The 72,089-nt window shown below is 35.2% G+C and overlaps 1 protein-coding gene and 1 pseudogene across 1 annotated transcript; one reads left to right on the forward strand and one right to left on the reverse strand.

Moving 5' to 3' along the window:
• Positions 1–13,878: 13,878 nt before the first annotated feature.
• Positions 13,879–50,324, forward strand: LOC117345096. The gene is made up of 51 exons (XM_033908046.1): positions 13,879–13,996; positions 14,336–14,402; positions 15,146–15,336; positions 15,825–15,985; positions 16,370–16,545; positions 17,009–17,044; positions 17,425–17,541; positions 18,224–18,412; positions 18,714–18,974; positions 19,401–19,430; positions 19,560–19,753; positions 21,414–21,565; positions 22,169–22,353; positions 22,940–22,981; positions 23,169–23,359; positions 23,746–23,903; positions 25,298–25,485; positions 25,935–25,994; positions 26,559–26,749; positions 27,769–27,929; positions 28,284–28,459; positions 29,039–29,074; positions 29,345–29,461; positions 29,717–29,896; positions 30,205–30,465; positions 31,233–31,262; positions 31,553–31,749; positions 32,218–32,372; positions 33,100–33,287; positions 33,870–33,911; positions 34,192–34,382; positions 34,977–35,134; positions 35,505–35,686; positions 35,834–35,893; positions 36,162–36,346; positions 37,613–37,773; positions 38,946–39,112; positions 39,356–39,391; positions 39,803–39,919; positions 40,378–40,557; positions 40,763–41,038; positions 41,694–41,864; positions 42,285–42,353; positions 42,728–42,895; positions 44,023–44,104; positions 44,921–45,099; positions 45,929–46,105; positions 46,712–46,839; positions 47,916–48,090; positions 48,411–48,572; positions 48,945–50,324. The coding sequence occupies exons 2-51, from the start codon at positions 14,384–14,386 to the stop codon at positions 49,064–49,066; spliced, it is 7,230 nt and encodes a 2,409-aa protein (XP_033763937.1). The 5' UTR covers positions 13,879–13,996; positions 14,336–14,383; the 3' UTR covers positions 49,067–50,324.
• A 13,572-nt stretch (positions 50,325–63,896) lies between these two features.
• Positions 63,897–72,089, reverse strand: part of LOC117344974 — a 16,404-nt pseudogene continuing 8,211 nt past the window's right edge.

The raw sequence follows: 72,089 nt of genomic DNA on the forward strand, positions 1-72,089 counted from the left end.
CATAATCCCGTTACTACCCTGAATAGTCGTTGAATGTACGAACCAGTTTTGTGATGCAATAGGGTTAATTCAATATCTTAAATGTGTTTCACTATTAATGTGTTTCTGTTGTACGCGCCTAGCAGACATACGATACTTAGATTGTACAAAGGACCTCAGTCTGCAAACCGAAAGGATTATACAATAGACGATAGCAATGTCAATAATGTAACGGTAACATAATGTGTAGCAGAACACATTTTACATGTATTTATTCTAATGCAAAGTGTTGTTTTTTGTTATATATAGGTGAAATATTCGTTCTTCACTAGCGGGATAGAGAAGGCGTGGATTGCATTTAGTGGAGTTGGAACAACAAAGACAACTTGGTTTCAGGACAGTAAAATCCTATTTTCCAGTTATAGCGATATTGACACCGCCGGTAAAGCCACGGTTAGTGTGACAGGGTAAGTATTCTTCAATCGTGTGCAAAACTTTGAGCAGTTCACATTCACTTTTGATATTGGATTAACCCTAATTGTCATTTGTGATTGTTACTTAACCCATATTTGTCATAGATTTGTATGACGATAGTCATCGATGAAACAAAAGACTCGTATTCTCCAGGAGCACATTTTTGTTGATATTTTGTCTTTGCTTAATCGGTTTTGAGTTGAATTATGGCTTCGTTATTTGCTGTTTTTGAGTAATTGTGACTACTGTAGAAAATAGTTCGTGTGACAGAATTAACGCACACTTTATTAAAGAACAACAACAAAAGTAGTGTCGAAAATTAATGTTATTGTGAAACAACTTACGTTGTAAAACTGTATACATCGTCGTCAATTGTCTAAAGCATACAATATAAGTCAGGGTATTTAAAGGGGTAACTTTGCTTCTAAAGGCTAAAATTATGCTCGATTTGCCACTGATCAGATACCAAAAAAATGCAGAAAGTTTTTTTTTCCGTTGACTTTTACAAATATGAGACGAATATATTTGTTTCTAAAGTCTCCGCCAATGCCATGAGTTATAGATTACCAACTGTAGAATCTGATACTGATTGTCCTTTTCAAAATATGTATCGATACCTATAGTATAAAATCCATGTTTACAAATACATAGCACGTTTCGATTATACATTGTACATGTATATCGCTATAATACTTCAATACAGCATTTCTTTATGTAACTGTTGTGAATGAAAGACTATTGACATGGACTATAAATCTAAATAAACGTGAATATAAGTAAGAACGTATCGGCCAATATATTGATCTTGTTTTTCTTATTTTTCTGCAGGTTTCTGAAGCCCTACAGAATACCAAATATCTATCAATTTATTAATTTAACTGCTTATATTCGTATTTATTAGTTGATGTCCTAACGTTGGTAAAACCTGAGTTTATCCTCCCTCATATACGATTCTTATCATTAACTAACATTATGCGACAATGTCAGCCATTGATAGACTCTGGAACTAATATCTCTTATCCAATATGTTTATTGGTAACATTATGTTAAACACATATATACAAGTATAGTGCAAGTTTTACCTATATGTATTACTATATTATTACTAACCAAGCCTATGCAAGTTTCAAACATGATTTAAGTTGATTTTGTATCCGCCTGGCATGATGGACACTGGGTATCGGTAATTATTTTTTTTTTTTGCGGCAAAAGTGACTGTTTGTTTTATTGTGCTTTCCCCTCTGGAACCCTTCTGATCAATGAATATTGATGCTTTTATTAACGGAATGTTTGAACTTCTGTTTACTTATTTATGTTTTTCACTTCTTTATTACGCCAACACCTTAAAACAAGAATGATTGGGTAAATGTAGCGCTAAATGGGGTATTTCCGGAAATTATGAACACTTTTGGTATTTTCTATAACAATTTAATCGCAATTCATAACATTATCTTCGCCTGCATACAGGCTCCTGTGCTTACTGGTATTGGTTTGCATTGCTTAGCTAATTTTCGTTTATGACTTTTACATATTCCACCTTTTAAGATTATTAAGTTTTTTGTCAAGTACCCAGGTCTATATTTCGATATTCTTACGATCAGATTTAACTATGCTTAACTGTAAATTATTATTGATTTAAATAAAAAAAAACTGCATTCTTGTAAATTCATGTAAGATTGACGATTACAATTTTTTATTTGATGTTGTCTGTACCCGATTGAAGGTACACATGTCTTGACAGCGGTATACATGTATCTTATATATTTTACGAAATATTTGCTTTTTCAATCAAAGTGAATATGTGTATGTTGTCCTGATGCAAAATAGCCTCAAAAATTGACGATGTTTTTTTCTTTGTTCTTGTGTTAACATAAGAACACAAATGACGGAGAAAGGCAGGTTAAGATGGCGTTACATTTTATGCAATCCTTATACAACAACTGTACCTAATTTTGTATGTTTATTGTTTATCTAATTATCATCCAATTATTCTTCTTAAAATTAAACATTTTATCCAATCCTCATCCAATAAGTCTACCTTATGTTGTCTGTTTATCAAGTTCCAATTCGATAACTGTATCTAATGTTGTGCATTTTATGCAATCAACATCCTACAATATGACCTTATGTATGTTGCATCAAATCCTCATTCAATCCTATGTTGTTTTTACAGGGACGGCATTCGTTCGTTTGCAGCCATCTACCAGTATCCAAGTTGTGCCGGTCTCAATGCCTGGATGATGACGTCGGACTATGGAAGTTCAACCACATGTTCCTTTGACAATGCAGCAACCAAGCCGTACTTCCTTTATAGCAGCACTGATTCATATGGACAGCCAGAGTCAGGTACATATAAGTTATGCATATTTTGTGAGTTTCAATACCTACATATAATACTATAAGAATAATATTAAAACATCTGCAGTCGCATTATATAATTGAATAATTGAATTGAATGTGTCTAATATCAAAATAATTTCATTTATAGGTTCCTCGTACGATAGTACTGCCTTTCCTCAAGCTGATGTGATGGGTGTTTTTATCCATGGTGAGTGCATAATTATCTGTTCATCATCATCTTTTGGCGTTGCATTATCCGTTGTTGTTATGCATATTTGACATCTGTAGGTATTTTTGTCGTGTTACGTGAATATTCATTTTTGTCTTGATATGTTGATGAGAAAGGTTTCTATATAATTGTGCTGGTTTTTGTATCTCAAGGCTGGTTTCCTGTAATGAAGGTCTCAAAAGCATACGGTGTGTCTCCAGCATCCGGTATATACGACCTGTGGACCAACACATATACCGTGAATGAATACAACGATACCCTCAATGCCTTCTCATTTGCCTCCAATACTATTCCGTATAAGTCGAGTGTCGTGGATTCCTGGTCAAGTTACTACATCAAAGCAGTAAGTTACCACTACCGATATGATAACGAATTCAAACTCAAAATCGATATCACTAGGGAAAATATTAATATCATTATGTATATTTTTGCATGGAGACCCTCGAAATGTACAAGGAGAATAGATGCTCCAATGTGCAAAGGTCTTCTTCATCAAGGATATATAGCATTAAACTATAAAAATTACGTTTTGGACAGTTTGTTGCAAACGGGCATTGCTTTTTCTGTTTTTTTAATAAGATCTTCGCATTATTACGATCTTAGTATATGTAATCATGACGTTGATATCAGTTCAAATGTATGTGTATATTAATGAATATCGATATGTCAGCCAAATTATATCATGCTATTGTGGATATATTATATCATGTTTTCAATCGGAATTGATATTAAGAAAGTTTAACCTCAATTTAAGTTTAAAGTAAATTTAACGATGTAACATCTTTTTAGGTAAGGATTTCTATCATAGTCGGTGGAGTGGAAGTAGGATATGTAGTATTTGACGCCCATGGTAGCACAAAAATCACATGGTTATCATGCGACAGAATTTTATATTCTTCTTGGGAGGATCTGAACCGTGAAGGGACCAAGGCCAGATGTACAATGATTGGGTATGAACAAAAAATGTATCATTTTACTTTATATACGTGTATATATAACCAAACCACAACTGACAAACGGAGAAATAGTAGGACAACTATTGTGCTAGGGTGGAGAAATTAGGGTCGGCATTAGCGAAATCCTAATAGAATTCATAAGCCTCTTCTGGTGATTTCGTTTTAATTTTCTGTTTTGCAAACGAAACTCATAATGTAACTTGTTTGTTACTCTCTCTAGTCAGCATTAGTTAAAAATGAAATGCATTTCAGCACAGCTATTAGAAGTGCATCAAAATCATTCACGCAACGTAGCCTAATCCCAATCTAATGAAATTACATGTATCTTTGATTTAATATGAGCTTGAATATGAGGTATTAATGCTGCACTCCATTCTGTAGCTAAGTAGTGTATTTACCTAAAGTAGAATCGGGCTTTGTTGCAGCTTCAATATTCCAATGAATAGTGATATAACAGAGCAAACATTCTTCATAACGTGCACATTTTTGTTTGTCTGGTGATTAATGTGTCTAAGGTAGAAACATGACCGGTTGTTCTAATATTGATTGCTAACCTACTGCAAGTTGAAACTTCTCCCGCCTTTTGACGCGCATTGTTTTAAATAATCAACAACAACAAAAAGTTGCACTCTGATAATTCTCCGAGCGAGTGTAAATCCTGCCTATACATTTTGGTGACACGATCCCTCTGAATAAACGATAACTGCGTTATATATTGCAGACTTTTGATATTTGCGTTTTCATAGACATGATGACATTTTCTCATCTTTAATTTAGATTTAAGATCAACATCCATGCCCCATTGTGTTATGCAACACGGAAGACCGCTTGCACTATTGTCTTAAAAATTATGTATGCTTTCTACATTACACATATAAATCATTTACAAGTTTTTAACATGAAACAAAGCGAAGCGTTTCTGTGTATTACAATATGTTTCTAGAGTCTCTTGAGTCACTGCGGTATACTACTGAGACATTTTATGCTTTGTCATCGTGCAAAAACCAAAACGTTTCGATTTCTGTCAGATTTGAATTGAACCTTTTCGTAGTCCTGTGGGAGGGAAACACAAAAAGGGGCTAAATGCGTAGTGCGGGGGCTATAACGATGTCAGTTTCCGGTTCTTAAGCATGATTCACAAAGGATTTCCGTATTTTAGAGACGCATCGGACACGACATACTTTTCGGTTCTATCACAATACGGGAAGGGGGCGTGTACAACCGATAATGGCTGGTTTACGGTCATTGACTCCAGCGCTGGCAGCTGCTCCTGGGAATCTAAGGACTCGACTTATCCCCATGTGGTTTACAGTGACACATCAACCCTAGAGCTCAATTCAGGTATTGCATTACATTTTCAAATGTTTGGTTATTTCAAAGGTTTATCGCGTATTTTTCAAGATCGTAAAGATGTGAAAAACCCAGTAGTTTTCCCGAATATATGCTATATATCATAAATATGAAATGACTAAAACTTCATCGATTTTTTTGCGTTTAACTTGCTTTCTGTTTTTAGGAATGGCTGTAGCTGACGTATTCGCGGTATCTGTATGTAAGTATTAGCAGTAATATAAAGCTTCGATGTCCAGAATCATTTTTCTCGTAAAATATATCATCATCTACTACAAGCAGTAATAAAAATATCAACGATATAGAAATAAATCAAAGCCCTCAAAGAATAATTTGGCATACCCCATAATTATGTTTATAAAATTAGTTTGATGTCATATGTATCAAAAATGGCAAATGCATATCAGAGAATAAAGGGGGGATGCATTTTGATGTGGTATATTGTTGTCATACTATTCCGAAGTCCCCTTCACCTGAACATTTGATCCGGAATTGATTAAAACTAGCGTTGTTAATTACACACCTAAGATACACAAATATGATAATCTGATATCTAATTGATACCTTGAAATTAAGAACAATATCAGTGATTTATTCTAATGTTTTGTTTTCAGCCATGGACGACATTTGTGACATCGTGACTTGTGAGAATGGCGCCACATGTTTAGACTGGGGTGGACGTTACTCATGCGTCTGTGAGGGAGATTTCTACGGCCATCTTTGTCAGAACAGTAGGTTACGTTCCGAGCTGTCTATTTATATGATGAGATCGGAGGAGGGATTTTTTTACGAAACATAGATGTAATGATATAACATTTTCTTAATCACATGACATAATATATTTTGATCATGGCACCTTCTAAATCAGGATTTGTTCTATCAAAGCTTCCGTTTGGCAAAGTTTACGTATTTCGTTCGCGAACGCTGATCTAGAAACGGCTTTTAATTCACGAATGATGAGCTATAAGGGTGATGGATTCCTATGTTGATAATCGATTTTTTTTGTCTATGAGAAAGTAATTATCGCAGATCCTACAATATCCGTATGTAGAGGAACGGAGTGAAATACATAACAGAAAACTAAGACGATCTAGTTCGGTAATATGCTAATGTGTTCCTATTTCACTTGACTCAGTTAATGGCAACTATACTGCGTGGTCGGATTGGACAGATTGCAGTACAACGTGCTATGCTAGGGGTGTACACACAAGGAATCGGACATGCACCAACCCGACACCCGCTGGTATTGGTCTGGACTGTAGTGTTTATGGAGTAGCTGACGAGATACAGTATTGCATTCCCAGTAACCTCGACATCTGTGATGGTTTGTGTCGCCTTAACCAGTCAATACATTGTAACTTAAATTAGATAATGCGCTGATAAACTTATAAATTGCTGTTAAATTTTACCAAATTAGATGTCTAACAACGAAATTGTAACGGTGATCCAGGAATCCCCTGTGTATGCCTGATTGCATTGTTAGGTAATTGCGTCGTATATTGGCTCTCAGGAAAACACGATAGAGGCAGACATTAATAAAACACTCCCATTTTGGTAAAAACATGTACAGTTGTAACACATTTCCTACAGATATGAATTTACATTGTAAAATGTTCCTGTAAACATCAGAAAGGCTTGTATTCTGTTGCGATACATTGTAAATACTCTATATTCAGTTTTATATAATGACTATATGTCAATATTTGTGATATCGATAATCTCATTGGGTTGATATTCTCATTCAAGACATCTTGAAATATGATATGGCAACTCATAAAATCGGCAGCAGGGGTCGATTGAAGAATCAAATAATTTGCGTTAACAGCAGAAATGTCAATCATTGGGATTTTCGCCGTAAAATCCGTACTTAATACTTGATTTGAAATTAACCTTTGGGTTATCATGATTCTCCCAACATTCCTAAAAGTTGTACAGACAGTTTAGTTTAACTATTGTTCCAATAACATTGACATTGTCACAGTTTGCTTGATTATTAGTTCAATGACGAACGACACAATGTCAATCATTAATGCAGTCAGTTGATATAATGATGGATTGTAGAGTTTTGTAAATATTTCAATGTGTTTTGTGTTATGTTATTTAAATTCAAACATAAACCTTACAGAGTACAACACTGGCAACATCGCGGAGGATTCTTCTTACAACATGATTTGCCCACCTGACTTCTATATCCATGTGCATGAAGCGTTCTATGGTAATGGGGCTACGTGTTCCGATTCGAATGCATTGGCGGATGTTCAAAGTGTCTGTCATCAGCAAACAGATTCCTGTGTGTTGACATTCAGCAATTCCACATTTGGTACCGACCCATGTGCATCCCATGGACTTTCTAACTACGGATCTGCTACAATGTTTTGCGCAAGTACGATTTAAAAGACCCAATGCAATAACCATTCAGTCATATAAGTACATACCCAATAATCATCGTTCAATGATCGAAAATATAACTTAAAGAAGTCTTTTCCTGTATAATGAAAGTATTTATAAAAAATACAATCTCGTATAATTAATTGAGTGTGATAACGAATGACTAATAGATAAACCCTTGATACTGTCGGGGAAATAGCATGACGAAATGTGCCCGGGATGTAATAGTATTTGTGTATACCTTGTATCGTTCTTTTCGAAAGACAAATGACATATATTACACATTAAACATTGATCATACGTACCACTACTGTATGTACTAGTATATATCAAGGAAAAAAGTTCAATGTGAATTTCCTGCATTTTATATTTGTTACAGAACATCAACAATTAGACGATTGGCGGGGACGTAAGTAGATAGCATATGCATCATCCACAAAACAACGCCCAACATCAGTAGTTTACATTGTTGAACATTTCATTTGGGTTTGACTCCCAAAGTTAGAATTTGATAGTGATGAAGTTGAGATGCTACACTAATATTTGTTCATACAGGTTTTCACGAATGTTTGTTCTACGAAACTATTTTAACATATGTGCAACTTGAAATAATGAAAGAAAATTCCTCATGGTGGAATTTTCATAATCCACAGTAACCAGGTCCAAGTAACAGATTTTAAAATGATCTTTTTTTCCTTGGGGCGGGGGTATTATCATATTTCACATGATTAACGACAGAGAAGATGTCGATTTCTACAGGTATTGTTTTCCAATATATCTTGTACTTGTCACTTATAGCATGGAGACTGGTGTTTAAAATTCCTAAAAATGCGGCTCCTCCGTCGGGATATGCCGACTACAACGCCCTGTATACAGCCAGTGGGTCTTACAACGATGATGACACAGCGGCTAAGACTGACTTCAGCGCCTCTGGCGGCGTGTATAAATCTTCTCTGCTGGATCAATGGGGAGACAATGTGACCGTCAACTCTGTAAGAAACTGTTATCAGACTAACATTACTTTTGACAATATTACTCTGGTATTATAGACGATAGTCCAATATATATTGACTAATAAACACTGACCAAATTTTAGCAATTTAATATCAATTATCACAACCAGCAAGACTATGAAAAATATCATCAGTGAAATCTCCACTTAAAATCACTCGTTGAAAAAAATGACCACATGTTTAAAGATATCTTGCACAAAACAAAAACATGCATATACACTGGTATGCTTACCTAATTTGTATCTTGAAATACCAGGGGCCGCGGCGGCCGAGTGGTATAAGTTGTCCCGACACTTCATCACTAGCCCTCCACCTCTGGGTTGCGAGTTCGAAACCTACGTGGGGCAATTGTCAGGTTCTGACCGAAGGCCGGTGGTTTTTCTCCGAGTACTCCGGCTTTCCTCCACCTCCAAAACCTGGCACGTCCTTAAATGACCCTAGCTGTTAATAGGACGTTAAACAAAAACAAAACAAATTAAAATACCAAGGAAAGTATTTAAACGTTTCAAATGGATATTAAAAACGAAACAAAGCTCGCCGAAACTCTTTTGTTTACTGTTTGTTTATACTTTTCGATTGGAATATGGAATACTTTCACTAGATCAACATCCCTCTCCTAAAATATCTCGACTTATCAAAAGAAGAGATGAAAACAGAAAACGCTGTAATAAATCTGTCGAGGTCATTTGGATATGCACTAACATGTCGATCATTTGAACAAGTTTTTCTTTTTTTTAAGTTGCGGCTATCGACATTTGAAAATGGACAGGAGAAAGCCTATATTGTATTTGATACAACCCAAAGTACCAAATCTGATTGGTTTGACTGCAGTAAAATCATTGACTCGAGCTACCACGATATCGTTGATGGCAACACTACGTGCACTTTAACGTAAAGCTACTTTTAATTACTTTGATATTTTTTAATATTTTTTGTTTCATTTACAATACCTTAAATCTTCTCCATACGAGTAACGTATCAGAAGTGATTCCTTCAATATATCTCTTTAGAAAAGGCGGTGCATGAGTTAAGATTTAATCATGAAGTCGCTTCTGCATTTTAAAATATGTCGAAAGATCTTATCTAGAAATGACAACAAAACCTCATTGGGATTTGTGATTTCTAATTAGAAATGCTGTTTTGATGTCCACATAAATATAAAATTATTGGTCTATTTTTAGCCATCTAGCTGTTAGGTAATGAAAACTATTATAATTCAGTAATTAACATGATTACATTGTCATGCATTGATTAATAAACTTCCATTGTAGTACTGGCGGAACAGAAAAGAGATCTTTCTTCATCAGCAGTGACTATACGGGCTGCGAAAACGAGACAGGTTGGATCATGGTGAAGGATTACGGAGCAACGTCTGGCTGTTCCGAATGGGACGCCACTGGAGTCACAATGCCCTATATCCACTACTCGGGGCTTGGCACCCGGGTTCAATGGTCGTCAACAGGTGTGTCTGACATTATATGCTACACTTTTAGCACTATCTTAATTCAGCAGGCTGAAGTTAGCAGTGGATTCGTTATTCGAATACCCAATAACGAATCCGCTGCTAACTTCAGCCCGCTTCTTAATTACCAGTTTAGTGCAAAGGAGAACGCACATCTTCATTACTATTAGAAATACCAGGTGACGATTACCTATGTGTTATAAACTTTTAGTAGCAATATGATTTGGTACATGATGTTTTGCTCAGAAAACTCTTAGATAAATATTATTTCAAATAATAGAAACTCTCATCCAATACTAGCTTCTTCGATTTCTTTATTGTAATCAGCTTCCCTATATATGGTTAATGTTCCTCTATATGATTCATACTTTGAATATAAGCATAATGTAAATTTTCAATTTCGTTTCCCTGCGAGGATACAGTATTCTGTCATAGCTCGTCATGTTGGACAGAGTTTACCCATGCAGGCATTTCAGAGTAATCTTTCAGGGGGAGGGGGGCAACTGTTAGGAGGTCGTCTGTTTGTGTTTCCTCGTCGTCGGTGTCGTGTTTAAAAAGTTGGACTTAATTTTAAAATACATGCATTCTGTAGATATATATTTTCACACCAACAATTAACCGATAGGGCTACACGGTTAAACGATTAGACATTTCATCTGAGCGAAAATAAATCACTCCGCTACTGTACTGCAGACTAGGCCTCATGCCTATTGTAACAGTACAGTAGACTGGCCTGTCGCACAGGTTTGTCATTTGCCATTAAAAACATGTAAACACACACAATCGCCGGGCAATGATAGGAAATTGAATAAAAGCCACAATTAAAAAAGTTCTTCGAAAACACCACAACCCATGAAATGGTTCCGTCTGCGTCATTAAATTGGCCTGAAATGTTGCCTACTCAGTAACCTGTGTACCTGGAATGATTCGGACGTTTCTGGTTGTTTGATTAACAAACATTCGGTAAAAATAACACCTCTCGATGATCATATAAGAAAATATTCTAATTGTAACACAGAGTCTACACTTGTGTAGAGTAACCAGGAAAACTAACTGTCATCATATGTTTCCAATATGGTCGTTGCTATCGACGGGCCTACCTTCGCCTTTCAATCAAGAAAACCGGTTAAACACATAAAATCCTATGTCACAGAAAACATCGAAGGTTCACATATTGCCAAAATCACCGTAAATACTGCCACCCAGGAAACATCGCCGTTTCATGGCGGTCAAGATCAACAACGCCCCCAATATCCTCGAACAATGAATGAAATTCCAATGACAGTCATTCCATCATGCAATGACGTTGTGTTTTATAAAAAATGTGGCTTGGAAATAAAAAGTAAATCATATGTAACATTGGAAAAGTCATTTCCTTTGTTTAAAGTATTGTTGATAGAACTTCTTTTCTTGAATGTTGAATGTTATTAATTCTCTAATTACTGAACAATAAAAGTAATGAAAATTGTGTGCAAACTTATAGTTTGCCAAAATAGGGTATGTTCTCTTTCATAATATCATAAGAAACCTCGCGATCACAAAATGTGGTGAATCCCGAATCCCCTCGGGTGGAATATACCTATTCTACATCATCTTCACCAATTGCATTTTATCTTGTAGCAAACAGGAAGGAAGCTGATTCATTCGCTCTATTCATCAATGGTAAGTTTAAACAATTTACTTTACGTATAGTACTTGTAGACAATTTTTTTTATTCAATTGAGATGTACATTTGTCTACCACACAGTTGTTCGAATCTTATTATTTTCATTATATTCACAGTCATTGGGATTTTATTGATTAGTTCTACATGTATATCAAAACCATGTCACGAGTGCTTGAATTGACTCTGCAACTTACTTATAAAATACCTGTAAAAAGCATAATGAAATGATATTGAAAACATAATAAAAGAATAATAGTCATATTTCAGTCATCAGATATTTGTATTGTTGTTCTGTAGATTGGCATATGGTGTTCAAAGGGATCCAGAGTCTTGCGCCCACGACTTACACAAGTCTGGTCAACTTATGGACATCATCGCTCACAGAAAATGAGTACGATATCACAGCACAGACCATTACAAATACTCCGAGTAAAGCCTTCAAATCCGGTGTCGTTGAGGGATGGTCGGACGCATTCACGGTTATTGACATGGTAATAATTCAGAAACCTTAATAATAGTTTGTGATCTTATATCTCACATTCTTAAAAGAAGCAGTAATGGTTAAATGAACGCCTGGAACTCACGCAACTTTTAAAGTCAAATATGACGAACCACCATTGAGTGAGCCTGTCACTGTGTCGTTTAATGTATTCAGGAGATTGACGATCCACCAATTTGACCTGGTTGTAAGGATTATATCAATCTTACTCATAGAAGTAAAATACTACTCTTTGATTGTCATATCCTAATGACGCCTTGAGTTCATTTTCAATCAAACTTTGTATTTGTGAAATAAATAAATAAATTAAAATGCATTACTTTTCCGTCTAGGTAAAGTATTCCCATATCTCAAGCGGAGCTGAAAAAGCATGGGTTGTGTTTGATGGAGTAGATACGACCAAAACGACGTGGTTTGCGGACAGTAAAATACTGTTTTCAAGCTACAGGGACATCAAGACAGCTGCAAAATCACAAGCAAGCATTGCAGGGTAAGGAAGAATCACAAGTGTGTCGGAGAAATGTTTAGGGCAGTTTTCTGTTTGGTTATATGTTACAGAATTATAAAAGGAAGGGGTAATAAAAAAAAAATACAGTGCCTAGAAATCGTCCCTACTATTAGATACCTCCAGTTATAGGAACCACCGAAACAAACAATTTCCAATAGACGATAATGTTAACGTTTTCCACTATCCTGGTTAAATGGAGTTTTCAACACTGGTCCACTATCTCTAATTTTTAAGACCGTCATCTCACAAACATGTAAATGGAATTTTTAGAATTTCTTCTAATATTAACTTTTTTTGATATGGGGACCACTATCGTGTATTGAAACCAGAAAAAAACACTTAAACTTAAAGCAAACTACACATTTAATTACACCCCCCCCCCCCCCCCCCTCCCCACCGTTGTAAGTACTGTGTCAGGCATAATGGTGATGTCTATTTGTCGAGAAAAAAATATACTTTCGATACGACACTCAGAAATCGCCAAGTAACTGTGGTGTCCGCGCATGTAGTACGCGTACGTCTTTAACTGGAGATGATAAGACTAAAGGGAAATTCCCACTAGCCTGAAATAGTAGGTTATCTTTACTCTCCACATTTACAGAATAGAACTAAAAAAATACTAACACATGTTTCGACAAAGTAATCAACCCAGGGACATATTGTACTAATACACAAATTGTCTATGGTATTATAATCATTCACTTTAAATAAGATTTTGGATTTGGTATTATGATGCAGGAGTTGTGCTACTATCAATACATAAATATCGTAATAACATATATATTCACATATACAAATCTATTGTAAACGAGTGCTGGTATTCTCTACTCATAACATAGAATGTTAACCATACTATACCGCTACCAAAGACTAAAGACGCGAGCATTTGTCTCTTTATTAATGCTAAAAATAGATACAGAATACAAAATATCAGTACGTTGCAATTTATACTTCAGAGATGGTATGCGATCATTTGCACTCATCAATACAGAATCGGACTGCACGACTACAACAGCATGGATGTTTATGCTTGATTACGGCACATCGCAAACGTGTAGATTCGATACGGAATCTCGAGTTACGACCAAGCCGTACTTTCTGTATAGCAACACTGATTCGTACGGAAATCCACGTACGTATACGATTGAACATAAACACCAATTGACTGTTATAGATGATAATTTCCTATCCTGACCTTGAACTGTATAGCAGGTTGATATAGAGTCAACATGTATCTAAAAGGAATAAAGGAAATTAAGCTTATCTGAAAATTATAATAAAATCAAGGTTATGACAGATATTTCGTTTTAAGTCTAACCATGACGACGAATCTTCTTAACGCATGCAAGTGGATGTGAACATAAATGTTAATAAAGATATCGTTTTTGCGATAAGAATTATTTGATGATATTGACATAATATTTCTTAATTGTTGGTATTTATACAATATGATTTGATATTCTATTTATAGTGAGCAGCAAGCAACTGGGACAGTGTAAATTTCCCTTCTGCAGATGTCATGGGGATATTTATCAAAGGTACCATTCCAACTGTGCATTAACGATTAATTTGCTTTAGAGTAACTCTCTCCAGAATATGTCACGAATTAAATAAATTGCCAAATATTGGTAATATAACGACACGTATTACTTTCCAACAAAGTAACGCGTCAACAAATAAACGCGTTTTACTTTTTATTTGCTAGTGTATACATATATTTGACCATTGTTGTCATTTGGTATTTCGTATGCTATTTTTACCGTTAATCTTGAAAACCTTTATGTATTTGGTTTCAAGCGTATATATTTATGATTTACATCATGTTTTCTTATTTCCATATGCACTTTTGACTTTGACATATTGAATATGAAACTAGTTCAGTAATTTGATATGCCATGAGTTTTAGGCGAGGGGCATAACAAATTATTGAACGAGTTTGATAAATTTTATATGAAATACCAACGAGTATAGCATACGTTCTATCACATAACTGCTATTTATAAGAAGGCAAGGAAAAACTTTCAATTTTCAGTTCTGTGTATGACAGGCAAAATCTGGCTCGGATGGGATGTTTCCGTCTACTCAGACAATCATGCAGCGTCACAAATTTCGTATGGCGTCACACCAATGTTATTTCACATATGTCTTACGATATTTATGACATGGCAGAACGTTGTGATACATTTCATTCGTATATATGAAAAATTAAAAAATATTTCACAAGATATAAAATTTGCTATTTATACTTTGATGACACTTTCAATTAATTATGCGACTGTAGGTTGGTTCCCGGTCTTAAAAGTTGCTCATGGAATGGATGTTTCTCCTGCTAGCGGAATATACGACCTCTGGACGAACACTTACACTCTGAATGAGTATAACGACACGGATGATGCGTTCTCATTTGCCGCCAATACCATGACTTTCAAGTCTAGTATAGTGGATACTTGGTCAAGCTATTATTTCCGGGCAGTACGTATTTCGATTTAAGATAAAATGGACGTGATATTTTTCGTCTGTTCTCACATGCGTTAATTGCTTGTTTCAGGCATATATTACGGTGTAGTGGTAACGGAAAATAAAGTGTTAAGAAAGGCGTTAGGAAGGTTGCAATAGAAAAAAATACATAGAAATGAGAAAGAAAACATCCACATGGGCGCATTTGATATCTTCAAAAGACAACTTTGATTTTTGGACATTATATACATTAGTAACTTATCAACAAGCGGTATTTGTAGTACAAAATCTGGATATCATTATCCTGTATTAATGATTAAATCTTAATCACATCATGTCTACGTATTTCTGGTTTCATTTTGGCAAGATGATCATTTATCAAATAGCAAATATACCTTTTCAGGAATGACAAGATGCAATAAGGAAGTCATAGTAGGTACTTAATGGGTTTTAAAAACTTTTTCGTGTCAGTTCAAGTAATGGGTTTATTGTTTGATTTCCAGGTGCGTGTTTCAATGTACTCGTCAGGATCAGAAATTCGGCAAATTACATTTAATGCACATGGTGCAGACAAGACATCTTGGTTTTCATGTGATAGAATTCTCTACACGTCTTGGACCGACTTGAATCGTTACGCGACAAAGGATTACTGTAGTGTGTTAGGGTAGGTATCACACTATATAAAGGATCGTTTAAAGGGCAGTGTGTTACGTTAAGTAGCTCGGCATATAGAGTTATATAAGACTAACAAAACGAGCCTAAATATTGTTTTAACGAGGATCTGGCCATTTAAAAAAAAAAGAAAATGCCTCGAGCGACAAATGTCCATGTATAGATACTACCTTCATGTACAGTGCAGTTATTATAGCGTTATCATTAGTCGATTTCTGAATAACTTTTCTGAAAAACATTAATCGTGTGCAAATCAAATGTTGCTGCCGTAAATCACTGTTATATACTTTAAAAATTAATGTGCATCAACATATATTAAACTTAACGGCAGTCATTTTAGACTTATTCTATAATTTGATTTACAATATTTTTCCAGACACTCTGCAAACAACAGATACTTTTTCATGGAAAACTCTTTAGGGGCTTCCTGTGACGAAAGTAGTGGATGGTTTGGCGTGATGGAAGCCTCCTCCGGGAGCTGTTCTTGGGAACAGAAAGGAACAAGACCATATGCGTTGTACAGTTCGGGAACCACAATGAGCTATAACAAAGGTATATGACATATATTATTGAGTAACTGTGAAAATGTGCAGGGCTAATGTCGCAGTTGCCCAAGTTCGTACTAGTTTGCGGGTGTTGAATTTTGCCAAATACCAGCTAAGTAAACATGATGCAGTAAATAATGCTATATATATGTATCTAAAAACAAAATTCGCTGTGTATTTATTTTTGCGCTATAATTCAATGAATGTGAATTGAGCGAAATTGAATTTAAACCTTCCAAGAAAACTACCAACGATACAGTATTTTCGTTATACACTTTGTACTCACATGACAGAAGTCCAATCTGCGTCCAAATACAACATAAGTAATAATCTTACATGTCGAGGTAACGTGTTGCAGATATTTTACGCACTTAATCATTTGATGACTAAACTATTACTAAAATTTGAAGTTCACTGTCCACAGGCATCTGATGTTGTTTGAGCTGTACCTACTATGGCCTCTATTTCAGATATGGTTATAGCGGACGTGTTTGCGATATCTGTGTGTAAGTAACAAATCAAAAGCCTTTAGCTGATTTTATATGAATTTATCCTATCAATTTGTCATGGCAACTATGAATTATGTTTCTGTAATTATCTTGTGGATTAACATGAATAATGAAATACCTATAAAGACGTAAAAATGAACGTTTCACTGTATTTAAGATTCGAAGCCGGTTGCAGATGATTAAAAGTGTTTTAATCCAATGTCATGTTTAGTGTATGGCATTTGCTAAGGCATGCATAGTGTTGAAATTTGTTTTTATACAATTTCTAGTATAAAGATTCCAAACACAGAGCGGTATCGTTACTAAAAGTTGACTATATCATATTTACTTACGGCTTGACTATTATAATAATTATTTTGATACGTTCTTTCGTAAAGCCATGGACCACATATGCGATATTGTTACATGCGAAAACGGCGCCACCTGCATCGACTGGGGAGTTACATATCGATGTCTTTGCGAACCGGAATATTACGGATGGCTCTGTCAGAATAGTGAGTAATGCATTTTGAAAGGGCATAATACAATGTAATGATACATTTCTTACTTAAGTGGTAATGTCATATCGTGATTAGTTTTTGTTTCGTCATATAACTGTTTATAATGGTTTTAATTCAATTGATAGAACCTATGTGCTATAAAGCAATACAAAACATTCAAGCAAACAAGATGTTAATTATACTTTTGATATAACAGCATTGTCATAAACAATAATGTTAACTTCTATGTTATGACTGAATATCTCTACTCTAAAAATAGGTACTGATAGTCTAAATGGTAGGGGGGGGGGGGGGGGGCTATTTTGTGTCCATGGTAAGGTTACATGCAATACAAATAGTTTTTCCTGTAAAGTCTATGTAATGTGATTTTATATTTGTGTTTTTATTTACGGACTGACTCAGAAAACTAATACGTCTCCCTTTGTGCATTTACCTTATCAATATGCCTCCTAATTACAAGTAATCTTCGGATATAATGTGCATACAATGTATGTTACCATGCAGTTGTTACTACTAAACTGATTGACGTGTAATTGAGATGCAATCGGTAAGACATTTGATACTGAGTTATGACAGTGCAATATAAAAAATCAATTACATTTATCGTATCAATAACCTGTCAACATGAACATAAATAAAAGGTGTGAAGTAAGACACGAGTATTTTTTGTTAATAGTTGATGGTAACTATACGTCTTGGACGGATTGGTCCGACTGTAGTACTTCGTGTTACGCTCAGGGGATTCAGTATAGGAATCGAACGTGCACAAATCCAACTCCTCTGGGGATAGGACTAGACTGTACCAGATATGGAGAACCAGCTCAGACCCAAAACTGCATACCAACAAATCTGGATATCTGTCCTGGTAAATAATCATTATCATTTTGATTACCATTTAAGATCCGTCCTTGTTTTGTATTAATACCAATGGAAAAGGCAAGCTACCTTTATATATAAGTCATTTACTTTGCATTGAATAAAGTCGCATTCAAAACAAATAACCTTTGTAGACAAGTGTTTGTTGAGTAGTGCCGACCTTTCAGGCACACTCACTTCCGTTTTAATTTCTTCAATATGCTTACTTTTATTGTATTAAATCATCCATTGGAATCGTTTGAATAATATGTTATAGAAAACTGACAAATATGTATTTTGCATTTATCTAGAATACAATACAGGAGAAATGGATAGAGACACGTCCTATCTAATGGTTTGTCCAAGTGATTTCTATATACATGTGTATGCTGCAAAATATGGAAGTGGTGTATTGTGTAACGACGCGAATGCCCTTGAGGATGTAAGAGCAGCGTGTCATTTACAGACAGATCAGTGCAATGTTACGTTTTCTGACACGTTTTTCTCTGGCAATCCGTGTACACTGTATCCTTCAGCGGTGATCAAAGGCGATGCAAAGTTCTACTGTGCAAGTGAGTATCAAAGTAGGAGTTGTCTGTCTGACTGAAACAACATTACAATACAGATATCGCGTCAATCTGACACTTTGTTTAATAACGATTACTATAATTATGATAACTGTATAGTATTTTAATAACAACAGAGATTAGTGCATAAATCACCTTTGCAGTTCTCTTTAGAAATGTGTACTGAAATTTAAGAGCCTATCTCCAAAATATGTTTTGATAAAATATCAATTTGAAGAAAGCATCTACAAAATATGTTCTGTCTTTTATATATTTCGCCTTCCTTTAAAGAAGTGAAATATATTTATTGATATACTGCTATTGTTACATATTGAGTAATGTATAGCTTTGTGGCAAATGATAACATAGACATTTACGAAGGCTTTATTGTTTTGTGAATTATTTCATTTGCTTCCAATTATTTATTTTCAGAGCGGCGTGAACGAGACAGCTTAAGAGGACGTAAGTGTAATAAATATAATTGAAGTATTCAAATCTTATATACCTTCCAGAATCATACTGCATTTTCACATTTTACTTCTCAATACATCTTTTTTTATAATTTCTTGTATTATATTTGTGTACGTTTAGCCTGGCGACTGGTGTTTAAGGCTCCTAGTGGAACAGCCCCTCCAGCTGGTTACAGCGACCTCATGGATCTGTATGACGCGTCGGGTTCCTACAATGAGTACAACACTGCTGCAATGACTGACTACAGTGCAGGAGGCTCAATTTATAAATCTTCAAAATTAGATGAATGGAATGTCAATTTAACAGTCAGTGCAGTAAGTATTGCTCTTATCTGTAGTTTATTTCGTAAATTTAGCACCAATGGTTTAAAACAACCGCAGCACCTGTATATGCCGAATGCTGACCAAAGAATTACTGTAAATGTTATAATTTACGTGGTTATTTAATTTCATAATGGATCAACTATACGGAGTTATTTCCACGAATTTTTCGCCTGTTCTAAAAATGCCACATACGTCATAAAATAGTACGTGAAGAGGAAAAGTTGCAGACGTATGTACCTTTGCGAAATACAACAGAAAGGATGCGATAAACCAAAACAATGATACCAATTTCGAAATTTACAGACATAGGTTAATTTAGATACACGAGGGCTGATTGATAAGTAGTGAGCCTCATATTGAAGGATTTAGATTTTGCCGGACAAATTGTAATTCCAACATAATCCCCTTCAGTATCTATACACTTTTGTCAGCGGTGTCTAGGGGTCTCAATGCCACTTTTATAGAACTCCTTTTCTTGGTTGTTCAGAAAGTCATCCACTGCATGTTACGGTTAGGGTAAGGGTGCCTGAAATAACTGTTTCTTATTTTTTGAAATACATGAATGTTTGATGGAGCGAGATCAGGTGAATAAGGCGGATGCTCAATCAATGTCAAGCCACAATCGTAAATGGCAGCGATGGCAATGACACACTCTAGTCCTAATCCTAGCCGATTTCGTCTTTTTTGCAAAAGCCGCTTGTCTTGTTTAATTTAGAGTGCTATCTCGGCGATGTAAAGTAACCAAATGAGACCAGTTCTTGGGTATACGGCCCTATATTGTCAAAGGATAGTAGAACGTTTAAATAAAACATCCTTGAGTACAACCTTCAATACGAGGCTCACAACTTATTAATCAGCCCTCGTATTAACATATGCTGATATATTTTGAGCCAGTATCACTTCATTATGATGATCCAAACACCGAATTTATGTAAACATATGCAACCGTATTAATACATTGTACACAAGACTCCGATTCATAAAGATTGAACAATACAATATAAGTTATATTTACCACTATTTAGTATAAAGCAAAGGTCGACTGTTGTACATGAAATAGAGGATATCTAACAGTGTCTTCAGTAATACCAAATATATTTCACGAGTGGGGCTAATATTTTGATATTTTTCACGAGTGCGCAGCACGAGTGAAAAATATCAAAATATTAGCCACACGAGTGAAATATATTTGGTATTACTGAAGACACTGTTAGATATTCTGTTTATTACATTTTTTATCAACGAAAAACCTACCCCGTATGCTAACTAGGCCTACAGCGATAATTTGTAAACAAAAAAAGTAGTTTCCCCTGTCCAGGTGCTGACATATATGTCGGGCTTTCTGATTGGTCAATTATTTTGGTATTTTCTAATCATTAATTTGATTGGTCAAATCAGCAAAAGTGATATTTTTCACTAGTGAAAAATATCACTTTTATAGAATGAATAATTTTTGATATTTCACTGGTAAAAATGTAATAAACAGATATATTCTTAGTAAATGGAAGCCATTCTATTTGAAAACATACATACATGGGTGTATCTATATGTTGGATTTTATCATGAATATACAAAAGATGAAATTCTCAATCTTAAAAACCTCAACTCGTTCCTATTTGCTCCAGACAACTATTTCGCCTTGTTGTTTTAGGTAAAATTATCCGCATTTAAAAATGGTAGAGAAGTACACTATGCCGCATTTGAGGCCATCGGGAAAGACAAAACGAACTGGTTTGATTGCGATAGACTAATAGAATCTTCGTGGAATGATCTGGTGGATGGAAACCGGACCTGCACTAAAAGGTAATATTATAAAAGCAGAATGTACCATTCGGACAATGTCTGCCATCTAAAGTATTGCTGTCTCAAATGAAGTTTGCACCTTCATTGAGACGCCAAATAACTATTGGACTACTTACAAATAACTTCAATATCAAAGGTGAACATGTTTTCGCGATAATCTTATTTTCACTTTTCACCAAGATAGCATTTTGCTAATTGCGGTCTTATACTATTTTCATATGTAGAGCAAGTAGTTTGAACGAAAAGGCATCATCTGTTGCATCTTGATGTTATTGTAACATTTGATAATACTTGGTTTAAGTTTTACTGTGGTCTAAAGTTGAAATCTTAAAATTTATTTGTAACGTACTTGATATATATCATATGTTGACATTAACGAAATACTCGTGGAGTGCTTAAGGTGTCCCGACAGATTATCACTAGCCCTCCACGTCGGAGATTTGCCTGGTACCTACCGTAGGCCGGTGTTTTTTTCTACGCGTACTCCGGCTTTCCTCCACCTCCTTAGCCTGGCACATCGTTACTTCACCCTGACTGTTAATAGGACGTTGAACAAAAGAAACCAAACCAAACCAATTATGGCAATTCCATTTATTTCATCAGTACTGCTGATACCTGGAAGCGGAACTTCTTCCTCCAGAGCGACTACCCGACATGTACAAACGAGACAGGCTGGTTCGTATTTAAAGACTACGGGGCGACCTCTGGATGTACAGAATGGGATGTAACGTCATCACTTCCTAAGATTTACTTTTCTCAAGCCAATGAACGTGTAACATGGAATAACGGTAAGGCTAGCAGCGCATTAATTCAAGTACAATATTGTTCTGTGTCTTAATGTTATATTTGTATTTTGAATACTATAATGATGCAGTTGTACATTTGAATAGTTTTGTATTAGTATACTAACAATTGGGTGATCGAATGGGTCTCGAGTAGAACACTTGCATTTCACCTAAGTGAAATGGTAAGTGGTCATCTGCCCGACTACGTAAGTTTTCCCCGCTACTGTGGTTTCCTCTAACAGTAAGACCCCTCTCGCGCTTCCATCCGGGCCAATAAGTGAGATTAATATAAACTGATATTACTTATTTCCGGATTGTTTTAAAATAAACGAAGTTTACATTTAAATTGTTTAGATGTATAATTTTGTGTGGGTTCGCACACAATAACAGCACCCATAGATTTTGTTTTCCTTAGATTCTATTCAAATCATTGATCATTGCATGCTTCATATGTTTATGTCATCATTGGATTACTATATCTAACTCTCAATTTGTACTGAATAGTATCTGTGTTTTATGCATTCCTCTATTAAATATTAATAAAAAGACATGTATGGATATCTTTTCAAATGTAAATTTTTTTTTTCAGGAAATATGTCAACTGCAGATGCTATGGCGATCTTTATTATGGGTATGTATCCGTCAGGTCAGGGTCAGAATACTTCCCCTGAACGCCTTTCATAACATAGCTGACTAATCTAGTAAACATTCGTCATTTAAAAAATAGGGTGGGGTGAAATATCAATAATTCTCTTTTCCAATATATAGTATATAATTTTGTTATGCATGAAGAAACAGTTTGTTTATCTATCTTACAGATTGGCACATGGTATTCAAGGGTGTAGAAGGTATCACACCTACCGCTGGTGATTTGGTCTCGTTATGGAATGGGGTTGACACGGAAAACGACAACGACATCACTGCCACCACACTTACGAAATCGCCGAACCTTGCATACAAGTCCAGTCTTCTAGAGAATTGGGCGGATGCTTTCACCTTCATAGATATGGTAGACATACTTGCTAACACATCTTAATATCCGGCTTCATCTCATCGGTATCATAGCTATGGAATTCCTGATTTTCCTCCGTAATATCTACGTTGAAATCATATCGTAACGACCAGGTTTATTTCCCTCTAAATATTTTAACGATGCATCACAATAATTAATAAATTCGAATTATACTGTTTTGTTTCAACTCAATGTTTAGATATGTTGACCAATCAATCATAACGGAGATTTAGATTTGCCGTCCTGAAGCATACCAACTGTTGTGTTCATATGCAGTTTCAATAAACACAGGTGTTTATTTTATAAATACAGGCAGCTCTGTATAATGTTTTGACGAGTTGTTCACTTGAATTGAACATATGCATATGAATTTCTTTGTACAGGTAAAATATGCGTTTTTTACGGGTGGTGTTGAGAAATCGTTTATCGCCTTTGACGGGAGAGGTACAACCAAGACGTCCTGGTTCACATCGTCAAAAATCCTGTTTTCCAGTTACAGTGATATCAAAACTGCTAGCATGGACCACTGTAGCATCACGAGGTTTGTCCTATATTTTTTTCATTTTTTTTTTTTTCATGCTGAATTTTTATACATTTTGCCCTTGACATCACTGCATAATGATGCAGTCATTTCAGCATTTACAGTCAATCTTCGTTAACTCGAACTCGGATAACTCGAAGACCACGTTTAACTCGAAAAACTCGGTTATCCCGAAGTAAAATGTTAGTCCTGATATTATAAAACCTATGTAAAATGTACAGGTTATCCCGAAGTTGAAAAAAATATTTTCATTTTCAAACAAAATGTGTCAGCAAAATTCAATTTTTGCCACGGGAAATATCCCGTTTGTATTTCAGTTTGTTATTAAATACATTAAACATACCTGACTATTGTTACTATAAAATCCGTCTTTATTAAGATCCAACAGTATGGATATTGACAAACAGCACGTACATAAGCCCTTTGATGATTAAATAGTGCGATAATTATACCCAAGCTCGCTACACTGTCAAATTGTCTTGGTCAGCATGTGCGATCAGGCGGAACTTATCTGACACACCTGATATCACAACCATGGCCGGGAAACGCATGAATTATTTCCAGGACTTCGTTTCTGATCGAACTGTAATTTAAGTTTATGGTTTTAAAACTATTGGATCATATTTGTGTGACTCAACTCGATCCGTGATTGTTGTAAAAGATCGACGTGTACTTGCGCACTGACTGTGTATTTCCGGCTGCTACTCCACTTGTCAACACGTGGCCTGTGCCAATACATTTCTGTATGTATTATTTGCCGCAGACTTCGTATATTGTTTTTTTACGATGTTTAACAATACTATCATTTATGTACCACAGTAGAAATTATTTAAAAGATATTAAAGTGCTGAGATTGTGTGGTAATCTTCTCGTCTTTCACTCACTTAAAAATAACATGCCGGACACGACTCCCAATCACAGGTATACACGCTTAGTTGATTTCAAAACGATACGACAATATTGCATGAAATTTGATTTATGTATTAGAATCATCATTTTTAGTATAATAATCAATACGATTTTCTTATAATTATTATTTGAAATCAAATAGGCGTGTTTTTGTTTAGGATTGTTTTTAAAGATATATATATATATATATATACCAACACGTCTACCTTGAAACTCGGTTAACGCGAAGACTCGGATAAGTTTTTTCACGATCCCGATGACTTCGAGTTAACGAGGTTTGACTGTACTAGAAACATTATAAAGTTAAAGTTCATATTCACCACTATTTTACATGGGAATTTTTTAAATTATGTTTTATTGGTCGTGAAATACATGTGTGATATGTATGGCCCCGACTGTGGTGTACTACCTGGTGGGATGTTTTTAAAGATGTATTTCGTAATCATGATCATTTCTCTACCGTTTGGTTGAAATATATATTTCAGTGATTCACGACGAAAGTTTCTTGTAACCCACGACGTGACAACGTCGTGTGCTTCATATCAAATGTGGATGGCAACACTTGACGTTGGGGGGTCTGTATACTGTTCATTTGACAATTCTGGACTTCTTGGTGCGTCAAGACCCAATTTCCTCTACAGTTCATCGGACCAGTACGCCTATCCACAGTCTGGTAAGTATAGGTTGAGAGTATTACATGTATAAAAAGCTGCTCAATAACTTTGCAGATGTGCCAATTTATTTAGATAAAACCGCAAGGGACAAAGTTAATTTTTTGTCCTTTTTGAACGATGTTAATTTGACCTTAAATGGTCCTATAAAATGGATCACGATTCGGCGAAATGAAGTGACAGAAAATTCTAAATAATCATTCCATACACACAGTCCTCGGTTTAAAGTGTTATTTCCAATTAGTTCTTTCATAGATTAAAATTGTAAGGGCGAATACTGTTGTCTTTTTTTGCATTTTTTAAAAGTTAAATCTGACTAAAAAATGGTCTCATAAAACAGTTCATGATTTTGTGTTACATACCGAACTCGAATAATATTAATATATTCAACTCGTATTTTCGTAAATGTATTCATAGCTTTGGCAGTAATTGAATAATGCCTTACTTACAGGAGGCACCTGGGATAGTGCAAGCGTACCAACAGCAGATGTAATGGGCGTATTCATTATAGGTGTGTATATTTAGCTTGCTGTTTGACATGCACAAGCTACATGGATAATTAGATAATGTGTCTAGCTTTAGGTGTAATATTATTTTAGCTTCTTCAAGTATCATGTCAAGGTTGCAAAGAGCTATCCGAGGTTTAGATTTATGGTTTGTTAACTCTATTATATATGTACTTTAGTATTGTAATTACGACCTTGTAACAACAAGTTATCTTCAGGACGTCAAAATAAAAAAAAATAAAAATGTTTCGTTGATTAGCATACACTCGTATATCGCATTTGCTGTATTATAGTAACAAAATAAATACCCCACGAACATTTATGTATACACAAAAATATAGATTTAAATGTTTACTGCATAATGTTTATTAGGCCTTATTTAATACCATATTTATTTGATACCCGCGAACTTGTTCTGACTAGGACAACCGAAATGTATTAGCCGTGTGAATTTAACAACTATGCAGTATAAATAGTCAAAGAGATGACGGTTCTGTTATATAACACAGGAGTTTTGATATTTTATTTGACCGATCGCAATATGACAAAATTTTATCATGGATTTGAAGGTTGGTATCCACTCCTGAAGGTCGCCAAAGGTGTCGATCTATCGCCTGCTTCCGGTGTTTACGACCTATGGACTGGCACGTACACATTAAACGAATACAATGACACAGACACTGCGTTTTCCTTCGCGGCTTCGACAATGGCCTACAAGTCCAGTGTTGTTGATAACTGGGCCAGCTACTACATCAAGGCGGTAGGCTTAGTTTCTTTGTATCCAAATCAATTGTAGCAAATACATGTACGATTAAGATGTTGGTGCATATAAAGGTTAGTACATCAAAGTACATTGTTTTCTTGGGGATTTCAATTTCATATTTATTAACTTCTGATTATGACCTATCCGACATTTGAGCATACGCATCAACAAAGCCTCATTGAAAGGCAAATCTATATTTATTCATTTAGTGCTAATAATTTATTAAAAGATATTGGAAATTATAATCAATATTAATATCAATATTAATAATATTGATGTCATATATATACATATATTAATAAATCATCAAATACTAATGCTAATTTTCCCGACACTTAGACGTTTTGGAGAAAACATACAATTTTTCAAATATTTTTTTTAAAAAATCGATTATATCAAAATAAGGAAAAAACTGTGTCACAAGGCTCTGCAAATGTTTAGAAGGAACAGGCTGAATCCTATTTCAGTTATGTAACCTCACCTTTGAGTGAGAATTTCATTGGGGAAGGGGAGGGGGGGGGGGGGGGTATGTCAGCAAATTATGGAAATGTGAGAACATTTATTTTCAAAAAGCGTTTTCTTTGTTATGAATGAGATGATTCTAACATTCTCGTTGTGATAGATTATGGTAATTATTAGATTATGGAAAAATAAAAATAAACATCACCTAGCCATGAAAATAACAATATAAAACAAATTGTTCTTTCTATCACATCGAGGAGTTTTCTCACTATTATATGATTGTTCTTTTTATCATCACATCGAGGAGTTTTCTCGCTATTATGTTATTGTTCTTTTTATCACATCGAGGAGTTTTCTTGCTGTTATATGTCATAATGCTGTTCTGTTGTTCTGGTGTCACATATCAACATGGCTCCTGGCTACTTTAGCATATGTACCAGCGCTCACAGGGGGACTAACTCTTACGAACTTTACTTAAACGTAGGTATGACATAACAGTTTATGAGTAATTCATGTCATATTAAGAATGCACCTCAATTTTATTTTTTCTGCAGATACGAGTATCATTGTTTGTGGGCGGACAAGAGGTCGCCTTTGTTGCATACGATGCGAATGGTGCTGACAAAAATGAATGGTTCAGTTGTGATCGAATTATCTACTCATCTTGGCCCGATGTCAATCGCTTTGCCCACCGAGATTACTGCAGTATTGATGGGTGGGGATGATTTATGTTCGCCTCGTATTAATTATGTTTAATCACTTACCAGGAATGCACGTTATAATACATATGATTAATGGGTGTTACATGTACATACAGATATAAACTTAGAATGTTGTAATCCTTGATCTTTGTTAACAAATCCTATGTCATGTGTGTGTAAAAATGTTTCTCTTGCATGTGTTAGATAGCCTGTCGCACTAGGGTTTCGATTTCACAGTAATAACAACATCATATTAAAAGAAAATAATGTGTTCACTCCTTTACGTTGTATATATGAACTTAAAGCATTTTCAAAGTGTTTATCCATAAAATTGTGTGAACCTTAATCTGAATGTCATCTTTATGTAGAGATGCTGCCAAAAATAGACGAATGTTCATGGCGTCGTCCTATGCCGACGACTGTTCAACAAACAGTGGCTGGTTCGGTATGATTGAGGACTCCACCACGACCTGCACGTGGGAACAGAAACACGCCAGACCATTTGCCATATACAGTGACGCCCAATCATTGGAAAACTTTGACGGTAATGTATTCGAACCAAGCTACAGCACTAGACATTAACTCTTTGAATTATTAGAAACACTTTTTCTGTATTAATCGCGATTGGTGCGCACTCCTCCTCGTCGGCGACTATAGTTGCTATGTCATTGTTAGAATTTTGTTCCTTGTTTTTTTGCTTTTGATTTTTGTTTCTTTTGTTAAACAGCAGACGACACATAGATATCCAACAAGTAATATGTAAAAGGTGCTGAAGATTTCTGAAACAAACTTGATTGCAAAATTGCTGCTGTTGTTTTTAGGCAGATTAATAGGATATTTTGCGAATTAATCCTGTCGTCTGCAACGCTACATGTGTTCAATGCGATGATTCAGTATATTATATATTATCAATGAATAGCGCTAGATTATTACATTAATCTGTTTGTTTCCATATTACAAAACAACACACCGAGAATGCACTTGTAGTCAGCCTGCAAGGCAACACGAAACATCCGAATTACTAAAACCCTGCGTTTTAATACGAAAGCGAGGATAGTATGTATTCTATGTGCTACTCTCTTATAAGCTTTAACAGAACATGTCGATATCTATTAAATTGCAGATATGGCTGTAGCCGATGTCTTTGCGATATCTATGTGTAAGTATATATCTTAGTAACATAACGCATATACCTTTACGTACATCTATTGTATTTATGATGTATATCATGCAATAGTTATATCTTGTAATTCTTATTCTAAAAGTCAATGCCTCGTTTTGAAAACTTTAGTAATATTGTGATCTGTATACCATATTTGTAAAATAAATGTTCTGGTTTAAAATGGATATCACTCCAATAATTCTGTCATCAGTTGGTAAGTAATGTAAACCAAATTTGATTATATTTACGCTGTATAATTTTAAACAGCTAAGGACTCAATATGCGATATCGTGGAATGCGACAATGGTGGAACCTGCTATGACTGGGGAGCGCGATATCGATGTTTCTGTGATGGCTATTTTTACGGCTGGTTGTGTCAGAACTGTAAGTGCTAATTTGAGCGGATGTAAAATTTAATTATCAATTATTTGTCATGGATGTAAACATTACGAATTAGGAAATCATGTTATATTTATATACATGTTTCTTCGTTTTTATTATGGTGATTTTTGGAAAATAATAATCCACTCGTATCGATAAACAGATTCAGTGGTTTAATTACATTTTTGGATTTTATTTCTACTTGTCTAATGATGAATGATATAAACATATATACATTTTCATAAACCGTTATAATAGTGGATGGAAACTGGACGACGTGGAGCGATTGGAGTTCGTGTAGTACATCTTGTTACGCAATAGGGACCCAGTTCCGGTACCGGAACTGTACCGAACCAGCCCCAGTGGGACACGGTTTGGACTGTGGTTCTCCGGACCTCGAAGTTCAGACCTGTGTACCAGACCACGATGTCTGTCCTGGTGAGTACATTGTAATTACAGTAACTCATGTTGTCGATTACTCTTTTACGTGCACTTAATGGGCATCTTATAACAATTTTGATGATGGTTTAATAGATAAATCGAGCATTCTCAAAGAATGATCTTTATCCGTGATAGCTTTGTTTCAGAAAGCTCTGTCATGTGTAGGTAAACTGTCCAAATCAATGTATAAATGGTATCAGTATAACCTGTGCTCTTATTTGTTCCGGGTGCATGTATTTATCTACATTATTTAGATATTCGCTTTGACACAATACAAAACATCAAAATTATTTGTTTTGTTCCAGAATACAACACGGGTAATCTAAACGAGACCCAGAACTACACCATGATTTGTCCGACTGGATTCTATATATTCGTCGATGACGCGTACTACGGCGACGGAACTAATTGCTACGTAGGTGATGCTATAAATAGACTGAGAGGATATTGTCACGGGCAGACGGATAGCTGTCAGTTCTTCTTCACGGATTCTTACTTTGGAGGTGATCCGTGCACATCATATCCAAGCGTACGAAAATATGGATACGCCAAACTCAACTGTATCAGTAAGCAATGTTTTAATTAAAGTAGCGATATCATGTGTTGGTAAACATGTTACTCTAAACGTACATATTTTGTATGTAATCATATTTTAGCACTTTCGTTGCTGAGAGCTTTCCGCTAATTAGACATTGTAAACACTATTCATTTTCCAATGATATCGGTGCACTAATTCATAATATGTTAAACTTTGGTAATACATTAAAATTTGCGTGCGCGAAGATTAGAACTTTGGCAGTATTTAGTGTGTTAACGGATTTAACTTGTGGTTATATACATATATAAGCATATATCATGAGATTTAGTATCATTTTTTGTTACTTTATTACTGTACAGCGCTTGAACTTCGCGGGGTCAATCGTACTTTTTTAAAGAACGTTGCGTGGTGTTTGAATTCCGCTTTACACTTATTTCTGATATTTTAGGGATCACTTGTATATCGATATATTTGTTTACAAATGTATTTTTCTAGTATCGGAATATGCTTCATATCCAATCTTTCTATTTTTCTGTGGCCTTTTAAATTATATTTTTTAAAGTTGTTAAGTCATATATTCACCAAGTAATGGTACAGTAGGTTGACACTTCTCTGTTACGTCCGTGATGTGCTGAATATTTCGCTAGTGTAAAGGTTTCGCGGATTTTAATAGGAACGATAATATAGCGCTAATAAATATCCACGAAAGATAATTCCTATACAGTATATAATATGTGTATTTGATAATGTTTTATTTTAATATCTTCTATGCATGTTTTTTGTTTTACTTTTCAGAAAGAGACATACTGGATTCATTCCATGGACGTAGGTTTATCTTCCTGAATTTGTTTTTGCTTACGAGTGATTGTAACACCGTAATTGTTTCGTAATATCTTTCCTGAAACATTAACAAATTCAGCAGAATTTTCATAAATTAATGTCAGTACCTTTTTGTATATCTATGTCACAAAAATGACTCAATCTTTCGTTTTTATGAAAAGTCATCGTTATGAAAAACAGTTAAGGAAATGTAAATGTGATAATTATGTGCATGAGGTTACGATCACATGATATAAATCAAATAAAAAGCACATTCCTTCATATTTCTGTTTCAGCATGGCGACTTGTCTTTAAAGCACCTCGAGGCAAATATCAAAGTGGCCATGCTGATGTCAAGACGTATTATGACGCAACTGCTAGCTCTACAGAGTCGGATGCGGATGTAACGGATAAGAGAGATTTCTCCACGTCAGCTAGCGTATACAAATCTGAGATCTTAGACAACTGGGGTTCAACAGTGACCTCTCAAGCGGTGTGTCAAGTGGTTGTTTATTTATATAAAACATAATATCCTAATCTAAAAAATAGGTCACTGCATGTTCGTTCTTTACACAGCAGATGAAAGGTAACGTTAAACTAATAGAACTTTTAAAATAATATTTTCGTTTCCACGAACGAAACATAAAACATTAATGTCATGTCATATTTAACATGCACATTCCTAAAAAGAAATGTTCAATATGTCTTCCTTAACACCGGGACTTTGTCTCTTTGTAGTTTCCTAATGGTGTCCTTGCAAATCGTCATTTTATTTCAATTTCACGCCTCGTATATGGATTTGCCGTCGTTCAAACGTGGTCATGGTATAACCGAATAGGAAGTTTCAAGGGTGTGTGTGCCCATCAAATGATATGTTTTCTCGCTTTTTTTCCGATTTCAATTTAGGGTTAGGAATTCTTTTAAATGTCTGTGAACTCTTGTTTTTGTTGATTGGGAACAGATCCGGCTGTCAGTTTGGAAGAATGGTAAGGAGGTGCATTATGTTGTATTTGAGGCATTCGGTAAAACCAAATCAGACTGGATGGACTGCAGTAGGATCCTGTACTCAAGTTGGCACGATCTCGATTCAACGCAAAATGTCACGTGTCAAATGAGGTATAATGTTTTCTTTACTAACTAATCACCTAGCTACGTTACCTGTAAATTTGAAACACTTTTTTCAAAGTTAACTGAGGCATGAATTGTAAATATAAAAATAGTGGTGGTGATATAAATCTACTGGATAAGTGAAGAATGTTTTAGGAACCAAGATGACAGTCCATCGCAAGCGAGGGAGTAAACACAAAATTATATGCCACAGCGGAAACTAGAGTGCATATTAAATATATAGTTGTAATAATAGGAGCTGTAAAAACAGGGTAAATGAAAATGATGTATTTTCTAAACAACATTGATTACAATATGTTTTATACCTGTGCACATGTACGTGGTGGCTTCTTTGTTATGTTGTCACTTCCATAGTATATGCCGTTATATTGTTTCTGACGTGACAACGAATGAAATTAACGACTGGATGGGAAGTGTTGATGGGTGGTTTTATTAAAATTGTTTATTGGGGATGGAATATACATTTTGTCTCGCTGTTCGGTTTAAAATGTTGAATCGAATTACAACTTAAGATTTGATTAATCGTGGGGGTTTTCAGTACTCAACACTTCTACCATTATTGAAGTTATTATAATATGTATAGTCTATTATTTAACTTGATTGTGAAATATATACAAATTAAATAATGTTATCACGAAACATCGCAAACATTACTAAACGCTTATCTTTTTCTGAGGTCACCATTTCTTTATATAAATGTGCTGTCTCTACACAGAGAAGACGAACTTAAAAAGAGAACGTTCTACCTGAGTCGAGGAGGCTACACAAGCTGCACGGACGAGAGTGGTTGGTTAATGTATAAAGACAGAGGCGCATCAAGTGGTTGTTCTGAATGGGACCCTACAACTAGTCTGCCGTCGATCAAATACGCAACGGCAACAGAACATGTCACTTGGGCCACAGGTAATACTTATAAACGAAGAAAGAAACAGTTGCAGGTTATAATTGGACTTAAGAAAGGGGATTTAATACAGTACATCATAAAAATAAATTCATGTTTATAATCCGGAATCTAATGTGAGTTTATGCCATTTATATTAATTACATATGATATAATATCGCTTTTAATTGCATAATACTAATCATGTAACTATGCTATGAATTATTTGGACGCCGTTGACCTTCAGTATGAGATGGCAATTGAATTACTTGTACGCAATATCGATAGGGCGAAACAAAAACCATTTATATATATATATATCATCTATCATCTTATAGACGACTTCCACAATGATCATGTCAGGGTATCGGGCCGACCATCACTGCGCCATTGAAACGTTCTTTTTTAAGAACGCAGATGTGGCGCAGCGGTATAAGCTGCGGGTATTTCTGGCTAGGCGATTGGGTGCCGTAGATCGTGAGTTCGAGGCCCGGTCAGGGCACGAGTCAAAAAGTTGTCTTCCTTCGTCATTTGTGTTGCTAAGTTATATATATATATATATGTACGAATAGTTCATTTAATATACCTTTACTGTAATATTTAAGGACCAACTGGTGATGCTGATGCCCTAGCCATTTATGTTATGGGTACGTATACTATTCAATGAACATCCACTCTCACTATTCAATTGTTCACATTTGTTAAGTGCCACATTGTTTTACTGGTTGTCATTATATAAATATACATTTGAAGTATGTAAAACGAAAACAAATGTCGATGTGAAACTTCACGAGTATGAATTATTTAAATTCTATGAAATCGAGAAAGCATACTTTGAAACAGAACTATGAATAATTTTATTGAATGTGCTGTTTTATATATGATGTATTCAATAAAGTAATTGATTTAGGAATGCTGTTATTCCAGACTGGTTCATGGCCTTTAAGGGTGTTCAGGGAGTAACGGCGTCCACCGGAAGTCTAAAGTCCCTTTGGGAGTCAGAGGAAACCGAAAACTACCTTGACACATCCGCTCAAACTGTGTCAACAGCACCAGGCCTCACCTTCAAATCATCAATGGTTGAACTCTGGCATGAATCCTTCACATTTACTGAAATGGTATACAACAACATATATATACAGTTTGTTTTGTTTTAAACACTAACTGTGGCAAATAGCACACCGCTGGGCCAGGCACATACTGTAAAGTCTACATATTTAGCGGTTATGTTATACTCGATCTTTTCGTGCTGATAGCAGTATAATTATGCATTAGTATAGCTGTTATCCTATTTATGAACATTACAGTTTGTCTTTCAATTGTTTGAAAATTGAAAATGAGCTTATATGTTTAGTTCAGGATATGTCTTTTTGTTTAGTTTTGTGATATTATGCGGATTTTGTATTCACACGAATCCTCATACTTCGATCTACGTTCTGAAGTCTTAATTACGACGTATGTCTCTTTTTCAAACCATTGTCGAGGTAAAACATCAGTAACTAGTACTTCATTATATATTAGCTTAATGATCTCTAGATAAATGGGTATAATCTTACCCTGATAATATTAGCTGGAATATACTGCTCGGCTAGAGAGAATCTTCCAAAAAGGGGCATTGACTCATCATGCTCTTTATTTGATGATGATACAATCACTTTGTACGTAACTGGCTGTGGAGGATTGACATATCTTTTTCTTACCAATATGAACAGGTGAAGTACGGTTTTTATTCCGGTGGGGCGGAAGTTGCCTATGTCATTTTTGACGGTCGCGGTACAACGAAGTCCTCTTGGTTAAACTGTGCTAACGTATTATTCTCCAGTTATGACGACGTCATCTCACAGTCCCAATCGCATTGCAGCATTGAAGGGTTTGTTTATATCATTTGATCACGCAAATAATTGTTGCTATTGTTAATTTTTTATAAAATTTAGAAAGGAACCAATCAACACAGTTACCTTTCAAATTTAATAGTTTGCTCTGTTAGCCGTGGACCGTTGTAAAATGTACTGCTTGGGAACTTGACACGTTATTAGAAGTATGTTTTCTTTTTATTTCAAGTGAAAATGATTGTAATAATGAATCCGTTTAAATCTATTACCTAACGTCAATACATTAATCCCAGTGTGTTACTTGTCTAGAGTTTTCTATAAAACTGTTGGGGACATATACAACGACAGTTAATGTAGTTTCTTACTGAAAACGAGAATACTTCTGTATGGCTGCTTTTGTTTTTGAAGAGATGGCATTCGGAGTTTTGCCATCTTGAAGCAAGGAGGAACCAGCTGTGCTAGCGTGCAAGGGTGGATGATGATGTCGGAGAATTCTTCTGAACCCTGTGTGTTTGATCGGGCATCGAACGTGGAGGCTACACCGTTTTTCCTGTACAGTAGCGCAAGTACATACAACACTCCACAGAGCGGTAAGAAATCTACAGATATTAGTTTAGTGTATAAAATATTAAAGTTTGTAGACATGTGTAATTGTTCAAAGTGTCAAATATTTACACCTAATTGAATGCTATCATACGACAAATATAATCATACGAAGCATATAACTTTTGTTGCAGGTTTCTCCTATTATGCAGCAGGAATGCCAGCAGCCGATACAATGGGCGTGTTCGTGAAAGGTACGTACAGATAGAATGTAAAAATACCATATAGTACATAGTCCTTTCTCTAGAAATGAAATCTAATAATTACCTCCATTAGAACAGATATATTTTATAGTATAACAATATATCAGTATATTTTAGTGGTAAAATACTATAAAGGTGTTCCAAATGCTGTTGGTTCATAAGTTAAATGTCATTCCATTTATCCTTTGTTCAGCAATATTGGTTGAATCTGATGTTATGTTCAAAGGAACATAAGCCCGCATCTGCTGACTCTTTCTAGGTTGGTTTCCTGCATTCCATGTTGCACATGGAGGTGCTTTGTATGGAGCCAGTAGTATATATGATCTGTACACTGGATCGCATATCGTCAATGAATACAACGAAACCGCCTTCTCACTTGACGACAATGCTATGACATTTAAGTCCAGCATGATAAATTCCTGGACATCATATTATGTACAAGCGGTGAGTTAAGCCATTCAAGATAATATGCATGAACCTATCGTGTGTATATATAAGAAGATAACTGCACTTTTATTTTTAGTTTTTATCCATTACAGCTTTGCGATTAAGCAACAAATGAAAAACCATGACAACAAACGAAGAGCTTTGAGATATTAACCTGATGTTTCTATCTTTAGAAAATTTGAGTTGATATTGATTTATAACTTCATGATCATTTAAATTTCCTGCTATCAAATCAGTATAATGCAAATCCACCTTTCTGCTAATAAGTTTCATGTCTAATATCTAATACAAAAAATAAAGATCTTTGACTAAGCTTTTATTGTGAAACATGAACCTGTATATGATTTTAAATATTGACATAAGGGTTCGACCTCGGCCAATATTTGATTATAACAGGTGAGTATTATACAAATACAGATTTTGGTTGAGGGAAGTTACGGAACTGACCTGAACAATATTACCCGAGGCCGAAACTAAAGTCTGCATATTCTTTATTATATGATTGATATCAAATTAAAAACAAAACACCAAGAAAGTTCTTTTGAAATCCCCCATCACATCACCGGGAGGTCAATATAACAATATAACGTTTCGCCACGTACATGGAAATTATATTGACATGTGCAAAAAATAAATTTCAACACAGATGACATAATTTCCATGTTTAGCAGGAGTCAATATAAGATTCCACGGACCTGACAAAACATTATATTGACTCTTTGATGATGCCATGAGGTATTTTGATTTCCTTTGATCTCATTAGGACCAATAAATGCTAATGTTACATACCAATCATATAATAAAACACAGTATTAGCCGAATTAAAGGTTCGGAATTGATAGATATGTTCTGTACACTCTGTTATGGGTAGGGCAGTTATTCTAGCATTCTTATTCTTATTAAAGTTTAAATTGTCGTACAAAATAAACTATTTGTTTAAATAAACGTGATTTTTTTCAGGCCATGATAATTATTTCTAAAATAGTTATCATATTCACGACATGTCATGATTTATATGTTATATGGATAAATACATGTTTTTTTGTTGTTTTTTTTAATTTTGTTTTTGTTTATTTTTAATATGTTAGATTATATAGACGGCATGTGTTTATCCAGATGAATTATATAGACGCCATGAATTTATTCGGAGTAATAATATAGACGCCAGAGATTGATCTGGATTGATTATATAGACGCCAATATCACTTTTATTGATCATTTTGATATTTGACAATGAACATGGATGACCTTGACCGCTTTCAGGTACGAGTTTCTTTTTTCAAAAACAACGTTGAAGTCGCCTATATCGTGTTTGACGGTCACTATACCACAAGTACAGATTGGTTTGATTGTGATAGAATTTTATATTCATCATGGAACGATCTAACACGAGAAACGCCGACAGATTACTGCAGTATTGCAGGGTAAGTATCGCGAACCTTTAGGAGGCAAGTCCTCTGAAAACGCAGGATATGTCTTTTAGTAAGTTCTTTATTACCTTCGAGATCACTCCTCTATAAACAGATGTCAAGTCATCTTATCTTTGTGGTTGTAACAGTATGGTCAAACTATGGCTGTGACCAAATAAGACATATTTTTTAACATTAGGATTATTCCTCTGCGACATTATATTTTGTTTTATTCTATTTTATAAATGGCCTCCTCTGTTTGCGAGATATGTGTTATACCTCGGCCAGGAGACAGAACAATTAGAGGCTCTCACAGGGGCGAACGTTTCTGAATTTCTTTTCGTTGTACATTATGTTTATATATATATATTGTATGATGTTACATATACATGTAGATTAAATCATCGATTATTGTTTTGTCGTTGTGATTGTTATCCTCTTCCATCGCTATGTTCTAGGTTTTCCTATCATTGTACGATCTATCCTATCAATTCGTTAGTCTTCGGTATTTGTCCTCTTGTTTTACTCCCCATCCTATCACTTTGGTATATCCTCTGTGTTTGTCCTGTCGTTGTACCCTTTATCCTATATTTATCACTTCGGTCTAACCTCTGTGGTTTTCCTGATGTACCTCTATCCTATCACGCGGCATAACATTGGTGTTTATCGGGCGGTGTTTATCCTATCGTTTTACCCTCTATCATATCGTCGTTATATCTTCGGTATCTGTCCTGCAGTTGTACTCTTTATCCTCTCTTTAGTATATCCTCGATACTTGTCCTATCGCTTTGCTCTCTTCTTCTCTTCGGTATGTCCTCGACATTTGTCCCCTGTTTAAGCTCTGGTTTTGTATATCTATACAGATTTATCGTCGGTGTTTGATACGTTTAGTACACCTGCTGTTTCTGTCCAATTGTTGTTAGCCATATCCGGTTACTTTGATAAATTCTGTTTTAGTTCTGTCGTTTTAAATTTTATCATGTTACTTCCGAATATCCGTATCCCTGTTTGTGTTGTGCATTGTTAGCTTTGTGATGTTACATATGTACGTATACTGTAATCAATGTTTCCTATAACCTTTGTACATTATTGGAGGGGGGGGGGGTGGGGTGATTTTATGTTGTATTACATATTGACCGGTTCATATAGTATGCTAATGAGATTATCCTCGTTGTTATGACATATAGGGACACAAACAGGCGGTTTTTCATGGAAGCCTCCTATGGGTTAGACTGTACCGCCGATAGTGGCTGGTTCGGAGTAGTGGAAGGAGCAGGATCATGTGGATGGGAATCAATGGCGACGCCTCCATTTTTTATGTACAGTGATGCTAGTACCTTAGAGGAAAACGCTGGTATGTATCTATAAACACTTGATATTCATCCGCATGTAACTGTATCTGATTGGTATTTATAGAAAACAACTGGCCCTGTTCGTACTATAACAACACTTGAATATCGTACGATGCATCGACTGTGGAAGAGAAGTAGGTTATGTTAGAACTGTTTTAAAACGAACAATCAGATTAGTCGACAATAGTCATCTCAAATTTAAAAACGTAACGCAACATGAATTGATAGTATTTCACTTTTTTCAGCTATGGCAGTGGCAGATACCTTTGCGATCTCCGTTGGTATGTAAAACATATTTGTTTCTGTTCTTTAGTATGTTTTTTTTTTTAATTTTATTTCATTTATTTATTGATCATTATTAATATTTATTTACTTATTTTGTGCTTTTCGTGTTCTTTTGACACTTTATATACCAGTTTGTGATCACCAAGACAATACATTTATCTTGTTTGTTATATACATGTATAAGCATTGGTTTCAAATTATATATATGTGTTAAATTTACATGTACCAGTTGTAACACCCTTTGTCATTTCTGGCGAAGTCATAAGGTGCTGAAGATTGTTATTTCAAAGGCAGGCCTCGAGTACAATTGTCTTTTTTGTCATACTTATTTCTATATTGTTATTGTTAATATTTATTGTAATAAAAATATGCGGTACATTTTCTTCATATATCATTGTCATTGCTAGCGATGGACAACATATGCAGTACTGTAGACTGCCTGTATGGAGCCACATGTGATGACCAGGGTGGACGTTATGACTGTATATGTGATGGAGACTATTACGGCTGGCTATGTCAGCATTGTAAGTGATCATCCCTTATACGAAATAGGAAACTCCGCCAAGCATTCATCTAGTCATATATCAGTTTACGTGTTTTCCGACATTGAAAAGCAAAACAATACCGGCATAACTATACGATAATAATAATTCACGAACTATAACCCGAAGGCCAAATATATTTAAAGACTTGTTATGGATATATATATATATATTGCTATGTACAGCTGCGGAGAACTTCGGCTGTTTAAGCATCATAGCTAATCAAGATTGTAACCTGCATCTAATATTTTGAAGAAGATATTATAGATAATATGTCCTTTCATGTGAACGTGATACCGGATGACTGAACATTAAAAAGGTATACACATTTGATAAACACAATCTGAAATATCGTATTATATGTAACGAGAGATATATTTCTAATATATTCAGGCATATTTCCTGCCAATTACCATGATGATGTTTTATAATATTCTTAGTGGATGGTAACTGGACAGCGTGGACGGACTGGGATACGTGTAGTACAACATGTTATGCCGAAGGAGGACAAAACCGGTACAGGACCTGTACCAACCCCGCACCTGTCGGAGACGGTCTCTACTGCCCAGGAGTTGATATAGAATTCCAGTACTGCATACCCGACTTGCCGATATGTGCATGTAATCATCATTCACTACCTATAATGAAGGGATATATTGTAACGTTTCAGTAGTGTAAATCTTATAACAATCGTAATAAGCCACTAACTGTTTAAGCAGAATCCGTGGATTTTTTTCAACAAATTAATAGATATTTTATTTGATGTGATAAATCCTCCTGTCTTCAGCGGATTTAAATTAAGATATTTTTCTTAATGATTTACAGCATACGACACCGGGAATATACAGGAAAATGGCTGGTACCACATGGTGTGTCCTTCTAGTTACTATATATATGTATGGGACAATTTCTACGGCTTTGACGAAGGCGGGGCTAATGAGTGTAAGGATACTGATGCCAAGGACATACTTTTTGATCAATGCCACAACGTTACCAATGGGAGTTGTCGATTCTACTATGATGACGTCACCTACAGTGATCCTTGCAACAAAACGTACAGCCAGGTTACCAATTATGGACACGGGTTATTGTATTGTGCGCGTAAGTTATGTTTTTGCTTTTGTGTTGTGATTTTGTGGTTGAAATACTTAGTAAAATCATGTATAGCTTCATCAATTTAACAATAATTGCGAAACAATTTACAATACTGCTCTTGTTTCCCCGGCTGGGATCGCGCGATGGGTCTAAATGTGTGGGAATCCAGAGAACACCTTAGTTGTTGGGCAGGTGAGCCAATACTTTTTGGCAGTGGTCGGTTAGCACAATGGTACCACACTAGCGTTCCACCTAAACGTCCGATGTTCAATTCCCCGAGCGGTCGTGAAAAGAGATGGGGTCTCTTGCAGACCACGTGGGTTTTCCTCGGTAACTTCTATTTCCCACCAGTAAGACACATCATGCGCCTCACTTCGAGACAACAAAAGTGATTAATATAGACTGTTGTTTTGCAATAGTTATAAAATAAATAAAGTTCAATTTAATATTAACTTTTCACGTTCGATCGGGAGACATCGAATCCTGGCTGCCTAGAAGTGAAAGTCAATTGTGTTACCTCTGTGCCATCTGACTAAACAAGTACATCCATCGTTTATTCTGCATGATTGTTTTCGACTGGTGTTTGATATTTATAAACTCATTCAATTCCAAACAGGTCGCCTGAAATTGTATATTAACCCTGTTCTTTTTCATATGATAGGAGACGGTGTCTGGAACGCTTGGCAATCCTGGTCGTTCTGTACCGTAACGTGCGGTGGTGGGACTCGGTACAGAGAACGTGTATGCGACAACCCAACACAGGTCTGGCCTGGTAATTACTGTCCGGATGTCTATAACGACAGCAAATCTTGTAAACCGCAAGATTGTCCAGGTGCGTGTAAAGTGGATTAAATCATAATGATTATCTTGAGTATAGTTTATGCTAAGGAGCGATTACACAAATAAAAACATAGCAATTCTCCCTTCACGGCTTATTTCAAAAACACGCTTCATTACATAAGTACAAAGTATTAGACTTAATTCTTAAATAGTATCTAAAAGTTGATTTACCAGAAACAACAGTAATATCCAATGTAAAATTGTTGAAAATTGATACATAGTTAGATAAAAGTATCAAATACAGACTTTATATCGTTTGTATGTTTTAAAAATATTTGAAACCGCGAAAATATCCGATAGAATGAATAATACAATGATGTAGTTTCAATTAGGAGAGAAATCCAGTAACTAGATAAATGCACTAATCGTAATATATCAATACAATCATGATATCCATTGTGTTTGTATTTAGCGTGCGGGGACCATTACGCTGGATATGATGAGCCGGAAAATATAACAGTCTTCAATGATACAAGATCAGGTACGTTAAACTTCTTATTAACACATACCTCGGCATCACTTTCTCAAAAAGGGAAATCAAATGTGTTGGTATAATTGTACATCCGGATATGTATAATCATTTTAACTTATTTCGTATTGGACGGCGTTACTTGTATATTTATTTACCGTCATTTAAATATTTTCTGTTTTTATTTTGTTATTTAAAGAAAATACAGCTATTGATTGAAACTTCATATGATTTAGGGCTTGTCACACCTGGCCAGAGCTATACCGCCATTTTTAAAAACTGACTACCGCGGTTTAGTCCTGGCGAGATATATCATTAGTGACTTAACGAAAGTAGAAATGGTTGTAAATTATATATTGTACTTATATTATATATGTGTTCTAAAGGAATGGGATATCTTTTACTTGATGTCAACTGGGACTTCCCCTGCTGTGAGGTTGTACAAGCCTTTGAGTTTGTCCCGAGAGTGGCAGGAGAGATATATTTCCATATATGGCGAAAATTCAGCAGTACAAAGTATGAACTGTTACACATGACGAATTACACAGTCAACGGTGCGTATCATGCAGAAAAGATTTATACAGTTTTTTTTGTATAATCACATTATATAAGTTTTCACATGGAAAGTAGTTTTTCCGCTATCAATGTTGTTTTAACTGTGACAGATCTGTAAAATACTGTAAAATAAGATACCGTAAAAATAAGCTTACCACTGAATTATCCACGTTTTTCAGTAAAAGTCTTATTCAGCATTCTACTCACATTTAACCATAAAATGTATTGAAAATAGCAGACGCATACGAACGAATTGCACAGTTAATTATGCATTAGATAAACATATACAGAAAAAAATGTATAGGATGAATAAGCAACGAAAGACTTCTTTCCGTTAATTTCAGGGAATCTCCGTTAAAAAGACATATGTATGATGCATCTTAACAAATATCAAACTTGCTTTAAAACAATGCAGTACTGTACAGTGGTTCCGTGTTTGTACGACTTTGGTGATTACTGGGACTTATAGTATTATAATTCAGAAAGCAAGTTACAAATATGTAAACATATTGAATTTGTGTTCAAATATATCAATTGATATAAATAGTTATTATGGGCTATTTTGGATAATCACGTCATTTGCAGAACATCAATTTATATAAATCAGTAATTTTATTATTTTGAATCTTTCGGCATTTACAAAATATCAATTAGTTGTGTTTATGTTTAACCAGTGCAAGTATCATCCGAACACACAACTAGCCGATAAACTGTTCGCTAAACGGTACAATATATGCTTGCAATGTTCAATGCCGTCAAATTGTTAATCCAACCCAATATGGATGAACCGGGGCAAGTCATTTACTAAAATTATAGATTTGCAGAGAAACTCCTGAGCAAGTAGGATAAGATTTTTAAAACTCGCGAATCCGTATGATAGTACTGTCATGATGATGCCGAAACATCATGATTATTTACATTTGTGTACGATTTTATTCCGTCCATTGAAGCTGTTATAATTGTATCTGGTTTTTATTTAGTTTTTTTTTCTTTTAAGTTCCTTCCTATATATTATATTTGGTACGCATTAGAATAAAAAAAAAAATATTTATCAACTGACCGGATCTTTTTCTTTTACACAAGACAAGATGCAACAATTAGTAATTGAAATATACTTCTTTTTCAGAGACTGAAATAGGAACTTCTATAAATCACACTTTACCGTTGAAGAAGAGATTTTCAGTAAGACTGGGAGACTTTCTCGGCTGGTATGTCTTACAGAATATATTTGATTGCTTCAACACATGGAAATCATTAAACGATTTAAATATGTTCATATATCACGTGCTATTAGCCTGTAAACGTCGCTAGTTACCACCAGAAAGCTAGCGTAGTTACCAATAAGTACTGATCACCTAATAATGGTTGTGTATGAAATGGAGGACTGCAAAATGTTTGTCGGCAGCAGAATCATATTCATGTCAGTCCCTTTCATACATTGCAATCTAACAAATAAAATACCATAAAAATGCATATTACTGCGTACTCTAAATATATTCAGACTTATATGTATAACACTCCGTTTTGATGTTGTAGCCCCATAACGTAAAAGTTATATTCAATTTAATTATTCAAGTTAATCCTTATAATAATGGTGAATATGTAGGAGGAACATTTTTGAGCTATTGTTTCATAGTATAATTTAGTTGATAAGTTTATAGGAAAAACGTGTATAACGGAAACGTAAATGTATGTATTTAAAGCAGCTGAATTTCGTATCAATTTAAAAATATAAAGTTTACCACAAAGAACTATGAAAATGACAGCACAGATAACAACTTTTAATTTAGAATATCATAGAATGTTTACTTCATAAAGCATTCGTTCATAGTTCACCCTTACTATCAATGCGAAATGCCTTTTATTCAACATGGCATTCATCAACTTCATTTTCTTTAAAATCATGCATGCAACAGGTTTTTATGTACAACCTAAATACTACAAGTATGTTTTGTTGTTGTTATATCACTTTAAGCTAAACATCCAGATTTGATCATGTCACTACTAAGATACTATTCATGCAGGTATACCCCCAGCGAAAACATCATCAAGTACGCGGAGTGCTGTTGTGAAGGCTGTCCAAACCAGACCTGGGTAGCTCCGCTTCCTGCGAACCTTGAAGTTGGAGATAGGTACAAATGGACCACATTAGGTACAAAGCTATCGGATATAGCTTACGCCTTACGATTCTTTACGGCGCCGAGTAAGTGATACTTTCATTTTATGCCCCTAGTATAAAGGGGGGGGGGCATATAGCGTTGCCCCATGTCCGTGCCGCTCGACGTTAACAACTAACATAAAAATTATCTCAATTACAGTTGTTTTATATCCAGATGATACATTAGAATTATTTCTGACTCAACCATACATGATACTGTCTCAATGTGGTATGGAGATTGTGATTGCATAGAGGGGAAACACCATATGGATATTCTAATCTATTCTAGGTATAGTACATTGCGATCGTGCATGTTTTGGGGTACCAGGTATTCGCGGTCCCATCAAAACTTAGTGAATTTTATACTGCAAATTGTAAATATACATTTATATAGTTTTTCGTTTGTTTACTACAGAATGTTTACACGGATTTATTGTGCAAAAATTAATACCCGCGAATAAGTTCCTACTGTGAGAACCGCGAAATATTACGCTCGCAAAATCAAACAACTATACTGCATCCTTTATAAAGATTAGATTTTTTAAAAGGCATATGCGATATTGTAAGTATCAATGGAATTATTAACATGTATGGTAAATATTCATATTTTCTACGTATTGTCACTTTCATTAAATATAAAGTTATACCATTATATAGAAATGTTCATTAATCAATGATTTACACAATATTGATAATTTACATGATTTTACCTGGTTGGACTTTGCTTTCTATGTATATGCTTAAAGGTGAACAAATCCTCTTTACAAGTTATCACATTTAATTACATATATAACCATTCGTAACTTACATGCTATACATGAGTCTCTCTAAATGAGTCTCTGCCGATTTTTATTCCCAAATTTTCTTTCACCAGACACAGTTCCTTACGTCAACCAGACGTATTATGACGCCCTGGTACCTGATAATACGCCTATAGGCGGAAGTTGTATCAACTATCATATTACTGATGACGATGTTGGTGACTTTGATCTGCTTATCCACACTTTTGTTGATACAACGGGACTATTTGAACTCAACACCACTTTTCCAGGTAACAAGGAATATATTTTTAGTTGAGCAGTATATAATATATATATCATGAAATAATCACTACATTCAAGCGTTTAGGGAACACGTACTGTATCACATGCATATTAAATGTTTTGTATGAATTTACCATTCAATAGATGCCAAGTTTTAAAGTGGTTTCCGAGTTTTGAAATATTTATTCTGCCATGTCGATACGTTTTAATGAAAACCGTGTTGCGAGATAATAACCCATGGATAAGCTATATTAGACTCTTTCCCGGCCGCACGTGTCTATATATGTAGAAAATTAAACTATATTTAAGATAGGCGAATTAATCCAGATTATTTTTCGAATTCCCACTGACTTAATTTCACAGATCTTGGTAAAATACTATCTTCTTTATTGTATTCAAGTGGATGTAAAAATGGATTCTAAATGCGTTTATGTACTAGTAACTTGTTATAAAGTATTGAGAGACGATTGATAATATTGTTATATCAATCCGAAAAGAAACTTCAACATGAAACTACATGAAACCTAACAGAGTTATAATATAATGAACATTATGTTTGGAACATATTACTATCATTTTTATTTTAGTATAAAAAATATGTGTTCTTTCTATAGGAAACATTCACATCCAGACCACAAATGTCTTGCCAAGCACATACTCGGTGTTCGAACTCGTGCTGACTAGCCATGACGACTGCTCCAACACTGCAACGACTACTTTGACGATCATGACCTACAATGCAGTACGTAGCCATGAAAGCATATACATTTACATTTTGTGATCAGACCTTATCCTCTCTTCTTGTTTACTTGTTTGGCCTTCTACCTTTGTTATCAATACATCAGTTCCTACTATCGAAACGATCATTAATTTGGACTTGATATCTTTCCAAATTGGGGGACAAAGAAGGCACTTTCTATTTTGTAATCATCCAAGTACAAGTGTGCATTGCATCCAGTGGGCTAAATTTTCTTGCTCATGTTTGTATTTAGATTTGTTCAAATAACATTTCAGGTTTTCTTATATCTTAGGTATTAGAGGAAATCCAGTTCTTGTGTGAAGCTTTATCCGCATCCTAAACGTATCAGATGAGATCTGTATTATCAAAGTAATGCCGAAGGACATAAATAAGATCAATGTCGCCGAAAAATAAACTGATGTTCTTCAAGGTTATTCAAGGTTATGGCTCGCCTGTTGTAGATTTACTTTTCATCAGCAAATACGATTAAGTTTAATAGCTAGAGAAATAGTAGCAGACAGCTCAGACAAATCAGCAGTATTCTTCCTCTCCCCACTGGACTACTGCTACCAGTCAATGCTAAACTATCGCATTCCTGTCCAGAGCGTACTACTACTTAAAGTTGTATCAAAAAATAAGTACGTCACCGCTTGTCGTTTTCTGTTCTACTTTTACTATGATGCCAACTCGTGACAAGCTTCACGAGACGTGGTGCTATCGACATACGCCATGTGACAAAGCAATACGCCATTACGTATACTCTTAAAACTGTTTGGTTTACAACCTATTAAGTGTCACTGTATAACGTGCTATCATTATTTGAATACAGATGATCGTGAATATGTCGAGTACGTAACCCTGAACTTTTATATTGTAAATGTTGCATACTTTATTGAATTGCTATATTAAATAACACATAAAAGGAACCCCTCAACGAATTACCCTATACCTGTTGGGTTTCGGATACAACAACGGCTACTTGTAAGGCTTTCCCTGAGAACTCACAAGAACGCACTTTAACCGTGAACGTACCAGACCATAGGAGCAATTTGACCACACATTTTTTCTGTTGTTTACAGCCGCCTATTTTCATCAACCTGCCTGACAGTATAGAGGTGAGCGAAGCCCTGGTCGAGGAAGCTATGCTATTTGAGATCGACGCCGTGGATCAATCAGAAAACGACTCTGTTTGCTGTACCCTGACGGAAGTCATCCCAGGGTCACTTAACTTCCAACTGAAATTTATCAACAACAGTGAGTCTACTTTAGCCGATTAAAGTTTAAGTTATTTCATAAAATGACATTCAAGGTACAATATCAGCGGAGTTATTCTTTGATTAGATTGGATCATTTTATCGTACATTTTTCGATTTTACAAACGAGGAAAAAGATATTTCTTGAGAAATCATTTAGGGCGAATTTAAAACTGGGTGAATATGTTTTGTGTTGCTCAAGGGTGAAAATAACCTGGGGCGAAATTTACTAGGTATACAGTATTGTAAATTAGACATGTTTAAAACTTTTGCCAAATTTCTAACGTAACTTTAAAACAATTTTCTGTGTCCTTGTTGCAGCCTACAGATTATTTACCGTAGAGAACCCGGTGTTCAGCTACAAAGATATCAGTGATTACTACAAGGTGTACTTCTGTTGTTCTGACGACCACGGAATCTCTACCCAGTTTCTCGAGATCTTCATGATTGACGTAAAGGATGTCGTAACCTACGTACCGCCAAGTGAGTATAAAGAAACGAAAATAGAAATTATATCCTTGAGGTGATGGAAAATATGACTGAAAAGAAAATAAAGTTATTATTTATTGACGTCGATGCTCACTGATCGTTCATATTTTTATAGCTAGACTAAATTGTATCAATGTTAAAATTTAACAGTATTATTTACTCGGTTCTAAATAATCAGTCGGTTGTTACAATTATATGTTCCTGTAACATTATGTGGCTTGGAAATAACATTGTAGTTCTGGTACAAAAATCTTCTTACTAGTATTTTAATACATATACTTTGATCGTAACCAGTAATATCTTATTTATGTCGAAACCATTACGAATGTACATGTAGCACAAAGACATTTTGTTAAATTGTTACAGCGTGGTTCCTGACAGCTATAAGTTGCAGTATGGTACCTATTTCGGTGACGTTTATCTTTGCCTGCATGGTGTTGTGTAACACCGTATTCTGTGATGCGGAGATTGAGTATTACTACGAGTAATATGTCTATGCCTGGCGTGTTAGGAAGCAAAGTGGAAATTATTATGGGAGCAATGACTCCTTTTATAAATTCTTAGAAAAAGGGAATATTTTACAATCGTCAGTGTGCTTTATTTTTCATATCTTGAAGGGCTCTTCCTCTGATATACTAACACACAGCTCTTTCAGCCAATCAAAACGGCGTAAGAAACAACGACGTATCATTTTATGCTATATATGGCATGGTAGAAATAGTTAAATAAGTTCATCAATAGAAATGTCACGAGGACGATCTAATTATCTGCATGTAGTTACAAATGTTGGTTTGCTTTCATAAATCAATTTGAAATTTCGACAATGGGACAATTAAATCCCGGTAATGCTTTTGAACATGTCAATGTTTATGTCGTGTTTCATTGAATGTTATCTATGTACATAGTAGAAGTACAAACATTATTAAATATTAACTAACATATTGCACGTGTCAACGTTTGAACAGAGTTGAGTTTTCGTATCACTATGTACAGACAGTTATTTTTTTTTTAAATTAAATAACGGATATATCAAAAAGATTAATACAAATAATGTTTATACAAGCCCTACATCTGCGCAAGTCATATTTGAACATGCAAATTCGTTTTCCTTTTAGATTTTTTTATTAAGACTTTTAGCCAAAGTCGTTTCATCACTGTTTGTGTTATTTACTTTGATATATTTCATAAATGTTTAGCTTGTAAATTTTGTATATTTTTTATTTGGCGTCTATTTTCTTAAGATATTTAAATTATATATTGCCGTTATGCAAAATTTGACTTTTTTTCGTGTGTCTGTGTAGATTGTTTTAAAAGATATAAATTTGTATAAATGATGTTAATAAACATGTTGTTTGTACAGTATTTCAAAATTTGTATATATGTTGATAATCTGTATAAATCTATAGATGTTTGTCATATACATGTAGTTGTGTATAATATTGATGTATTTGTTTTAAATGTATTTTACTCTTTAGTTGCTGAGCTGTATTAATTTGTATTTGTGTTATCAGTTTATAGTTGGTGCTTACATCATACAATGTTTTAGATGTTGTTTATACATATGTTTTTGTTTAAATGTTGATTTTAGACAAATTTGTACACGTTTTTAATATATTTTCAATAGGATAAGTATTTTTATCTCTGACAATTATTTTTTGTTTGTTATCATTTGTCTTCATTATTGTTGTTGTTTATGATATGTATGTAACCATCCGTGTGGAATAAAACAACTGTTGTTATTGCTGACAAAATGTGCTATTATTTCTAAATTTGTAGATGTAATTTCACAATACTGGAACATTGGACACTTCCAGCCGGTGCCATTGTACGTTGAGCAGATGGTACGATGAATTATTTTAAGTTATAATCATTCTTTCTGTATTGACCAATAAAATTTCTTACCTTGACGTTATAAACACCGAGGGTGGTAATCTTGATCAAGAATCCGCAGAGAATTTTCACAGTGAGAATTCTTATCTTTTTTTTTTCATTGTTCAAAATCAACTCGGTGATTTATGGAAATAAACTCTAAACCTTAAAGAGATATACCATTGTACATTTTCTTCTACTTTTCACATTTTTTCTTGTGAACTTTAAAACACTTGTTAGCATCAATCTATTTTTCTTGCGGTTACTGTGAAGAAATGAAATTGAGAATTGCTGCGGCAATTATAGATTGTTTTGGAAGAATTTGGTAGATACAGTATGTAGATCGCAATATTCATATCTTCTTTTGTCTATTTCTTTTCTATCTTAAAATGCAGCCTATTTCACACTGTTCGGTAAATCAACTCAAACCTGTAGATATAACTAGATCTGTATAGATTTATTGCTAAATGAATTGATTTATGTAAGAACATCAGTAGATGACCAAAGGAAAACTACCGGAGAAGTTCGAGGAAAATTCCCTTCCAGTACTTCTCAAGAAATACCGAAAACAAACTTCTTTTAAAATCAAAGATGACTGCCTTGCGGCGATTTTTTTTCGGAATCACACTTCAGATCAAATGGGCACAACTAGGTGCCAACAGGGACATGATATAAAGTTTGAGATAAATCCTTCCAGTAGTTCTCCATTAATTAACGATAACAAACTTAAATTTGTCAAAATCAAAGAAGGCTCCCTGGTTGTCATTAAATTTCCTGGAACAGACACAAAGTCAAATGGATACAACAAGGGACACCCGGAAATCCACATATGCAGTTTGTGGAAAATCCTTCCAGTATCTCAAGAGATAACTACATTTGTTTAACACATTTTTAAAGCTAACGTGCAAGTTAAAAAGCATCCAATTAAAAAAATGATACATGTACAGATTTCAAAAAATCGTTTCCGAGACATTCCCCAGTTATAGTAGTGTCGTATCTAAGGACGGGCAGACATTTTTCTTTTTTTGTTGTTATGCGTGGATATAACCAAGCCGCCACTGCTATAAAAAGAAGGTGCTTCGTCACACTTGCATTCACTCTAACCTCAGGTGTTCACGGCGACACACCTGTATCGCCTACTATACTATCTGTACATAACGTGACCTACAACCACAGGTGCCTGACTCGTTTTTATAAAATAATAACATATAGAGTACATATAAATGAGAAAGGTTCTGAACTCCCCCAGGCTTGAAATCTGATGTATTTATTTCTAAGTACCGTAGCTTCGGTTGTATTGGGTGGATTTTTTCGAAGTAGGACTTAAATTGAAGAGAAATGGTCAATCTTTAAAATAAGCCATAACATGTTGTCGATTTCTCGATATTAGTTTACGAAATCGGGCGTGAAACTTCAAAATCCCCTCGATTTTGTTTAGTCGGACAAGTTGACGTAACGGGGTCACCACACTTTGACTCTATTGGACATAGCTTTAAATACGAAGTCCACGGGTTAATCAAGAGGTACGCTTCATCAGATCACCGAATACAACTATTACATACACTTACTTTATGTATACGAGCACCCTATCGACGGCCCCGGGACTTTTTATGCATACTGATAGCAGATTTTCCACTTGAGTAGCCATGTTGTGTCAGCCGCGGTAAATTTGAACAAGCATTCTGATTGGTTCAACACATTTTCTATAACCAATCAGAATGCTTGTTCAAATTTACCGCGGCTGACACAACATGGCTACTCAAGTGGAAAATCTGCTATCAGTATGCATAAAAAGTCCCGGGGCCGTCGATAGGGTGCTCGTATACATAAAGTAAGTGTATGTAATAGTTGTATTCGGTGATCTGATGAAGCGTACCTCTTGATTAACCCGTGGACTTCGTATTTAAAGCTATGTCCAATAGAGTCAAAGTGTGGTGACCCCGTTACGTCAACTTGTCCGACTAAACAAAATCGAGGGGATTTTGAAGTTTCACGCCCGATTTCGTAAACTAATATCGAGAAATCGACAACATGTTATGGCTTATTTTAAAGATTGACCATTTCTCTTCAATTTAAGTCCTACTTCGAAAAAATCCACCCAATACAACCGAAGCTACGGTACTTAGAAATAAATACATCAGATTTCAAGCCTGGGGGAGTTCAGAACCTTTCTCATTTATATGTACTCTATATGTTATTATTTTATAAAAACGAGTCAGGCACCTGTGCTACAACTGTATTCGCGAACGACACCAAACAGAAGCACTTACCTGTAACCTGAGCAGAAAGATGGTCAGTGTCTCTAAATTATCTTTCAAATCTTGTTCAAAATAAATTCTCCAAATAAATGCTGAAAAATGCATAACAAATTTCATGTAATCCGAAATACTCTATCCAAGTTCTCACGTGTTTTTTCGTGGGTGCGGCCATTTTGATAACAAGTAAACAGTCCTAGGAGTTCCGATTTTTACTCGCGTCTACATTAGCACTAGGAACTCCTCGGATGTATTCCTATTGTTTACACTACACTAGGGCTGTTGTAGTGTAGAAGTGCGGTTTTATCGCGCTTTAATTGGCGTTATGACACGTGCACAAATGATACGAAGACACGGAAAATATTTCGATGGAAACTATGGATATAATACTGTAACAGTTGTAAAGTTATTCTTGCTGCATACCCCACTGGAAAGACTCACATTTACTCCGTTTATAATTTTATTAGGTGAATGTTTTGCTGAGGCCCAAATATTTTGTAATGTCAATATTTTCTTTCCTTTTCTTTTTTTTTTGTAAAATAAAATATATATGTATATACATGTATATAATTACCTCTTCTAATTCCATATCCAAGTTCTGCAATTGCGTACAATGAAGACAAAAACCCGTTGGCGTGTGTAATGAAAAAGTATACTATATATAATGGAGAGATGTGTCGCTTTACGCATGTTTCGATAGACTGATACTTGTCTCAACGAACGCACGCGCTTTTATAGCGGTTCGTATCCACGCATAACAAAAAAAAAGAAGAAAAATGTCTGTCCGTCCTTTGATACGACACTACCTTAACTGGGGGATGTCTCGGAAACGATTTTTGAAATCTGTACATTTTTTTTTAAATCTCAATTGGATGCTTTTTAACCAATCTAATTAAAATCTAGATGGTCATTTTCATCACGATACATGAACATCTAACAATATCCCATACGGGGTCATGTCGGGATGACCTTTTGGATTAGCTAATCAAATGATTACTTCCAGAATCTTGGAAGTGAATTTTATCTGTCCGAATTAGCATGACTTAGAGTGCATAGTTTGCATAATCTGTCAATTTGTTTCAAATCATTTCGTCCCAGAAAGCATTAAGCTACATATAAAGTGTACATGCTGTGCCGAAATGGTTTGCTTCAGATGCATGCTGTGACGAAATGTTTTGCTTCGATGACATCGAAAAATTGACAATTCGCCCTGAAAGTGAAATACACATATATCAAAGGTCATCAGAACGTGACCCCCTTTGGGATGTTGTTAGATGTTCTTGTAACGTAGTGAGAATGGCCATCTAGATTTTAATTAGATAGCTTTTTAACTTACACTGTCAGCTTTAAGGACGGGCGGACGATGGTCGTAGCACGTGCCGCGGACGTAGTACGATTTGAATAGTCCACTTTTTAAAGACGGTAGACTATCAATGCTCTAAAGAACTCTATATATAGCAAGAAGGAAGATTTAGGGAAAATAGTTTAATCGTTGAGCTTAAGTGTAAGATGCAGTTATCTGAAAAGCCCCAGTTAACTTTCTAAACACAGTCTTCTATTTTTATTCAGACTACACGAGTATTTAAGGGTGTATAAAAATTACATTTTTGATGATTAACTTCCTAAACACAGTCTTCCAGTTTGTTCAGACTGGCCGAGTTATTAAGAGTGTATAAAAATAACACTTTTGATGACTGAAATGCCTCTCTACTTTGTGTGATAGTTTTCGCAACTATGGAGGGTTAAAAGGGACATAAGTCAAACATAATATTTTCATTCTTTTTTCTTTCTTTCTTTTACTTTTCTAATTGCAACTTCTCATTATTTGTCATTACTGCTTTATTTCTCACAATTTTAATGCTTCATATTACGTTATTACTTTTTTGAATTAAAAACTCTTTATTTTAACATTTCATCTTCAATTTCGCATTTATCTTATTTTTTTTTTTTTTTTTTTTACTGTTGTTTAGATTTTATATTTAAACTTAAAGTTTGAAATATAACTGTATTGTTCTCCAATTTTACAACTTGTAAAATAACTATTATTGCTAAAACATGTTACATGAAAGATGAAAACTAAAAATGAAGAGAGAAAGAAAGGCGGAAAAGTAAGAAATAGAAAGTTAGAATTATGTCCCAAAAAACCCTTATGCATTTCTTCATCTTCATTCTAACGCCAGAGGGTGCTCAAATCAATCGCTTCGGAAGTAAGGATTACTCCCTACAGCAGCCATAGCAACAGTGACTCTCAAATTCCTACCAATGCCCGACTGAAACACCTCATTATTGTTTGGATTAAGCTTAGGCCCTAAATTATACACTCACTGCTTTTTATCCTAAATATTTGAAATAATATCAATATTATATCCTCAGATGATAAAATCCTAGTTCGGAAAAAAAAGTGTTTACGACATCGAGCCCGTTTTTTCGTGTCTGCTCCGGTTGAATATGGCACAGGCAGTAGGCCTGGAGCTCGAAGTACTAGACTGGTCTTGGTTTAAACAGTATTTTATTTTGTAAACAGCAAAGTTGTACACATTACATGAATGTAAGGATTCGAAAACAAGCCTAAAGCTTATGTTAATTCGTCTCCTTATAAAAGACTGGTCTTCGTAGTTCCGCATATATCATACAGCGACCGTGCTGCCAGTTCCAGGACTTCGGATATATCAACCGATGATATTGCCGAAAATTGATTCAATATATTAAATTGTAAATTTCATTTCGGGACTTTCCCCATAGTTCAAAGTCAGTATCAAGCGTCTTTGTCAGTGGTCCGTGTCAAGCAAATTGGGAGATTGTCTATTTTTTTTATTCGAAAACTTCTGAAGTTGTTTTGGGAATCACTAATAAGTTCATTATCAATCATCATCATATCGATAATTTATCGATCATGAATAGAACTTTAGGGAAATATCTTATTATCCAGGTAATTTAATATCAAGAACAGGTGAGCGAGTTATCTCCCTTTTTCTATCACCAGATGAAAATTAAGTAATTAGCAAGTTTTAAATTATTTATGTGAATTTGAACAATAATTCATGTTAAGAAAGCTTGCCCATGCATAATAAATCATATTTTTATTTTTAAATAACTTTTTTTCAACCTTTTATCAGGTAGCAGCTAGTGTACACCAGTTTAATGCCCTGGAGTTTCTGAAAATTAAGTGGCAAATTATCTCTTGCTCTTATATATTTGCTTTGTTATTTGTTAGCTTTGTTTATCACCCTTTGAATAGCCAGCTGAGTCAGTTTGAGGCAGGATCTCCTTGTAGTAGTTAATGACTACCTCTGAACAAAATGCAGGAGACTGTCTGTCCACATGCCATCCAGGAAATGGAGCTTATCAAGCAAAATAAATAAAAAAAAAATTTCAAATTATTGAGTTAAACTTCTTGTAAGGTAGCAGTGTAGACCAGTTTGCCCAGATTCTGAAAAATAAGTAGCATCTTTAAGTCTGAGGCTGGGTCTCCTTGTAGTAGTTGGTGACTACCACTCGGCCACCGCGGCCCCATAATAATAAATAATTAATAAACTATCTTACAGTGGCAATAGTACCAAAGAAGTGAAAATTGTGGAAAATTTGTTTCTTAATATCTAAATGGCTTGAAATTAAGAGAGTAGTTGTAAAAGATGTGGAAATTAAAAAATGGTGTTATCCCAATATCAAAATAGTTTGATATTGAGGGAATAGTTCTACAATATGAAATTAAAACCATGTTTTATGCAAAGTCTCAAAAACATTTTAATGATTTTTTTTTTTTAAGTAGAACATAGAGGGTAATTACTTGCGGTCTAAGGCCTGCATTTTCAGTGTACCTGTTTAAAACTTTTTAATTTTTATTTGTCACAGTTGCAATTGTAAACGATGTGAAAATAAAAGAAATGGTGTTATCCCAATATCAAAATAGTTTGATATTGAGAGAATAGTTCTACAATATGCAATTAAAACCAGATTTTATGTAAAGTTTCAAAATCCTGAATTTGTTTCTTCAGTAGAATATAGAGGGAAATTAACTTCAGTCTTTGGCCAACAATTTGTAACACCCTTTCTAATGTAAATGTTTGCATATGTTGGTGTTGGCCTAAAAAACAAGTGCAATCAATGATTGTGAAAGCTCACCGGTGGCAGCAATCACAATATTTTTATGTATGTATAAGCATGTCATTTTGAAATTGTATGTCACATAATATCGCACCTAGACCTCTAATGGATGTATAAACCAAATAAGAAGGGTGTGGACTTCCAAGCTTTTCAAAACTAACCCCCAAAATCTTTAAAGGGGGTTTTTATGTCCACTAAATAGTAAAATGCCAATTTTTTTCCTCTATGATTTGCCACAGCATCACTCCTGGATCTTTAATGAATGTATAAACCAATTAGAAGGGTGATAGGTGTATACTTTTTGACTTACCCCAAAAAAATTTAAAGTGAGTTTTGGTGCAAAAAAAAGTAAAGTCCACATAATGGTAAAATGCGAAAAAATCACATTTTTTTTTCTGCATGATATTGCCATAGCATCATTCCTAGACCCCTAATGAATGAATAAACCAAATTAGAAGGGCCTGAGGTGTACACTTTTGGACTTACAAGCTTTCCAAAAACTTACTCCAAAAACTTTAAAGTGGGTTTTGGTGTCAAAAAAGTTAAGTCCACTAAATGGTGGGGGACGGGGCCGCGGTGGCCGAGTGGTTAAGGTGTCCCGACACTTTAACACTAGCCCTCCACCTCTGGGTTGCGAGTTCGAAACCTACGTGGGGCAGTTGCCAGGTACTGACCGTAGGCCGGTGGTTTTTCTCCGGGTACTCCGGCTTTCCTCCACCTCCAAAACCTGGCACGTCCTTAAATGACCCTGGCTGTTAATAGGACGTTAAACAAAAACAAACAAACACTAAATGGTAAAATGCGAAAAAATCACAATTTTTTTTCTGCATGATTTTGCCATAACATCACTCCTAGACCCCTAATGAATGCATAAACCAAATTAGAAGGGCCTGAGGTGTATACTTTTGGACTTACAAGCTTTCCAAAAACTTACTCCAAAAACTTTAAAGTTTTGGGGTGGGACGCCGACGCCGGGGTGACAGCATTAGCTCTCGGTTACTCGTAACCGGTGAGCTAAAAAGAAACTTATAAATTATTTACATGTACACTAGTCCTACTGTAGTGTTACTGTATTTCACCTGTGTGGAGATGACATTATGAAGAAAACTATCTTGTAGAATGGTTATCATTAAATCCTGGTCATTGCTTGAATTTGTCAAATTATTTTCTATAATACTTTTATATAAGTAAAGTTTAAATTCAAAAGATAAAAAAAAAAAAACTACATTGTTCCCCAACATTGAATTTAACATAGTGCAACACAATAAATACATAATACATATGTAGTTCCAAAAACTTCAGATAAGTTTATCAGAATTGGTGTCTTGCACATTGTTTTCTTTGGTATATGTAAGCAAAAGGTTGAAATATGTCAGAATGGTATTTAAAGCAAAGATATTTCAAAATTTACCAATTGCTACCTATGTGCAGATGAAATTTTGGAGAAAAACTATTTTGTAAAATAGTGATAACAAAATATTAGTTATTCTTTAATTTTGACAAGTAGTTTTCTATTATACCTTTTGTAACATGTTGAAACTGATTACAAATTCAAAAGACAAAACAAACTACAACATGGTTCCACACCCTAAATTAATTAATTAACTTAATGTGATATAACAATCAACATAATTTTAGTAAAATTTTCTCAGAACAGGTTTCTCGCACATGGTTTTCTTTGGCACATGAAAGCAAAGGGTTGAAATATGTTGATATGGAATTGATAATAAAGTAACTTATAGATATTTGAAAATTTACTAATTCATGCAATTTCAAAGTCAACTATTTTGTAAAATTGTGATAGCTAAAACCTGGTAACTCTTTGATTTTGTCAAATAATTTTCTATCTTATACTTTTTTGTAATAAATTGAAATTGATTTAATTTTAAAAGATAAAAAAAAAATGCATGACATCTTTCTATACACCCAAAGCAACAGAATTTTTTCTAATGCAACATAATAATCGACAATATTTTAGCTTAAAATTTGTCAGAACAGCTTTCTTGCATATTGTTTTCTTTGGTGCATAAAAGTGAAGGGTTTAAATATATTTGAAAACTTATTTCATCTATTAATCAATGCAAAAAATGATATAATTTGACACTGTCCTAAGAACCATCGCAATAAAGTGCAGGTCAGAGACTTTTAATTTCAAAATTTAAAGCATTAGAATATAGATTTCATTAAGAATTTGAGGGAAAAAAAACTTCTATTACTGAAAAAGAATTGTTCAATATACTGCTAGTGTGTACTGAAGTACATGTACAGTATACGTAGTTCCTTGAAAGTTCGTGTCATCGTAAGCTGATAAATGTATGAGATATGATTCTCGAAACGTCGTTGCTCCACAACATAAACAAATATCAGCTGATCAAGACATCAAAGCATTAACTAACGACACAGTAATTTCATTAAACAAACAAACAATAAAGAAATTAAATATTACATATTTAAACGTCGCCTGTCTCTAAAACGTGAATTAACACGTAACATTTACACTAGACCTAGGAAACCTACTGGAAACCTACGACTCCGTAAGAGATTAGATTTGTTATCGTAAAGATGAACGCTGGTCTAGCTGATTGACCCACTTCCGTCACAAAAGTTGAGCGATGTCGTAAAACGACACGGAAAAATCGTCCAAAACAAACATTTTATCGGTACACAAACGGTGTCTCAATACTAATAATTTCATATATAATAAGCACAATGCCTAGGATTTAACCGTTTTGATAAAATCATAATATGAAGTTACCAGTCGGTGGTTGTTGGGGAGCGCCCCGTGATTATATATGATGTTTAGATTTTACTGCCCCCTGGTGTTAGAATAGTTTGAAAAAATGCATCAAGGGTTTTTTGGGACATAATTCTGAAACACTTACATTGTTGTTGTGAAACAAAATATACTTAAATAACCAAATAGGAAAAGGGGAAAATGCGATATTAAACCACTAAATTTGAAAACCATAAAACTATCAAGCAGAAACTGAAAAATGACATATTAAATCAAAGTTTTTGGTCACAAAATATAAATAGCCCACTAATATCTAAAATTGTTAAACACAATTTTACTTAGTTTATAGCATCAGTCTGCAGCAATAGGAATATAAAACAAAGAAACACAAACTATCTAACGCTGAATAAAAGAAATTAAATATCAACACTTATCACGATGTAAAAATAAAGAAATGAAAAAATAAAAGATAAAGGAACAATAATCAAAACAATAAGTTAAATGGTTAAACAAACAAGAAAAGTTAAACATATAATTATGTCCCTTTTAACCCTCCATACGCAACCGCCATCTCCATTTCAAGGCCAGCACAGAAAGAATGTGTATGTTTCAAAAGATTATATCGCGTGTTATAGACACTTATTAGCATACCGACGGGTTATCTTGTGTACGTGATCCGCATGAACTATCTTTTTTTTTTGTTCTGAAAGACGCAATTTTTCGCATGTTTTGCCGAAATTAACATAACTATAAAGAAATTACAAGGCCCATGGTAAGCCATGGTACAAACTAACAGTTGATTAAATTACTACCGTTAAATTGTACCAGAGTAAGGATTTAAAGGCTTGTGCATATAGAAACTACGTATTAATATGCTATAAGACAAAACCAACCTTCTGCATTTACATAAGAAAGAGAGGAATTTCGTCTTTCTCGAAATCAATATATATAATCAGTAATATCTATCCTTTCTGCGTGACAGTGCATCGTTATACCTGTACAGTAGACCTGAAATAATTAACCGACATTTCACTATACGGGAATTTATTGCAGGTGTAGAATTTGTGCCTGTAGCACATGTACATGTAGCTATAAAGTTGCTTGACAAGGTAAACCAGTAAAACGGGTCATGGCCAATGGGGATAATAGTGACAGGGTAGCATTTGTCCCAACAAATACGCATGACAGATAGCTATGTATGTGAGGGAGGGGCACAGCCAACCAGGTGTACCTGGTGGTTTAAAACACCAAGCAATATTTCACAAAACTTAGACTTCTTACGTGGAAATGAATAAAAATATCTAGAGACATTTCAAAGTGTTTAAAAATCTTGTTTTAACTTTTATTTGATAATGCTTATCTACAATACAAGTAAAGAGTATGTGGGTGTATGTTTAAGAGATAACATGAGCTGCATAAAATTAGCTTCATTAGGAATGTGATAGCAGTAACATTTCATTGACATTGGCAATTGAACTGTTAACTGTTTTGACATCGCAAAAGTATATGTGAATTTTCCTAATTGTACATATACGTGCACCTGTTTGTTTTTCTTAAAATGTTAGTAAATATCCGTTTCTTTTTGCATGTTTCTACTTGCATGTACATATATTAGTATATTACTGTTGGTTTATATCTAGAATCTCTCTTATCTCTCTCGCCATATATGTATTGTATATAGTACGTGCCCTTTTGAAGTGCAGTCATATTGGCAGGGATCTATATATTATATACCGTGTAAGGGTATTATATAAGGATCTTTGATTGTGGAATGAGAAGGAACCGATTTTGTACGATACATAAAATATGCGAGCCAAACATTGAAAAAAAAAACATAGCAAAATCTTCTTTAAGTCTTATTTCTGAAGGAATGAAAAGATTTGATCCAGACTTGGTATAAAGCATCACTAGATAAGGGGAACCAGTTTTGTATTAATTATGGGTTTGGGACTGCTGGGGCACAGAAGGCCGCGATGGCCAAGTTGGTTAAGGTGTCCGGACACTTTATTACAAATCCTTCACCTCTGCGTTGCGAGTTCGAAACCCACGTTGGGCAGTTGCCTGGTACTGACCGTAGGCCGGTGGTTTTTCTCCGGGTACTCCGGGTTTCCTCCAACTCCAAAACCTGGCACGTCCTTAAATGATCCTGGCTGCTAATAGGACGTTAAACAAAATAAACCAATAAACCAATGCTTGGGCCTCAGGGGCGTGGTCCAATAAGGGAAAATTTAGCAAATTCTTTAAAATCCCTTTTCTTTTGAAAGGAACGACAGGGTTCTAATCTGAAAGAAGTTTCCTAGTAACTAATCGACCATCGGAAGAAACAATCGTTTTATTTTGCATTCAATCATCCAGATATTGCAATATATGTATATGCAAATAATGCAAGTTCGGTTTTTCCTTACTTGATGAATCCCTATACAAAGCCGAACACGCATGTACAACAAGTCGGTGTCTTTGAAAGTTCCCCGGCTACTTAAGCGAACTGTCAAATGAGGAAAATGATTACTCCCTAAAGCCGCGGTTTGGATAGCGTACTGTTAGGACTTCGCAATAGTGTTATAACTACTACTTCTGAATGGCTTAATTGATCTTGATCAAATTTGATGAAGGAGATCCAATATTGTATAAAAGGAGGGACTGGTTCCCAAGGAGTTGCGAATTGCCGGGAGGAGAGAGGAATTTCTTTTATTGTTTTCTCCTGTATTGATAAATAGTATTGATCAAGTTTGGCACCTATGACATTACTTTTAATATATAGATCAATTTTAAAGTATTTCCGCCAGAGGCAGAGGGGCTGGCTGTCAAAGTCAAAGTTGGCTTTTAATTTTGAGTGCTATTCAACTGAATTTAATCTTTTTAGGAACCAGAAAGCTAAACGGACCGTTATAAGATCCCGAAATAAGAGTAGCTTAGCATAATCACTGAAATATCCAGTCGAGCGATACAAGACCTATGGGCCTCTTTATATTTCAGTTACCAGCTTCGGGTAATTATTTCTCTATGAAAATGTCGATACAATGTTGAATGTAAAGTGTACCATAACGCAAGACAATGATTCCTCCCTGTCCAATTGTACCTGTTCTAGTAATAATATACATGTATACCGCAAGTATACATGCATATCATTAAAGATTGTCATAAAAAAACGGCCACTGTATGAGCTTCTGAGATTTGTTATCCTTTATTTAGAAAAGTAATGGTCACATCAAGAGATGCTTTATATAGTCCATCAATAAAAGTAGATTATTACAAAAAAATGAGCCGAATTACACTTCTTTTTTTGGCTCCATAATATAACAAGATGTTCATGAGCCTAAACGGTCACATGACTTCTGAAATATTTCAGTACATTTTTTACCCCGTCCATCAGTCCCTGGGGTTCAGTAAAGGCCACTGATGTGCATGCTAGCATATGTAATCCCATAGTGATAGTTACAACCAGAATTGTGCTATTTCCAATAGAAATTAAAGAGGCTTACCCGCAGACGGACCGGTAAACGGCACATCTCCGATCACTAAATAAACTTCAGTACACGTTTCTATGTGACAAAATTAGAGGCTTTCCGATTTTATTTCTTGAAAATAATTACAGAATATGTATTTAAAAGACGTTTTAAAACTCAACCTGAGAGGGAAATGTATGGAATATAACGGCAAATCTTCTTTGTAAATCGCCGCTGCCTTTGAAGTTATCACTGTGCGGCACTGTGCACGTGCTTGTTTCTTTGATGTGTCAATCAAATTAGACTCCACTTTATAGCGGGGACTTATTGCGGGTTGCGATTAAATAAATAATATTTAAAAAATGAGGTTTTAATATCACTTTTCAGCGTTTTATAAGGAAAATAAAATGAAAAACTCAACAATTCCAACAATCTGTCATGTGTAAAAAATCTTTTTCTATTAGCCAATTTTTCTGATCTCTCTGCGGGCAAGCCTCTTTAAGCACAAAACATGATAAATATGTGGTTCCCCTATATTAACAACAGTAAAGATGACCATATCATCAAGAGGGAATCGTGAATACTCTGGATATCAAATTCATAATTTTGGTAAAACATCTTCCTTTCACATAGGAGAGTATTTGATTTTACCCTATCTGGGTATTGAGCTGAAGATTTTTTTAAATGTCTCTTAATTTGCACTTTTGGTCCTATCCATCAGCCCCTTAGGGTCAGTCAGATTCAATATTTGCATACCATCAAACTGTCATCTCACACATTTCAAACATATATACCGTAAGCAAAATAATCTTGATTTAAAGACGTGCAGCCTCCATAGATCTCCATACAACAATATGCAAAATATGCCTTTGTGTCACACCTGCAATAACAATGCATGCTCAGTCGTGGATTATTTATATGTGGCACTGGTACAGCAAGTTCAAGTTCTTTATTTCCTTGAGCCTTACGGCTCATCGGTTCAACAAATATATACATGTACAGAAATGATACAATACAAAACCACACACTCGCATACACACACACAACCGGACTAACACATACATTGTACAACAGGTAGAGTGTAGAAGGACATTTTTTTATACTAATAAAAAATCTGTTCTTTGTTTATTACTGTATTTAATATATTTTGCTAAATTTGAAAGATCTTTTTTGTTAACTGTTTCTAGAAGTTGAATAAATTTGTACATACTAGGTTTATTATAATAATATTTCTTAATAAAACGTTTTCTTAGGTCTAAATGAAATTCACATTTAATAATAAAATGAAATTCATCTTCAATGTCTCCACTGTTACAATAGGAACAAATTCTTTGATTTCTTTCTAAGTTATTAAATCTGCCAATTTCAATATTTAATTTATGTGGTGACAATCTACAGCAAGTGTTGTTAAACACATTAGTAATTGGGTTAATGACAAATGACAGGTAAAAAATAATCGCCAAATTTGCCAATGAATGGTTCCAACACACTGAAAACATGTGTATTACATATATTTACTTGAGTATATATACGTATGCAAGTACTATACATTATGTTGATATATTGATAAAATATATAAGGGCGAGTAATTTGTACATCGGGATATATTAAATAAAGCATGTTTCCAGCATAAGAACAGGAGGGCCCCTGAGTCGCACAGCTGTTAAAAGGTTTTGTTGGACGATTTAATACAAATGCATTAAAAGTTGTTTTAATTCATGGGACTCAATTGTATATATTTTCCTTTGGGCAATTGCTAAAGATCTGGAACCATAACATTGAACTTCTGGCGTTGAAGAACTAATCTTTTGAAGTTTTAGCAAGTTTTGCCCATGTTACCTTAGATGGCGATCAAGGTCATTCCTTTGAACAAGCTTGGTAGCTCTCAGTCCCAGTATGCTATATACTAGCCCAATAATTACATATATTTATGCATTTGTTCTCAGGGACCTGGAAATAGGCCAATGCCATTTATTTAGGAAATTCTGGGTTTTTTTTTTTCTCTTAATATAATAATGGCCAAGTTCATGACTCTAAATAAGTTGATGATTATTAAGTATTTCAAATTGGGTAAATGCGGCACCGGATTGGCAGAGGGCCACCGGATGCAACACCATGACATAAGCTTCCCTTCGCCTGGGTACAGATAACACTGTTAAATGTGTAGTATATCATCGGTTAACAAATTCAATGCAGGATAGCGGAGTGGCCTATCTACCAGAAACTATATACAGGAAGATGTTGGCGACCCACAGGGACAGCATTCCGAGGACTGGTATTGACAACGGAAGTCGGATCGACCCGCTATTAGTACATTCTCCGGCATCATTTGAAATGGTTGCAAAAATTCTGGCGGGACCTCCACTTCCTCCTTTAATTTTAATAACAGCTGCAAAAAGACGGGACCCAGTAACCGGAAGTTGATCAAGATTAGCGACATTTTCTAAACCGACCAGATTATGTTTAGCAATCACAACATGAGCTAGAAAGTCTGTTGATTGGCCGAAATCTGTGGATGGCGTGTCCACACCAATCATATTCACATACCGGTTGTTCATGAGCCACGTGACCGTGTCTTGATGCCAGGCGGGGAAAATGGAAGGTACTTGGCAAATCTGGTGTTTCTGTCCCAAACACAGCTGTCTTGTTCGGATACTTGTATCCCCCATCCAGAATTCATGATGACAGCGGCCTTGTCAGGAATCTTTCCATTGACTGATTCCCAGCTTGTTATATCGCTTAATAGTACTCGGTAATCCGGGTTACTTCGAGCTTTTTCCTTTACGTCAATGATTACAGCCGGTCCTGTCAGTCTTTCCATCGGTATCTGATGTGTACGCCACGCCGCCTCGTAAAAGTGCGCAGGCGCATCAACGTGTGTACCGCCATGCTCGGGCTGTGCAACGTAGTTGGATTCGTACCTAAAATAAAACGTAATTCGTTAATTATATCAGCACTATTTTTTCTCAATTTCGTCATAACACCATCAAAATACATGTATATATACAACAGAGCGATAGATAAATTTATCAAATTTATTTCAGTACCTTTGCTAGGTAGCGCACCCAGGACCTCTGGCTTAGGTAAAGAGAAGTATCTCTAGTCAAAGCTACAGTAGTATGGTTATGATATGCTACGTAACCTTATCGTATGCTCATTACAACTCTTATTACATACACTTAACAACTTCTTAGGCTCCTTCCGTAGTAATGAAACTAAAGTAGAATAATATATAAATAAAAGAACAAAGAAGATGGCATATACTAAAGTAAAACTTGTATCAATTCTTGCGCAGTCCCTTGCATAAAGCACGTGTGACCTTGACCTTCGATCCCTGAAAAACAATATCATTAGTGTTCCTACCGTTATCCTAACTCCACATAAATACGGCAACATGTTCGGAATAAAATTTGAGTGTAAAAACTACGGGTAATAAGAGGTGCGGCTTGTTAGAAGCGAACTTGTCCAAGATATTGCCATACTCATCTCGTGTATCAAGTTTTATGAAATTCTGGTGAGAACACTGACAAAGATCAGTTTGAGTGAATTAATTAGACTGGGGACAATGTTTTGTAAATAAAGAAGCCCAGAATATGAAACATGTACTCATACGAGACATTGCCACAATAAAATAACATTTCAAGTTTCATGAAATTCCATTGAAAGATAAAGTATTGAGAGTACTGACAAAAGTATATGTAAGTGAAATAAACTGAACGCAACTACTTTGTAATAAGGACGTGCCGGTTCTCAAAATAAAAAAAAAACAGACATTTTAAATTTTATGAAATGTAGGTTTGGTTGAAATAGTATCTATTTTATCAACCGTGAACACCATCATTGTATGTATATATGTATTGTAATGTTGATTATCTAAGTACATGTAAAGAGAATGAAATATAACTTTTTCGATTGCAATATTACAGGTGACGGACATTTTAAAATCCAGGTGAAATAATCGAACTTTACGCGATAACATCAAATGCTGATGTACATAGTCCGAGGAGCCATTGAAGAATTAGACTAACGATTGTGTGTTATCGGGACATCTCCTTAGCAACAGGGTACTCTCTATCACGTTTTTTGTCATTTTTCGTCGCCATGATGGCGGAAGTAGTTCGCATACGCTAACATGGTTTTTTTTTTTTAATTTCCGGTTCCGGGTTGAACCAATGATCACCGTGTATGACTGACACCGGATATAGCTACATCTAAAGCGGACATAAAACACAACGAGAGGTCAAATCACGGTAAATATTTGGTATTCAATGTAGTTTTAAGCTAAGATTATACTCCAAATTTGTCATGCTTGTTTGAATATAATGCATTGATGATTCAATGGTATAAGATTTTCAATGAACAAACAAATACTGTTTTTATGACATAAAATCAGTCTCCCAGTACCGAGTAAACGTTCACATGAGCGCTGTTATAGACGTTGAAATGTAAGATGTTATTTTATAGAGTTCGCCATTTAAAATGATGAATATTATCAAGTAAAACAATTGTATGCAATTGAAGTTATTGTAATGCACGAAATATGCGAGATGCGTGAGCTTTCGTTGTTGAGCTACTGTACGGCGTATAGTTATTAGATGTACATGTAGTTAAAAGTATGAAATCTACTATACGCCGTACACTGACAGATTTTGTTTTCTGCATTTTCCGATATTTACATTGTGGGATCAGTACATAGTTCTGGCGATTCCACTTCATAGTCATACCTTGATAAACTATATCAGGTTTTAATACATTTCTTAAATCTACAAATTCAACGTTGATTTCTTTGTACACTGCAATATTGTCGATACTAGGCAGTCTATTGATAGTGTCTACATTTCTGAAGCAATTTCCCTAAAGTTTCTGTGCAGTAAACACTCACTAAACATCTGTCTGACATCTTTTGCTATTTTTGTGAATCATTAGCTTGATTTCATACAAACTAGCTTGAAAACTTACCGCGATCTGACTCCAGCATCTTACCGTTCACAGCTTCAGATAGAGCTATACATGGTGGCTCGATAGGGCCAAGTATCAAATCTCGCAATCTCGCACTCTCGACCTAAGGCCGAAAACGCGAAAATGCGAAAACGCGACGGCGAGGGAGCGAAAACGCGAGAATGCAAAAACTCGACGTTGAGAATGCGAAAACGCGACGACGAAAACGCTAGATTAATCTCGCGGTCGCGATTTCGCATTCACGCCGTCAAGTGTTCGCATTCTCGCGTTTTCGACCTTAGACCGAAAACGCGAGAACGCGCGCGAGATTAGGTTTAAACGGCCGTCCTCGCACTCTCGCTTCCACGCATACCTATCCCACTGTGAATAGCACAGACGATTTGAGGGACTAAATCAACACTCGGTAAAACGCCCCCCCCCCCCCCCCCCCCCCCCTCCTTCGAAACGTCTGTTAATGTGCTTTATTCACTATAATATGTCATAATACACAACAAACTGTGACAAAATCTCATGTCCCTGTGCTTGACTCAGCCAGACCTGCGTGTCGTCTGTTGACATATGACACGGAACGCAACACTAGTCGAGGCGACACGCTTTTGTGTCATTATGCAATATGCGCTCTATCTAGGTTATTCGTTTCTGTTACATGACATTCTTTTATGATATACTGACACACTTCAGATCTATTGTTCTGATGAATAACACAATTGGGTCATGGCAATCATCGTTAATTTATGCGGATCACGGATCTCTTACAACGTATGCAGCTATTGAGGACATACCGGGACGCGCATGCGCAGGTTTATCACTTGACATGAACATATTTCTGAAAGTATATTATATATAGCGGCATTTAAGAAAAAATCCTGAAAAAAGGGTATGCTTCGGGTCACAAACTTTTACAGATTTATTTTAGGTGAAAATTATTAGCGTAATTTTTCAATAAAATTCCCACCTGAATCTCCTCTATCGTCTTATCAAAATATGAACAAAACGATTATTTTGACGAATTCACTATTAAATAGAAGAATTATTATGCAAAACTCTCAAAATGTATGTCTTTATCTAGGTATAGAAACCTTCCGACACACTGTGTATTTCAAATAAACAAATAAAAAATATCAAATAAAAATTAAGTTGTAAGTAAAAATGGAAAAAATATTTTAGTTTTTTATAATTATTTAAGTTCTTAAGCCGATGTACAAGTAAACTTGTTTTTTCAATTTTCCGGATATTGCTGTCCATTTCGTTTTTCATTTGCATATTATGTACCTTTTCCCGGGTATTTTGTTATAATCATCATTACCTAATCCTTGTAAGAGGGTTGGAGGTACGGAGAAGGGACACAGAATTAATACTGTCGATACTGCTTCAAAAATGTGTAACAGATCTCGAAACTACATAAACAAAAAGAGCTAAAACTATCAATAACATTGATAACTTGAACCTTGTATATACGAACGCGAACTTTTTCGACCCGATCACGGATTTTACGGGATTACGATGTCATTTACAAATGAAGACTGAATTATATAAAAAATATATATATTGATCGGATTTCACTTCATTCTTAGAGGAATTGCTAAATAAAGGCATGGTTAATATTTGAAATATCTGCTTGCTTTTACTTACTATAGTAGCTTGTTTTATAGAGATATTTACTGGGCAATGAGAATTCAACATACAACAACTGTTCATTCACAGATATGGAAGTTATTTCTACAGTTATTACAGATTAATTTCTCACGCTTCGGGTGATGATTGACATGCCTATGTGACTTACACTAAGTGGCCAGTGTATTGGAAGATTCCCCGAGGCTATACCTGAACTGTCCAGGTAATAAAAGGATGTCACACCTGTGTCAGCAGGGGGTTGGGGCGGGGGTGTTGGATTTCCTACAGACCCCCATTTTCACCTGCGAAGGAAATTGATACAGTATGATTTTTTCTAACGTTTATACACTGTTAGTACTCGTGTAAAGGAATTTCATAGTCATACGTTTTTCAACATTTTCTCTGTTGCACACTTAGACTGTCCAGAGACCTACATGTATATACTAGGTCTCTGGACTGTCCTCATCCACGTCATGGCGGCTTGATCTGTGAATAACTATCCAAAATTGATAACCCCCCAATAAATAAAATCAATGTCTTACCAAAATCCGCTGAGCTGTCCCCTGGCTAGTTCGGTGAAGTTATACGCTGGATTTCCAGGCCAATAAAGGGTTGTGTCACTCAACTCGTGGGTCAAATCCACCACCCGGAACGCATGGACACCGGTCAGACCACACAGTAGTACATTTAATAAAGTGACCATCAGCTTGGGAATGACCGTCATTCTGTTTGTCGAAGGTCCGTCCCTGAATAACAAACACAATATCCAGTGTAAGTGTCTTGGCAGGTTGAAGCGTAAAGTTGCGATAACGTAGTTTGCTCCGAAATAATGGCTGCTTTCTGTTGTGTTTTCTCGCCGTGTGAGTTGTATTTATCTAAATAATTTCCTCTGACCCGATACAACATTTACTCCGAATCCCGTACCCGTATTACGCGTCGTCTCGGTCCAATAGTTCGCTTTGTTATTATGCAATGCCAGGTGTTTGTTCTCGTAAATATGGAACGCCGACAGGGTCAAAATTCGAACTGCTTATTCTCTTATTTTTATTTGCTATTCTTCATTCCTAGTGCTTATATTTCAAGGTTACACGAGTGATATTTTTTCCTCCGCGCAAGAAACGAGGGCGATCCGACTCGACAGATCAACACATATGGGTGGTTTTGCTTATGTATCACTATTGTAAGATTACATAGGTATGTGATAACCCGTACAAATACTACATTTATTCTGTAGTGTGCACATCGCGTAACGTTGTTCGATCCAACAACTCAACCAAGTTAGTTTCGTTTTCCACTACAGTTTATCCATTTTATTGTTAGACATTCACTCCCAGTTCAGCTCTTAAAAGAGTTTTATTTAAAAAAAAAATATTTTTAGCCAAAGTATATTCCAAGAAATTTTATAGGCTCTCTCAAGATCCCTCATATTCCCTTTCTCTCTTGTTAAGCGTTAGTCTAGAGTAGTTCCTAAATTCATTTATCAAAAACTTATTTTAAGGTTTGCTTTGAAGAGGAGTATTGTGTCATCTGCAAACTATTATTCTGTATCTTATTTCATTCTTCAGCTGTATAAGGACACCCCTTGTTTGTTTATGACGTATTACTCTAGTAGTAATCATTTCTACTGCTGCTACACATATCAGTACCGACAAGAGACAGCCCTGTCGTATCCCTCGTCTTATACTGAATGTTTGTGATAGCCAGCCATTATTTGAAATGCAACCCGAAATGTTTTCATATAAAGTTCTTATCCATCTGAGGAAAGATTCACTAAACACATTTTTTCATGGATTCAAGTATAAATGTCCATTCCGAAGGCTTCGGAAAAGGCAAGACAAATAGAGCACCACTGATATATTATCATTGCTTGTACTTTTCGGTGGGCGGTTACGAGCTCGAGTTTGCATAGCGAACGAGTTAACGCCCACCGCAATATCGGGTGTACACGGGTCTAGACATACAATAGATAGCTTGTATGATGGTCTGTATATATCAGCTGTCAGTTAACTTCTCCACACCAATCAGAACTGTTTTGCGTTTCTGAACCAAAAATAATCAACAATCAGTTAGAAGCTCTGCTCACACCAGACTAAAGCAGTGTTTTTAAAAGCGACAGGATGACAACTCCGTCAGCTTGCTCTACGTCAGTTTAAAGAACATGTATTTTCTTTCATTACAAGAGGAAGATTATGACGGCGTTGTGTTATATCAAGCATGCCAGTATATAGAAAACGAAGGGAAAGCTTTCCGACATGGAGCTTACACGTCGACTTTTCAAACAAACTGGCAGCGACACAGATATGGGCTCGTTAGGGCCAAGTATCAAATCTCGCATTCTCGCACTCTCGACCTTAGGTCGAGAACGCGAGAATGCGAAAACGCGAGAATGCGAAAGAGCGAAAACGCGAGAATGCGAAAACGCGAGATTAATCTCGCACTCTCGCCGTCGCAATTTCGCTCCCTCGTCGTGAAGTTTTCGCATTCTCGCGTTTTCGACCTAAGGTCGAGAGTGCGAGAATGCGAGATTATG

The sequence above is a fragment of the Pecten maximus genome, chromosome 16, assembly GCF_902652985.1.
Source record: "Pecten maximus chromosome 16, xPecMax1.1, whole genome shotgun sequence".
Lineage (NCBI taxonomy): Eukaryota > Metazoa > Mollusca > Bivalvia > Pectinida > Pectinidae > Pecten > Pecten maximus.

What these genes read in the sequence shown, in the direction of transcription:
- LOC117345096 (XM_033908046.1), top strand. An exon ending in CGTGTTTGCGATATCTGTGT is followed by an intron (nt 17,045 to 17,424) that starts GTAAGTAACAAA and finishes TCTTTCGTAAAG; the next exon opens with CCATGGACCACATATGCGAT. An exon ending in CCAGCTACTACATCAAGGCG is followed by an intron (nt 26,750 to 27,768) that starts GTAGGCTTAGTT and finishes TTTTTTCTGCAG; the next exon opens with ATACGAGTATCATTGTTTGT.